The 72,089-nt window shown below is 41.7% G+C and overlaps 3 protein-coding genes across 5 annotated transcripts; all 3 read left to right on the top strand.

Annotated features, from left to right (window-relative positions):
• The first annotated feature begins 6,975 nt into the window (after positions 1–6,975).
• On the top strand, positions 6,976–15,159 carry LOC133623989 (uncharacterized). 2 transcript variants are annotated; one of them, XM_072916194.1, is made up of 3 exons: positions 6,976–7,606; positions 12,440–12,622; positions 13,754–15,159. In XM_072916194.1, exons 1-3 carry the CDS (start codon positions 7,507–7,509, stop codon positions 15,016–15,018), a joined length of 1,548 nt encoding a protein of 515 aa, XP_072772295.1. In that variant the 5' UTR covers positions 6,976–7,506; the 3' UTR covers positions 15,019–15,159. The 2 variants fall into 2 exon arrangements, with proteins under 2 accessions (XP_072772295.1, XP_072772294.1); XM_072916193.1 differs by having other exon boundaries at positions 12,437–12,622.
• A 7,302-nt stretch (positions 15,160–22,461) lies between these two features.
• LOC133623991 (uncharacterized) lies at positions 22,462–35,341 on the top strand. 2 transcript variants are annotated; one of them, XM_072916192.1, is made up of 3 exons: positions 22,462–22,948; positions 26,245–26,427; positions 33,421–35,341. In XM_072916192.1, the coding sequence occupies exons 1-3, from the start codon at positions 22,942–22,944 to the stop codon at positions 34,695–34,697; spliced, it is 1,467 nt and encodes a 488-aa protein (XP_072772293.1). In that variant the 5' UTR covers positions 22,462–22,941; the 3' UTR covers positions 34,698–35,341. The 2 variants fall into 2 exon arrangements, with proteins under 2 accessions (XP_072772293.1, XP_072772292.1); XM_072916191.1 differs by lacking the exon at positions 22,462–22,948 and adding an exon at positions 23,847–24,446.
• A 10,314-nt stretch (positions 35,342–45,655) lies between these two features.
• On the top strand, positions 45,656–57,180 carry LOC140679830 (uncharacterized). The gene is made up of 3 exons (XM_072916115.1): positions 45,656–45,665; positions 48,827–49,009; positions 55,186–57,180. The coding sequence occupies exons 1-3, from the start codon at positions 45,656–45,658 to the stop codon at positions 56,460–56,462; spliced, it is 1,470 nt and encodes a 489-aa protein (XP_072772216.1). The 3' UTR covers positions 56,463–57,180.
• The last annotated feature ends 14,909 nt before the right edge of the window (positions 57,181–72,089 follow it).

Raw genomic sequence — 72,089 nt, 5'->3', positions numbered from 1 at the left:
TTTAGAGTGATGTGATAATCAAACACTCTAGAAGTCTAGAATGAAAGAGTATATAAGAGAATTGACAGCAACGTTCCCTCTCAGGAGCGCGCCTGTGCAATTGCGCACTGCTCAAGCGTCCTCTGCGCACGGCAAATCTATGCCACGCACAAAATCAAATAAAAAAATAAGCGCATAACAATTTTCGACACGACACGGACACGACAGAGAAAACCGTTTTCGTCATCATTGTTCAAATATTGTAACGTCTGTCGAGACGCTTTGAGGACATGAATTCCATCCATCACTTTACTGAGCAAAACTCTTTACTGTCGGCCATAAACACATCACCAAAACATTAGTAAAAAAAAATGATATCTAGCAAAACTGGTCATTTTCTGCAGTACAAACCAGACCAAAAGCAACTTTGTTATATCAACAGCAGCCGCTCGCTCTCTCACGTGCGCCAACACTTGCACATATGGCACTTAGCCAGTGATGCGTTTACAGCCACACAAAAAGTCGGACAACTCCAACACCACACATAAAGTGTCATTCCAGGTCGTTACACTATGATTTACCAATCAAATGTGTGCTTATTCTAGTGTCATTTATTAGGAATCTTAATTTATAAATATTAATCATTAAATGCTGTTAGTATATTAAATAAATACTAATAAAAATATATTTTTTACAAACAGGAAGTTGCAGGAATGTACACATGATCCCCTGCTTACATCTCATTGTGCAACATGTGAATGTTTTAATGGGAACTAAATGCAATGTCTGAAAGGGGTACAAATTATTTCCAAAGCAGGACCTCCACCCAGACAAACAATACAAGTACACAGTTCATGAAAAACAATATTTTTTGTTATTGTCATTATAAGTGGGCCTAAACACTTATATTAGAAATGGAAATGACTGCTGTCATTTGATTCTAATAATAAGAGAATGTTGTCTGTCTATCTGTGTTGGCCCTGTGATGAGGTGGGGACTTGTCCAGGGTGTACCCTGCCTTCCGCCCGAATGCAGCTGAGATAGGCTCCAGCGACCCCGAAAGGGACAAGCGGTAGAAAATGGATGGATGGATGGAGATGTAAGTTGTTATTTAGTGAGGTTTGGGACAGGTGTGCTGCTGGTGTAGCCACAGTGTGCACGTCTAAAGTTGCTCACATGGGCTCCACTCAATGCTCAGGGACTTTTTGCATTTGCTCACACATGAACAATTAGAGGGAACATTGATTGACAGAGTGTGTGTACCTTCAGTGCTGAAGTGGCATCAGAGTCTCTGTCTCTCTTTACTAGCTTCGTCGAAGCATGTTGCTATGTAGCTTGTTTCAGCAGATTTGAATTGCTGTTTTGGGCAGTAGATGGCATCTTTGATCCAAAGCACAATTTACATTTAACTAAAATGTTCTTTTCTTTGTGCTCGACAAAAGAAAAGTAGTGAAAATATCTCCATGTTAGCAAACTCGACTTCTGGCTCCGCCATGATGAGACACGCCCCCCCCCCCCCCCCTCGCTCCCCACACTCACACTCAGACACACCCACACAGAGCGCATGTCTCTCTCTCTTCTCCGGCTTGTGACACAAGAAGAATCAGAACGACACAGCAGCCCTCCGATAAAACACACTTTATACTACATAAAAAGTAACGTAAAATAACGCAGTAACGCATCATGTAGTAACGGTAACGGAGTTACTGAATATAAAAAAATAACGCGTTAGATTACTAGTTACCGCCGAAACTAACGGCGTTACAGTAACGCGTTACTTTGTAACGCGTTAGTCCCAACACTGTTGACAAGTATGTCACAGGGCCAACACAGATAGACAGACAACATTCACACACTAGGGACCATTTAGTGTTGCCAATCAACCTATCCCCAGGTGCATGTCTTTGGAGGTGGGAGGAAGCCGGAGTACCCGGAGGTTCTGTTTTACGTTGTCACTACCATGGTTTTCTTTTTATTTGGATAACAATGTCATATAAAAGATCACATACAAAACAAAACAAAACAAGCGCTACTTGAGAATACAGTATTCATTTTGATGAATGAACGACGTTTTGTACAAGGAGGATATGTTAATCGCTCACCGCAAGCCAGAGCTCTTAAATGTAAACAAAGGTGGGCGGATGAATATAAATATGGACAATAACGATAAGTATGGCATCACTATATGGAACTAACCTGGAACCCTCAAGTTGCTGGCCCGGCCACTATCAATCCATCAATAATAATCATGTGTCTGAGTACACCTATTAATCAAAATTAATCTAACACGTCATGTTCATGTTAATGATGAAATACGACGTTAGTAAACACGTGAGAGTAAGAAGTAAACAAACCCGTTCTGTGTAGTTTGGTTCGAGAAAGTTCCTCTTTGTACTCTGCTGTCGTTCTTTCGCACATTTTCACACAATCACAACACTTTACACTCACACTTGATCTTAACTAAGCGACGTGTTCATCAAATCCGCGTCTCTTTGTTGGCAGCTAACATGCTAAGCTAACTAGCATGCTAAGCTAACTAGCAAGCTAAGAAGCGTGTGTGTGGCGTAAAGGAGGGGACTTTGCTGCAAAAGCGCATATTCTTCTTCTTTCTTAGTTTTACGGCAGCTGGCATCCATATGTGTTGCATTACCGCCATCTTCAGTTTCATTTTATAATTACATTACTAAAAAAAAAACTCCCATTGTGTTGTCCTGAAGTCAATTGTTAATATTATTTACATAATCACTTGATAATACTTTTGTATTAGTGACCGCAATGCTTTAATTTGGATGCTATAATCGGTTAACAGCAGTTAGATGATGTCACTTCCGCTAAATTGCTTGGTTGACTTCCGGTATTCGTACGGAAAGCAAGTCGTACATGTTGCGGTTTTCTGTAAGTCATTTCTACTGCCATCCAACACAAAGCAGCGAAGAAACAATGCCGTAAGTTGTCTTTAACAAGTTAACAACATGTCCGACACGTTAAAAAGTGTAATAGTGCCGATATGTTGAATAGAATTGTCGAATTAGATACAATGTGTTCAAGTCATTCAGGCAGACGGGAGTCTCCCTCTGCTGGACATTTTGGGACATTACAGTTACATTGTGTATGTCATAGTAGACCAGGGGTCTGCAACCCGCGGCTCCGGAGCCGCATGCGGCTCTTTGACCACTCTGACGCGGCTCAGCTGCATACTTGCCGACCCTCCCGATTTTCCTGGGAGACTTCCGGGTTTCAGTGCCTCTCCCAGGAAATCTCCCGGGGCAAATATTCTCCGATTTTCACCCAAACAACAATAATAAGGGCGTGCCGTGATGGCACAGCATTTAGCGTCCTCTACAACCTGTACAAACAGCGTGCCGGCCCAGCCACGTGTTGCGTGCAGCTTCTGCTTGCACACGTAAGTGACAGCAAGGCATACTTGGTCAACGGCCATACAGGTCACACTGAGGGTGGCCGTACAAACAACTTTAACACTGTTACAAATATGCGCCACACTGTGAACCCACACCAAACAAGAATGACAAACACATTTCGGGAGAACATCCGCACCGTAACACAAAATAAACACAACAGAACAAATACCCAGAATCCCATGCATCCCTAACTCTTCCGGGCTACATTATACACCCCCGCGCTGTTTGTACAGGTTGTAGAGGGCACTAATTGCTGTGCCATCACGGTACGCCCTTATTATTGTTATTTGGGTGAAAATCAGCAGACATTCGTTAGAATAGTTGCCCTGAAATTCGGGAGTCTCCCGGAAAAATCGGGAGGGCTGTCAAGCGCCATTCATATAAAACTCGCGGGCCGTATTAACATTACATTTTCATATTAAGGTGCGGGCCGCGTGTCTGAGACCCCTGGTTTTTACATAGCACAAAGCAAAAAAAAACTTTGTATGCAGTGTTATTTCATTTTAAATTTCAAGAGTTTTGTGGCTCCCATTGTTTTCTTTATTTTGTGAAACTGGTCAAAATGGCTCTTTGAGTGGTAAAGGTTGCCGACCCCTGTAGTAGACAAATATGTACAGAGGCCATAAGTGTGTTTGTGTCTCTTTGTTCTTTTCAGTTTTTCACCATCTTGTCTATGAAGAAATGTCAAAAGTAAATGGTCACGCTTACGACGACGTTCTCTTTGGCTTGGTGTGATTGAAACTTTATTAGTAGATTGCACAGTACAGTACATATTCCCTACAATTGACTACTAAATGGTAACACCCCAATAAGTTTTTCAACTTGTTTAAGTCGGGCTCCACGTTAATCGATTCATTTTGTTGAGTCGGCGTTTCTACACGTCTCACGGGAACACTAAACATACCATTTCCCTTCCATTTTCAGTGTCCGCAATGACAGGTCCCAGTATCCTCAGTTCTTCACTCATAGTCAGTCTTTCTATATTATATTTAGTACACCCCCCCCCCCCCCCCCCCCCCAAAAAAAAAAACCAAACATGTTTTACTGTTTATAATACTTTACATTGTTCACACATTCCTGTAGGGCAGTGGTTCTCAACCTTTTTTCAGTGATGTACCCCCCTGTGAACATTTTTTAAATTCAAGTACCCCCTAATCTGTCACGACTTGATCTTGGGAGTTTGCTTTTCCAGGATGCAACGGAAAGTTGGCACGGGCGAGACGGGAATTAAGGTACATGATTTATTATTATCAAAAAAAGGAATAAATGAAAGCGCGCACAGTGGCGGAGAACAAACTATGAAAAACAAAAAGACTATAAACATGGAACCAAAACTTACTTTGACAAGGGACATGAAGCAGGATCTTAGAGGAATGGACAGAGCATAAATGTGGTGAGGTCGTCAGGACGAACAACAGAAAATGAATGAACTTAAATACTATGGACATGATTAGTGAAAGCAGGTGCGTGACTCAAAACGTGAAACAGGTGCGTGACGTGACAGGTGAAAACTAATGGTTGCTATGGTGACAAACAAGAGTGCACAATGAGTCCAAACGTGGAACGGGTGAAACTAATGGGTAATCATGCAAACAAGACAAGGGAGTGAAAAGCCAGAAACTAAAGATTCCTATAACTAAACAAAAACATGACTTAACACAAAACATGATTACACAGACATGACATAATCAGAGCAAAGCATTTTTGGTTGAAAAAAAGAGATAAGGAAGTCAAATACAGCACTATGTCATCAGTTTCTGATGTATCAAATTGTATAACAGTGCAAAATATTGTAGTGGTCTTTCTTGAACTATTTGGGGAAAAAAGATATAAAAATAACTAAAAACTTGTTTGAAAATAAACAAGTGATTCAATTATAAATAAAGATTTCTACACATAGAACTTAAAGTGCCCTCTTTGGGGATTGTAATAGAGATCCATCTGGATTCATGAACTTAATTCTAAACATTTATTTTGTTGAAGTATTATTCAATAAATATATTTTTAAAGGATTTTTGAATTGTTGCTATTTTTAGAATATTTTTTAAAAATCTCACGTACCCCTTGACATACCTTCAAGTACCCCCATTTGAGAACCACTGCTGTAGGGTGTTTCCTAATTAAAACAATTTATCCAATCCACTTTATTTTTATAGCACATTTAAACAACAAACATGTTTCCAAAGTGCTGCACAAAAATATTACAAAACAAGATTAAAAAAACTATCCTTAGCTCCACCAATGACTGAATGAAAACAAAATAGGTAAATCCATCCATCCATCTTCTTCCGCTTATCCGAGGTCGGGTCGCGGGGGCAGCAGCCGAAGCAGGGAAGCCCAGACTTCCCTCTCCCCGGCCGCTTCGTCCAGCTCCTCCCGGGGGATCTCGAGGCGTTCCCAGGCCAGCCGGGAGACATAGTCTTCCCAACGTGTCCTGGGTCTTCCTCGTGGCCTCCTACCGGTTGGACGTGCCCGAAACGGCATCCTGACCAGAACCACCTCATCTGGCTCCTCTCCATGTGGAGGAGCACCGGCTTTACTTTGAGCTCCCCCCGGATGACAGAGCTTCTCACCCTATCTCTAAGGGAGAGACCCGCCACCCGGCGGAGGAAACTCATTATGGCCGCTTGTACCCGTGATCTTGTCCTTTCGGTCATAACCCAAAGCTCATGACCATAGGTGAGGATGGGAACGTAGATCGACCGATAAATTGAGAGCTTTGCCTTCCGGCTCAGCTCCTTCTTCACCACAACGGATCGATACAGCGTCCGCATTACTGAAGACGCCGCACCGATCCGCCTGTCGATCTCACCATCCACTCTTCCCTCACTCGTGAAAAAGACTCCGAGGTACTTGAACTCCTCCACTTGGGGCAAGATTTCCTCCCCAACCCGGAGATGGCACTCCACCCTTTCCCGGGCGAGAACCATGGACTCGGACTTGGAGGTACTGATTCTCATCCCAGTTGCTTCACACTTCACTACTTCTTCCTCCAGAGGAGCTGGACGAAGTGGCTGGGGAAAAGGAAGTCTGGGCTTCCCTTCTTAGGCTGCTGCCCCCGCGACCCCACCTCGGCTCAGCGGAAGAAAATGGATGGATGGCTATTTATTTAAATAAAGCATTTTTTCTCCTCTGTTGACAGCAGTGTTGGCGCTAGGAATTTTCAAAATGGGGTCAAGTCATAAAAATGGGGTCCCACTGTCCCACATTACATTTTTGGGGTCCCACTTTTTTTGTAAGCGTTTTGAAAACAAATGTATGCATTATCCTCTTATATCTCACATTCTATATTGTTTGTTCTATATTAGGACTCCTATTGATTGATTGAAACTTGTATTAGTAGATAGCACAGTACAGTACATATTCCGTACAATTGACCACTAAATGGTAACACCCCAATAAGTTTTTCAACTTGTTTAAGTCGGGGTCCACTTAAATTGATTCATGGCCCTGCAATACTTTCCACAGTCCAGTAAGTGGCGGTATGAACCTTTCAAGTCGTGGCTGCAAACTGCCAGTAAAGAAGAAGAAGTAATGGGTCGAAGCTCCTTGTTTCTCTCGCGAGATCTGACAACACTGCGCGTGAACTGAGCGGGACGAAGAAAAACAAAATGGCGTTTGGTAGGAAAAGACGTTACTGTGGTTTGTTATAGTGCTTTTTTTTTTCATAAACAGCACGTTCACGTACACATTTGTGCTTTTTACTACATTAAACGTCGTTAATAATTGTTTAGGTCTGGATACATTAGTTTAAGCGCACCTCGTTGCTGCCCGTACTAGCTTAGCGTGCTAGTTAGCTTAGCTTGTTAGCTGCTAACGAAGAGAGGCGGAAGTGATGAAAACACATCGCTAAGCAGAGATCAAGTGTGAGTGTAAAGTGTTGTGATTGTGTGAAAATGTGCGAAAGAACGATAGCAGAGTACGAGGAGGAACTTTGTCCAACAAAAGAGGAGAAGGAGCGACAACATCTATTTTTGTAGCGCGCTAATTAGCTTAGCGTGCTAGTTAGCTTAGCTTGTTAGCTGCTAACAAAGAGAGGCGGAAGTGATGAAAACACATCGCTAAGCAGAGATCAAGTGTGAGTGTAAAGTGTTGTGATTGTGTGAAAATGTGCGAAAGAACGACAGCAGAGTTCAAAGAGGAACTTTCTGGAACCAAACTACTGGACGCTGTTGCCAAGAAACATCAAGTTGTGTCACACAGAACAGGTTTGTTTACTTCTCACTCTCACATGTTTACTAACTTTATAATTATTGGCAGTATCCTTAAATATATAGTCTATAACAGTGTTTTTCAACCACTGTGCCGCGGGTGCCGTGAGATACAGTCTGGTGTGCCGTGGGAGATGATCTAATTTCTCCTATTTGGGTTAAAAATATTTTTTGCAAAGCAGTAATTATAGTCTGCAAATGATGTGTTATGGTTGAGTGTCGGTGCTGTCTAGAGCTGGGCAGAGTAACCGTGTAATACTCTTCCATATCAGTAGGTGGCAGCAGGTAGCTAACTGCTTTGTAGATGTGGGAAACAGCAGGAGGCAGTGTGCAGGTAAAAATGTATTTAATGCTTAAACCAAAAATAAACAAAAGGTAAGTGCCCCTAAGAAAAGGCATTGAAGCTTAGGGAAGGCTATGCGGAACAAAACTAAAACTGAACTGGCTACAAAGTAAACAAAAACAGAATGCTGGACGACAGCAAAGACTTACTGTGGAGCAAAGATGGCGTCCACAATGTACATCCGAACATGACATGGCTATCGACAATGTCCCCACGAAGAAGGATAAAAACAAAGTAGATGCGGGAAATATCGCTCAAAGGAAGACATGAAACTGCTACAGGAAAACACCAAAAAAAGAGAAAAAGCCACCAAAATAGGAGCGCCAGACAAAAACTAAAACACTACACACAGGAAAACAGCAAAAAACTCCAAATAAGTCATGACGTGATGTGACAGGTGGTGACAGTACACCTACTTTGAGACAAGAGCTATAGTGATGCATGGTTGGTTATGGTTTAAAGTCATATCCAACAATTGCGACAACGACTTTTTACTTTAAACTGAGTTTCGTTTTTTAATGATTTCTGCTGGTGGTGTGCCTCCGCATTTTTTCAACGCAAAAAATGTGCCTTGGCTCAAAAAAGGTTGAAAAACACTGGTCTATAAGAAGGTGAATTGTCATGTCGGCTCAGTGGCCTAGTGGTCAAGAGTGTCCGCCCTGAGATCGGTGAGTTCAAACCCTGGCCGAGTCATACCAAAGACTATAAAAATGGGAGCCATTACCTCCCTGCTTGGCACTCGGCATCAAGGGTTGGAATTGGGGGTTAAATCACCAAAAATGATTCCCGGGCGCAGCCACCGCTGCTGCTCACTGCTCCCCTCACCTCCCAGGAGGTGATCAAGGGTGATGGGTCAAATGCAGAGAATAATTTCGCCACACCTAGTGTGTGCGTGACAATCATTGGTACTTTAACTTTTTTTTTACTTAAAGTGAGGATGATGCACTACTTTGTTTTTATATTGGTCATAGAAACGAGACAGTTTGAGACACACAATATTTATGAGAGGTTAATGTTCCTGTCAGTTTGTAACAATGTGTATCAACATGTTTACACAAAACTCACACAGTCACATAATATACTTTACATTGCAATCAATTAACGATAAATGGCTAATTTCCTAATTCTGACCTACCGTATTTTCCGCACCATAAGGCGCCCTGGATTATAAGCCGCGCCTTCAATGAACGGCATATTTCAAAACTTTGTCCACCTATAAGCCGCCCCGTGTTATAAGCCGCATCTAACTGCGCTAAAGGAATGTCAAAAAAACAGTCAGATAGGTCAGTCAAACTTTAATAATATATTAAAAACCAGCGTGATGTGGGCGCGCATGGAGTCGTATATCAACATGGACGGAGCTGCGTGAAAAAAGCCACCCGGCCTCTTCGCGTAAACTTACCTTAACCACTCGCTCATCTTTTCTTCATCCATCCATCCCTTCGAGTTAGCTTTTATGATGACGCCGGCTGGAAAGGTCTCTTTTGGCAAGGTCTCCCTTTTGAATATCACCATGGGTGGAAGTTTCTGGCCATTAGCATGGCAAGCTAGAACCACAGTGAAGGATGACTTCTCATTCCCTGTGGTGCGAATATTCACCGTACGTGCTCCCGTTGTATCCACAGTGCGGTTCACAGGAATATCAAAAGTCAGTGGAACCTCGTCCATGTTGATAATGTTCTCTGGCCGGATCTTTTTTTCAGCTATCTTGTTTTTACAATATGCACGGAAAGTAGCCAGCTTTTCTTGAAAGTCTTTAGGCAGTTGCTGTGAAATAGTAGTCCGTGTGCGGATGGAGAGATTGCGTCTTTTCATGAACCGGAAACCTGTCGCTTAGTAGGAGCCATTTTGTGGTCTTTACAGATGTAAACACACAAAGGAAATGAAACGTAATATCCGCGCGCTTCTTCTTCTTCTTCTACGCGGGCGGGTGGTTGCTTACAGTAGAAGAAGAAGCGCTTCCTGTTCTATGGGGGCGGGTGCTTACCTTGGCGGTTGCTTGCGTAGAAGAAGAAGCACTTCCTCTTCTACGGGGAAAAACGATGGCGGCTGTTTACCGTAGTTGCGAGACCGAAACTTTATGAAAATGAATCTTAATATTAATCCATATATAAAGCGCACCGGGTTATAAGCCGCACTGTCAGCTTTTGAGTAAATTTGTGGTTTTTAGGTGCGGCTAATAGTGCGGAAAATACGGTACATGCATCAATAAGTGAAAGTAAACATGTACTGTCAATCATCTTCCAACAAACAAAGTAGTCAACACTTGATTTATGAAAAGAACATAAAGGTGACTGACTTTCCTTCAACGTGTCGTAGATGGTCTCCAAGTGAATGTGGGAGCTGTGCTCTTGATGGAGATACTCCATAAAAACACCACTTAGTAAAACATGTTTGGGTTAGAGTTCCTTTTGGCCAGGCCAACAAAATGACGATAAAGAAAAGTGTTTTGTATCATTCATGACGAAAAATATAGTATAAACGTTTTTTAAGTACTTTTGTTTATTATTATTATAGACTGTATTTATGTTATGCACATGTGAATAATGCTGTATAATAGCCTGTATTTATGTTATTCACATGTGAATAATGCTGTATAATAGACTGTATTTATATTATTCACATGTGAATAATGCTGTATAATAGGCTGTATTTATATTATTACAAGTATAACCCATTTATTCACATGTGAATAATGCTGTATAATAGACTGTATTTATGTTATGCACATGTGAATAATACTGTATAATAGACTATATTTATGTTATTCACATGTGAATAATGCTGTATAATGGACTGTATTTATATTATTCACATGTGAATAATGCTGTATAATTAGACTGTATTTATGTTATTCACATGTGAATAATGCTGTATAATAGACTGTATTTATGTTATTCACATGTGAATAATGCTGTATAATAGACTGTATTTATATTATTCACATGTGAATAATGCTGTATAATAGACTGTATTTATGTTATTCACATGTGAATAATGCTGTATAATAGACTGTATTTATATTATTCACATGTGAATAATGCTGTATAATAGCCTGTATTTATATTATTCACATGTGAATAGTGCTGTATAATAGACTGTATTTATATTATTCACATGTGAATAGTGCTGTATAATAGACTGTATTTATATTATTCACATGTGAATAATGCTGTATAATAGACTTTATTTATATTATTCACATGTGAATAATGCTGTATAATAGACTGTAATTATGTTATTCACATGTGAATAATGCTGTATAATAGACTGTATTTATGTTATGCACATGTGAATAATGCTGTATAATAGACTGTATTTATATTATTCACAAGTGAATAATGCTGTATAATAGACTGTATTTATATTATTCACATGTGAATAATGCTGTATAATAGACTGCATTTATATTATTCACATGTGAATAATGCTGTATAATAGACTGTATTTATATTATTCACATGTGAATAGTGCTGTATAATGGACTGTATTTATATTATTTACATGTGAATAATGCTGTGTAAAGACTGTATTTATATTATTCACATGTGAATAGTGCTGTATAATAGACTGTATTTATGTTATTCACATGTGAATAATGCTGTATAATAGACTGTATTTATATTATTCACATGTGAATAATGCTGTATAAAGACTATTTATATTATTCACATGTGAATAGTGCTGTATAATAGATTGTATTTATTTTATTCACATGTGAATAATGCTGTATAATAGACTGTATCTATATTATTCACATGTGAATAATGCTGTATAAAGACTGTATTTATATCATTCACATGTGAATAGTGCTGTATAATAGATTGTATTTATATTATTCACATGTGAATAATGCTGTATAATAGACTGTATTTATATTATTCACATGTGAATAATGCTGTATAAAGACTGTATTTATATTATTCACATGTGAATAGTGCTGTATAATAGATTGTATTTATATTATTCACATGTGAATAATGCTGTATAATAGACTGTATTTATATTATTCACATGTGAATAATGCTGTATAATAGACTGCATTTATATTGTTCACATGTGAATAATGCTGTATAATAGACTGTATTTATATTATTCACATGTAAAAAATACCTAAGTGTTTATTGTCTATTGTGAGTGAACTGTGGTGCTGAATTTCCCCCAGGGATCAATAAAGTACTTTCTATTCTAGCTATTTTTATGATAATTATTTTTGATTTCCATTATCTTTAAAGGGGAAAGGCACTTTTTGGGGGGAATTTTGTTCACAATCATTAAGAAAGACATGACGATGGATGGATATTTTTAATGCATTCTAAATATTAACCCTTGTGTGGTGTTCGGGTGGCTGGGACAAAAAATAATTGTTTAGGTACACACTTTTAACACAAAACACAAAAGAACGTAAACAATTTCATTGTGTTAACAGTGTCAGTCGAAAACTATGTCTATTCTCTCTTATTTGTATCTACTCATTCACCCAGCAGACGTCCAGCAGACCCCCCACATTAAAGAGGAAGAGGAGGAAGTGTGGATCACCCAGGTGGGAGAGTGTCTTCCAGGGCAGGAGGAGGCTGATCTCACCAAGTTTCCACTGACTGTTGTCTCTGTGAAGACCGAAGAGCATGAAGACAAACCACCTGAGTCCTCACAGCTTCATCACAGTCCAAGTAAGCACATATAATTTTATTCTCAGGGCATTCAGTCCATCACAACTGGACTGTTCACTTTGTCTTCTCTTCCGAGTAGTCTTCATCAGTTCATGCTCATAGACTTCAAGTCTTAAAACCTAATGGTCAACTTTAAGGTCTTAGAAAATTCTATCAAAAGTCTTAAATCCGCATTTGCAAAGTGTCAAAAATTCTATTAACAATATTTCATTTAAAATAAATGTGTAAGCTAATTATCTGTCAGACTTTCTATATTATGTTATCTGTGTATGTTACAGCAGAGTTTAGCTCGCAGTGGATATTACGAAAGCCCACAGCAGAGGAGGGTTGTTTGTGTAAGATGGTAAGTGCAAGTTCAACCATTAGTGGCTGGAGAAAAAATCATTTCATGCGTGACTGAAGCCAGTGAACAGAAACGTAAAACATTTTTTCACCCACGTCGCGACTCAAGCCATCGTGGAGGACGGCGTTTGTGAACATTGTGCTGAAAGGGAATGGAAAGTGTCAGGTTCAAACACCGAACTATCTATTAAACAAGACAAGAAGCAAGAAATCAAACAGAGACAGGGTTCAATTTAGCTTATGAGGAGAACGCGTGAAGCTGCACACTCAGTTACAGTCCCACCCCACGCTCTAAGGCACAACCCCCGCGTTCCCCCTTTTATTCAGGAGTTCCCTAGTTAACATCCCTGAGGCTGCTTCTAAAGGGAGGGGACACATATTACGCAAGCAGCCCTAGTAGACACAATACGTGATTATTCAGGATGCAAATGTGCTGAGCTCGTGATTTCTCCCTTGCTCTGCTTTGTCTGCGTGTTGTCGTCTTATCTTCGTTGAGGTACTTGAGGTCCGCCCTTGGTTGTTTATCAGGCTGAAAGACAGAAACTGCTGCTGCGAGGCAACTTGCAGTGGAAGATAACAAGTTGTGTGCCTTTGCACCAAAAGAAAAGCACAACTTGAGCACAATAGATAGTAACTATTGAGTTGTGTGATAACTTATACATAATTATTCTAACAAGTTCACACAGCTATTTGGTTTTCTTTGGTGCATGTAAACATACTGAATGCCTCATGTGACTGGGAAAAGCTGGACGTTTCTAAAGCATGTGTTTGTCTTCTCGTGTCCTGCAGACGTCTGGGAAGAACATCTTCTCCCTGAGCGGCAAGGGCGGCGCTTCAGGATGGAGCAGGAGGGGCCACAGCCCTCCCGCATCAAAGAGGAAGATGAGGCGCCACAGTCCCTGCACATTAAAGAGGAAGACGAGAGCCCACTGACCCCCCACGTTAAGGAAGAAGAGGAGGCCCCGCAGCCCCCTCGCATTAAAGACGAAGAGGAGGAACACAGCATCAGTCAGGAGTTCCCAGTGATTGTTGTCACTCAACTTGTTGTTGAGCATCTTGAAGGACTGGAGGAGGTTGATGTCACCAAGATGCCAGTGACTGGTGTCCCTGTGAAGAGTGAAGATGATGATGATGATGAACATCTTCCTGAGCAGCAGAAGTGGAGCTTCGGGATGGCGACGGAGGAGCCACATCCCTCCCACATTAAGGAGGAAGATGCGGAGCTACAGACCCTGCACATTAAAAAGGAAGAGGAGGAACACAGCATCAGTCAGGAGGGAGAGCATCTTGAGTTCCCAGTGACTGGTGTCATTGTGAAGAGTGAAGGTGATGAGGTCAAAGGTGAGAGTGAGGAGAAGAGAGAGGCGGAGCCTCCAAGCAGCAGCTCAACAGAAGCTGATGGAGACCACTGTGGAGGATCACAAGCAGACAAGTTCTTAGCTCCACTATCAGATAGTGAGCACACAACGTCACACTCTCCTGACACTGATGATGAAGACTCTAAGACATGTCACACTGACAACGCACGCTTCAAATGTTCTCACTGCGACAAAACCTTTAGATTCCGCTGCGCTCTAATAACACACGTGCGAAAACACACCGGAGAAAGACCATTCGTGTGCTCAGTTTGCAGCGGGAGATTCTCTACGAAGTCCAATTTGGAGAAGCACAAAACGGTGCACACTGGAGAAAAACCTTTTATCTGCTCAGTCTGCTCTAAGGGTTTCAGACTGAGACAGGACTGGAAAGCACACATGAGGATACACACAGGAGAGAAAGTGTTTAGTTGCAGTGTGTGTGGCGAAAGATTCTCTTCCAAGTACCAGCGTAAGAGACACAAGTGTGCTGGTGAGAACAGCCGCAGTAGGGGGGGCAACGTGGCTCAGGTGGTAGCGCGGCCGTGCCAGCCGACCCAGGGTTGCTGGTTCGTAACGAGCTTCCGTCATCCGAGTCACGGCTGTAGTGTCCTTCTTCCCAGTGCCCCGACTTTGTACGCCACCGCTGGGCCCCTGATGCTCTCAGTGTCGGGGGTGAACTCGTCCTCTTGCCGGTGAAACAAAAAGCTCCAGTCCATGAGGAGGACCTGATGTTTTCATTTGCTCAACAGCATCAGTGTTAGAATAATTGTTTCTAAGTTATCACAAAAACTTTGTGTTGCATCGAGTGCCCGGTGAGAATCAAAAGCTGTCTTTGAAACCTACCAAGAAGACATACTTGCCAACCTTGAGACCTCCGATTTCGGGGGGCGGGGGGCGTGATCAGGGGTGGGGCGGGGCGTGGTTAAGAGGGGAGGAGTATATTGACAGCTAGAATTCACCAAGTCAAGTATTTCATACATAAATATATATATATATATATCCTGAAAATATGCAAACAAAACTGTGTTTAGATAATTGATACTTCAAACTTGCATAAATAAATCTTAAGGAATATAACATAACTTGGCTTCTGAGAGCTTCAAAATGTAATGAATAAAATGCTAAAGTTGTTGATAACAAGCAATTGTTTTAATAATTAAATATGGTCATTTTAAATTAATTATGATCATTTAAAATTAATTATTTCAAATATGTTTATTTTAATGTATAATTCTATGGCTGGATGTAATAAGGAGTCAGAAAAAATAAAAAATACAATTAATTTTGATGTTTTTAGCAAAATATAGTAAAAATGTATTTCATTTTTGTTTTTTTAATTAGTAAATATATTTATTTTTAGATATAAGATAAACATAATAAAACAATTTATCTCGAGTATGGATGATTTAGTTCTTGACACCCTGTTGTCTTCCCGTCTGAAAAAAAGGCTGTCCTCACTCAGGTCCGCATGGAGCTGGAGGGGGCGTGGCCTCCAGCTCCGGCTGAAAATCGGGAGATTTTCGGGAGAATATTTGTCCCGGGAGGTTTTCGGGAGAGGCGCTGAATTTCGGGAGTCTCCCGGAAAATTCGGGAGGGTTGGCAAGTATGCAAGAAGAAGACTTGTTAAAACTCCACTGTGTAGGGGGGAAGCAAAATGAAGGTGTTCTGTTTTCTTTCACGTATTGTAATCAACAGAAAGATATTGTCTGACCCAAGAACTACAAAAGCGAAGAGGAAGCAGGACCAGAATCCCCTCCAGGCGACCTCTTTTTCAACTCTTTTACGAACCTCTTTTTGAACTCTTTTACGACCTTTTCTTTTGAACTGTTGTAATCAAAGGCGATGGCTGTTTACGACCCACGTCCCTTAGAAGCAGCTGTCGTCATGTGGTCAGAGAAAGTCACAATAAAGGGGGAGGCGTGCAATCTTTTGGCAGAGCGTGATGACACTACAAGGGTGCAGATGTCCATTTTTGTCCTCACTGAGCCAAATTGAATTCTGTCTCTGTTTGACTCTTTGCTTCTTGTCTTGTTTAATAGATGGCATCAGTGTTTGAACCTGACAATCAGCAAATGAAATTTGTTCAAGACTTTTTCTGTGACAAGGCCTTCTCTGCTGGCCTAACATAACCAGAAATCATCATCATAATTAAAGAAAAAAGTATTGTTTTATTGACTTTCCCTAAATATCTAAAAGTATTCATTTTCTCTTAATGTCATATTATGCTCCTTCCAGTGCTGTTGTTTTTATGTTAAGAGTTTTTATCCAATCAGAAATCAGCTAGCTTATGTTGCCATGCTCTATGAAATCTGCCCAAGGCCTTCAGAATCAACAATGTCTGTGAACGGACACAAACATTTGACGGACAGTTGCGAGAGCCAATCAGATCACGAGTTGTCAGTAAGACCTTCTAGCTGGCCTAAGGCAGATATACACTATATTGGCAAAAGTATTTGGCCACCCATCCAGATTATGCGAATCAGGTGTCCTAATCACTTGGCCCGGTGTATCAAATCAAGCACTTAGGCATGGAGACTGTTTCTACAAACGTGTGTGAAAGAATGGGCCGCTCTCAGTGATTTCCAGCGTGGAACTGTCATAGGATGCCGCCTGTGCAACAAACCCAGCCGTGAAATTTCCTCGCTCCTAAATATTCCCAAGTCAACTTTATTATAAGAAAAGTGAAGAGTTTGGGAACAACAGCAACTCAGCCACCAAGTGGTAGGCCAGGTAAACTGACAGAGAGGGAGGGGTCAACGGATGCTGAAGCGCATAGTGCAAAGACTTTCTGCAAAGTCAGTTGCTACAGAGCGCCAAACTTCATGTGACCCTTCCAATTAGCCCACGTACAGCACGCAGAGCGCTTCATGGGTTTCCATGGCCGTGCAGCTGCATCTAAGCCATACATCACCAACTCCATGGGCAAGTCTGGGTTTGGAGGTTGCAAGGAGAACGGTACATTTCGGACTGCATTGTGAGTGTGAAATTTGGTGGAGGAATAATTATAGTGTGGGGTTGTTTTTCAGGATATAGTCCCAGTGAAAGGAACGCTCCAGGATACCAAAACATTTTGGACAATTCCATGCTCCCAACCTTGGGGGAACAGTTTGGAGCGGGCCCCTTACTCTTCCAACATGATGTTGCACCAGTGCACAAAGCAAAGTCCATAAAGACATGGACGACAAAGTCTGGTGTGGGTGAACTTGACTGGCTTGCACAGAGTCCTGACCTGAACCCCGACAGAACTCCTTTGGGATGAATTAGAACGGACACTGAGAGCCAGGCCTTCTCGACCAACACAGTGTGTGACCTCACCAATGCGGTTTGTAAAGAATGGCGGAAAATTCCTATAAACACACTCCGCAACCTTGTGGACAGCCTTCTCAGAAGAGTTGAAGCTGTAATAGCTGCAAAAGGTGTCATATTGAACCCGTATGAGTTAGGAATGGGATGGCACTTCAAGTTCGTATGTGAGTCAAGGCAGGTGGCCAAATACTTTTGGCAATATATGTTACAAAAGGAAATCACTTTTCCCCAACAATTGGTTCAAGAATGGTATTATTTTAGTGAGTCAGCTTTTCAATAAGGAAGGTCAACTCAGTGGCCTAGTGGTTAGATGGGTAGGTTGTGAGTTCAAACCCCGGCTGAGTCATACCAAAGACTATAAAATAGGACCCGTTACATCCCTGCTTGGCACTCAGCATCAAGGGTTGGAATTGGGGGTTAAATCACCAAAAATTATTCCCGGGCGCGGCCACCGCTGCTGCTCACTGCTCCCCTCACCTCCCAGGGCGTGATCAAGGGTGATGGTGTCAAATGCAGAGGTTAATTTCGCCACACCTAGTGTGTGTGTGACAATCATTGGTACTTTAACTTTACCACTTTTGAGGTGTGTTTGGGGTCATTGACCTGTTGGAACACCCAACTGCGCCCAAGACCCAACCTCCGGGCTGATGATTTTAGCTTGCCCTGAAGAATTTGGAGGTGATCCTCCATTTACTCTCTGTAAAGCAGCAGTTCCATTGGCAGCAAAACAGGCCCAGAGCATAATCCTACCACCACCATGCTTAACGGTAGGTATTGTGGTCCTGGGATTAAAGGCCTCACCTTTTCTCCTCCAAACATATTGCTGGGTATTGTGGCCAAACAGCTCCATTTTTGTTGCATCTGACCACAGAACTTTCCTCCAGAAGGTCTTATCTTTGTCCATGTGGTGTCAGATGAAACAAAAATGGAGCTGTTTGGCCACTATATTATTATAAACAAAAAGGTATAAATAAATAAAAAATAGCTGCTTTCCTAACTGAGGAGTTGATCTTACTAGTTGTTGTGGTCAAACACATACTTTTGTTTTTGCTTTCTAATCAGCAGTGTGCGCCCTTTATTGTGTTCAGTTAAAGGTTTAAAGTTGTGTGTTCAGTGTTCACCGCGTTTCGGTCTTATTTGTGCTGGTTTAATGATCTGTTTAACCTCCGATCTACAAACTAATTGCTAGTTTTGTAGCAATAGCATTACATTTTGATTCAGAACATGTCTGTTTTTGTCATTCACATTCTTTATTATGTTGTTTGCGTTGTGTCCTTTGTGTGTTCACTCCTTTATTAAAGGCTGGGACGGTCAATCGCTGTTTAAGCGTTCTGCCTATGTAATGTAGACTTTTACTGACATCTTGTGGCCAAATGATGTTACTACAATTGATTAGTTTCTGGGCACTTTCGTGTCTGACTTTTAAGGAAGTTTATTTATTTATCAACGTAGAATATTTACAACAAATATAACATAAATGGTAACAAGCATAATACACAGTAATAAAATGAGGACAAATAATACAAGGTAGAAAACAAAAGATTAAAAAAAATTAAAATAAAAAAAGTAGGAGTTTTCCTGGCGTCGCGCGTGTATTCCTGTTAGAGATGCGCGGATAGGCAATTTATCTCATCCGCAACCGCGTCAGAAAGTCGTCATCCATCCGCCATCCACCCGATGTAACGTTTGATCAAAACTCCATCCGCCCGTTGTTATATATCTAATATTAATTAAAAAAAAAAAAAAAAAGGGTGAAAACTACGCGAATTGCACCTTGTGCAGACAAAATTTTTCGATCGGACACGGAGGAATTAGCGATGTAAAAGACCACGTTGGGACAAAAAAACACAAGTCTAATGCCGTTGCTAGCGATACAAGTGGAAAACTTTCAACGTTTTTCGTCGCCCAAACAGATTCTTTGGATGTGATAAATGCCGAAGTTTTATTTACGGAGGCAATAATTGAGCATGGACTTCCAATCGCACTGGCTGATCACATGGGACAGTTAATAATGTAATGCAACCTTTAAAAATCATTACGCGGTGATCGCGATCCCAAAAATAAACTTTTCTTGCATGATAATGTCCAGAAAATTTCGCTTTATATTACTATAGAGTCCTTTTAACGAATGAGTTTGATGGTTTATCACAAACCTTAAATGAAATTCCATGGCCACCGTCCTGCTCTCTATATCAACCAGGGTGAGCCCCACCCCTTTCGTGAGCGCACTGTGCGCGGAGTGACCCCTGTTACGCGCCCCCGGCAACAGGGGTGGCAAGCAGGTAAGCTGCGCGGGCGGAGCGCGCGGAGTGACCCATGTTACGAGCCCCCGGCCACGGGGGTGGCGGGCAGGTAAGCTGCTTACCTGCTGCGCGTGACGCCGGCCGCGGCGAAAGCGGACGAGGCGGGGTGTCGGTGCGGTGGGCGCGGTAGTGACCCTGGACGTGCGTCGGGCCCTTCTCGCGGATCGCCTCAGCTACGGCTCCCGGTGGGGCCCTCTCGGGGGAAGGGGCCTCGGTCCCGGACCCCGGCGAGGCGTCCCTTCTCCGCTCCGTAAAAGTGTCCATCTCTTTTCTTTTTTTTTCTTCTGTTGTGGCATATGCTGCAGGTGCCTGCTCGTTTTTCGTATGTGGGTAACAACATTTAACTATGTATATATATTTCCCAATTGGTTTAACTGCCACCCGCAAAAAAACAAAAAAAACAAAAATAAAATAAAAAATATCTAATTAATTCGCCCGACCCGACCCGCGAGCGGATAAAATCTTATTTTTTTAAATTTCATCCGCCCGATCCGCGGATAATCCGCGGACTCCGCGGTTGTGTCCGCAAACCGCGCATCTCTAATTCCTGTCTATAGCAACAGGACCGAGGTTAGCTCCAAGCTAACATGATGACGTCACTTTAACTCGCAGTCGTGTTATTTGACCAAATAATACTGTATTTATTATTAATTGTTTTTATGGGCAGTTGACTGAATTTTAACGTTGGTTTTTAAATTTAAAAAAAACAACTTAATTTTAATTTTTTTATTTTATAAACCTTTATTTATAAACTACAACATTTACAAACAATCGAGAAATAGTAATACTCTAAATGAGTACAAAAACAGTACAAATTAGCGCTCAATAAACTCAATAAAGTAACTAAAATAGAATGCAAAATGTGTGTGTGTGTGTGTGTATATATATATATATATAATTTATATTTATATATATATATATATATATATATAATTTATATATATATATATATATATATATATATATATATATAATTTATATTTATATATATATATATGTAACCGAGGGTTTATATATGTCGCCTATACTGTATAAAACTACAAAATAACAAACACGGAGGCTCCAGTTTTACACGAGGACCACTTTATTTATTTTCTTCTTTTTTTTCTTCTTTTTTTTTTTATAAACCTTTGTTTATAAATTTCAACATTTACAAACAGTTGAAATTAATAATCAAAGTAAGTATAAAAACCGTACAAAACAGCACTAGGGGGTTGTAAATTCAAAGTAACTAAAATAGAATGCAATATATATATATATATATATATATATATATATATATATATATATATATATATATATATATATATATATATATATATGTAACCTTGAGACCTCTGACTTCGGGAGGTGGGTGGGTGGGGTGGGGTGTGGTTAAGAGGGGAGGAGTATATTGACAGCTATATACTGTATATATATATATATATATATATATATATATATATATATATATATATATATATATATATATATATATATATATATATATATATATATATACATATATATCTACATCCTGAAAATATGCAAACAAAACAGTGTTTAGATAATTGATACTTCAAACTTGCATAAATAAATCTTAAGGAATATAACATAACTTGGCTTCTGAGAGCTTCAAAATGTAATGAATAAAATGCTAAAGTTGTTGATAAACAAGCAATTATTTTAATAATTAAATATGGTCATTTTAAATGAATTATTATGATCATTTAAAATTAAATTAATTATTTCAAATGTGTTTATTTTAATGTATAATTCTATGGCTGGATGTAATAAGGAGTCAGAAAAAATACAAATAAAAATACAATTAATTTTGATGTTTTTAGCAAAATATAGTAAAAATGTATTTAGTTTTTTGTTTTGTTTTTAATAAATATATGTATTTTTAGGTAAGATAAACATAATAATACAATTGATCTCTAGTCTGGATGATTTAGTTCTTGTCACCCTGTTGTCCTCCCGTCGTGAAAAAAGGCTGTCCTCACTCAGGTCCGCATGGAACTGGAGGGGGCGTGGCTTCCAGCTCCAGCTGATAATCGGGAGATTTTCGGGAGAATATTTGTCCCGGGAGGTTTTCGGGAAAGGCGTTGAATTTCGGGAGTCTCCCGGAAAATTTGGGAGGGTTGGCAAGTATGCCATAGGCTCACTCAATCTCAGTAAATAACTTAAATTTGGAACACAGCATCATCGTTTTCACAGCTTTTTGGTTGTTAGAGGTAGAGAGTGTTTTCATGTAGAGTTCTAAATCTTTTTTAAAAGCACAAAAAACAGGTCGGGTATTTTATTTCCTTTCTTTCAAAACCTCCTCTCCATCGACAACGTGTCACCACTTCCGCTCTTAGCGCCTTCAAAATAAGAGCTCAAGGCATATGCTGCATATATTGTTGCGTGTGCAGTTGCGCACTGAGCTCCAAAAGCCGTAGATGTTATAACGTGACTGGGCCGGCACGAAAAGCGGACGTGACGACAGGCTGTCCTCAATCAGGTCCGGCTGGAAATCCGGAGAAATTCGGGAGAATGGTTGTCCCGGGAGATTTTCGGGAGAGGCACTGAAATTCGGGAGACTCCTGGGAAATTCGGGAAGGTTGGCAAGTATGCTGTTGACAGCAGTGTTGGTGCGAGGAATTTTCAAAATGGGGTCCCAGAGACCCCATGCATCAAGTCATAAAAATACATTTTTGGGGTCCCACTTTTTTTTATCTATTAAACTATTTGTCATGTCTGTGTAATCATGTTTTGTTTTGTTTAGTTATTGGACTCTTTAGTTTCTGGCTTTTCACTCCCTTGTCTTGTTTCCATGGTTACCCATTAGTTTCACCTGTTCCACGTTTGTGCACTCTTGTTTGTCACCATAGCAACCCATTAGTTTTCACCTGCCCTCACGACTCACGCACCTGTCTTTAATCATGTCACTATTATTTAAAGCCATTGTTGCCAGGAAGTCTCCCTGGCGACATCATACCCCTGACTTTCTGCTTCTCACTCTGTTTACCTCTGCGCACTTCATGCCATGTCAAGTAAGTTTTTTTCTATTCATGCCACAGTTAGCGACTTTTGTTCATGTACATAGTTTTTTGCCCACGTGCAAGTCTTTTTGTTTCGTTAGTCAAGTTTGTACTTCCGCCTTGAGCGCGCTTTTTGTTCCTTTGTTAGTGTAAAATAAATAATGTCTTCACCTTCACGCCATGTCTGGTCCAAATGTTCATTTGCACCACGGGAGAACAAACCACGCCATAGTCCAAGTCTTGACACTATTATTAAATTAATATCTATTAAACAAGAAGCAAGGTATCAAACAGAGACAGGATTCAATTTAGCTCACGGGGAGAGCACGTGGAAACTGCACCCTCGTACAGTGTCACCCCACGCTCTGAGGAAAAAGTTCCACACCGCCCCATTTATTTGGGCATTCCCTGATTACATAGCTGCAGCTGCTTCTAAGGGGAGGGGTCTCATTATGCAGCAGCTGCACTGGGTCATAAACAGTTAAAACAAAGGGTGCTTGGAGCGGTGTCAGGTTTGCCCCCTCTCTGCTCGTAGATTTCGGGTCCTGATAAGGCCCTTCCCGTGGCTGTCCAGATCTGAGAAACCGTCACCTCTACGGCGCATTACATCGCACACAGTCGATATTTACAAGCTGTCCGCCTTTTGCTTGATAAGATCAAAGACAGCTTTGTAAGCACCAGTGGATCGTAACCCGGGCAACAGGTCTTCACGCATTATGCATTATCCTGTTATATCTCACATTCTATATTGTATATTCTAGGACTCCTATGGCCCCGCAATACTTTCCACAGCCCAGTAGGTGGCGGTATGAACCTTTCAAGTCGTGGCTGCAAACTGCCAGTAAGAAGAAGAAGTAACGGATCGAAGCTCCTTGTTTCTCTCGCGAGATCTGACAACACTGCGCGTGAACTGAGCGGGACGAAGAAAAACAAAATGGCGTTTGGTAGGAGAAGACGTTACTGTGGTTTGTTATAGTGCTTTTTTTTTTCATAAACAGCACGTACACGTACACATATGTACTTTTTACTAGAGTAAACTTCATTAATAACTGTTTGGGTCTGGATACGTTAGTTTAAGCGCACCTCGTTGCTGCCCGTACTAGCTTAGCTTGCTAGTTAGCTTAGCGTGTTAGCTGCTAACGAATAGACGCGGTTTTATCAACGCATCGCTAAGCAGAGCTCAAGTATGATTGTGTGAAAATGTGAAATAACGATAGCAGAGTACGAGGAGGAACTTTGTCCAACAAAAGAGGAGAAGGAGCGACAACATCAATTTTTTTTGCGCGCTAATTAGCTTAGCGTGCTAGTTAGCTTAGCTTGTTAGCTGCTAACAAAGAGAGGCGGAAGTGATGAAAACACATCGCTAAGCAGAGATCAAGTGTGAGTGTAAAGTGTTGTGATTGTGTGAAAATGTGCGAAAGAACGACAGCAGAGTACGAGGAGGAACTTCCTGGAACCAAACTACTGGACGCTGTTGCCAAGAAACATCAAGTTGGGTCACACAGAACAGGTTTGTTTACTTCTCACTCTCACATGTTTACTAACTTTATAATTAATAATTGGCAGTATCCTTAAATATATAGTCTGTAAGATGGTGAATTGTCATGTTGGCCTAGTGGCCTAGTGGTTAGAGTGTCCGCCCTGAGATCGATAGGTTGTGAGTTCGAACCCTGGCCAAGTCACACCAAAGACTATAAAAATGGGAGCCATTACCTCCCTGCTTGGCACTCAGCATCAAGGTTTGGAATTGGGGGTTGAATCACCAAAAATGATTCCCGGGCGTGGCCACCGCTGCTGCTCACTGCTTCTCTCACCTCCCAGGGGGTGATCAAGGGTGATGGGTCAAATGCAGAGAATATTTTTTTATCATTGGTACTTTAACTTTTTTTTAACTTAAAGTGAGGACTACTTTGTTTTTATATGTTTAATAGACCATCAAGAGAGTATTTATGAGAGGTTGATATTCCTCAGTTTGTAACATCAACATGTTTACACAAAACTCACACAGTCACATAAAACATTGCAATCAATTAACGATAAACGGCTAATTTCCTCATTCTGACCTACATGCATCTAGAAGTGAAAGTAAACATGTACTATCAATCATCTTCCAACAAACAAAGTGGTCAACACTTGATTTATGAAAAGAACATAAAGGTGACTGACTTTCCTTCAGCGTGTCGTAGATGGTCTCCAAGTGAATGTGGGAGCTGTGCTCTTGATGGAGATACTCCATAAAAACACAACTTAGTAAAACATGTTTGGGTAAGAGTTCCTTTTGGCCAGGCCAACAAAATGACCATGAAGTTGTTTTGTATCATTCATGACGAAAAATATAGTATAAAAGTTTTTTAAGTAGTTTTGTTTATTATTATAAATTATATACAGCATTATTCACATGTGAATAATGCTGTATAATAGACTGTATTTATGTTATTCACATGTGAATAATGCTGTATAATAGACTGTATTTATATTATTCACAAGTGAATAATGCTGTATAATAGACTGTATTTATATTTACATGTGAATAATGCTGTATAATAGACTATTTATATTATTCACAAGTGAATAATGCTGTATAATAGACTGTATTTACATTTTTCACATGTGAATAATGCTGTATAATGGACTGTATTTATATTATTCACATGTGAATAATGCTGTATAATAGACTATATTTATATTATTCACAAGTGAATAATGCTGTATAATAGACTGTATTTATATTTTTCACATGTGAATAATGCTGCATAATAGACTGTATTTATATTATTGACAAGTGAATAATGCAGTATAATAGACTGCATTTATATTTTTCACATGTGAATAATGCTGTATAATAGACTGTATTCATGTTATTCACATGTGAATAATGCTGTATAATAGACTGTATTTATGTTTTTCACATGTAAAAAAAATACCTAAGTGTTTATTGTCTATTGTGAGCGAACTGTGGTGCTGAATTTCTCCCAAGGATCAATAAAGTACTTTTTATTCTATTCTATTCTATATATTGTTACGATAATTATTTTTGATTTCCATTATCTTTAAAGGGGAAACGCACTTTTTGGGGGGAATTTTGTTCACAATCATTATAAAAGACATGACGATGGATGGATATTTTTAATGCATTCTAAATATTAACCCTTGGGTGGTGTTCGGGTGGCTGGGACAAAAAAATATTGTTTAGGTACACACTTTTAATACAACACACAAAAGAACGTAAACAATTTAATTGTGTTAACAGTGTCAGTCGAAAACTATGTCTCTTCTCTTTTATTTGTATCTACTCATTCACCCAACAGACGTCCAGCAGACCCCCCACATTAAAGAGGAAGAGGAGGAGGTGTGGATCTCTCAGGTGGGAGAGTTTCTTCCAGGGCAGGAGGAGGCTGATCTCACCAAGTTTCCACTGACTGTTGTCTCTGTGAAGACTGAAGACCATGAAGACAAACCACCTGAGTCCTCACAGCTTCATCACAGTCCAAGTAAGCACATATCATTTTATTCTCAGGGCATTCAGTCCATCACAACTGGACTGTTCACTTTGTCTTCTCATCCGAGTAGTCTTCATCAGTTCATGCTCATAGACTTCAAGTCTTAAAATCTAATGATCAACTTTATGGTCTTAGAAAATTCTATCAAAAGTCTTAAATCCGCATTTGCAAAGTGTCAAAAATTCTATTAACAATATTTTTATTTAAAAGAAATGCGTAAGCTAATTATCTGTCAGACTTTCTATGTTATGTTCAACTTGACATGCATTTGCTTCACTGAACTCTGCTAAGCAATGTGGTCTACATACAACACACAAAGACAAATAAATGTTTCAAAGGGCCAATTTATTTCAGGTCAGAACAAATTGACACATTTATTATAAATAGCTGCAACATAACATACTGTACATAAGCATAATAACAACATAGCTGTAAACCAAAGAAGGCACACACGACAAACACACAAAGCCTAACCAGACGGGGTTTTTTTGTCTCAAGGAATTGTGAAATCAAATCATGTCTTCAGGAGATCAACACTGTACTGAAGCCCAGAACATTCTACACATTTCCCCAGTTTTAGTTTAGAGATAAGGAAAGATTGGCCTGGCCCACTAAGATCCCTCTTTATGTTTGTGAACTTTATAGTTTATACATTTAGAGTGATGTGATAATCAAACACTCTAGAATGAAACATTGATAAGAGAATTCACAAAGTGTGTGTACCTTCAGTGCTGAATGATGAGCAGAGGCAGAGTTTGGAGTGTTTTCTTTAGCTTTCGATCCATTTTTATGTACTCACTGTGTCCAGGTACTTGGAAAATGTTTTCCCTGTCATTTGCCGTTTCACGCCCGGTATCATGCTAAGTAGCTGCCTGAAAGCGGGTGACTCCACTGTAGAAATAGCCTGCATGTCTTCTAGCACATATGCTGCAATGGCTCTATCAATGTTGTCCTGGCTAGCAGTCCCTCTGGTAGAATCCAGCCGCTGTTGCTTAGGTGGTGGTGGAGGTGGAGGTGAAGTGTGTCTCTCTTTACTAGCTACGTCCAAGCATGTTGCTTTTGTAGCTGTTTCAGCAGATTTGAATTGCTGTTTTGGGCAGTAGATAGGATCTTCGATCCAAGACACAACTACATTTAAAGGGGAACATTATCACAATTTCAGAATGGTTAAAACCATTAAAAATCAGTTCCCAGTGGCTTATTTTATTTTTCGAAGTTTTTTTCAAAATTTTACCCATCACGCAATATCCCTAAAAAAAGCTTCAAAGTGCCTGATTTTAACCATCGTTATATACACCCGTCCATTTTCCTGTGACGTCACATAGTGATGCCAACACAAACAAACATGGCGCATAGAACAGCAAGCTATAGCGACATTAGCTTGGATTCAGACTCGTATTTCAGCGGCTTAAGCGATTCAACAGATTACGCATGTATTGAAACGGATGGTTGTAGTGTGGAGGCAGGTAGCGAAAACCAAATTGAAGAAGAAACTGAAGCTATTGAGCCATATCGGTTTGAACCGTATGCAAGCGAAACCGAGGAAAACGACACGACAGCCAGCGACACGGGAGAAAGCGAGGACGAATTCGGCGATCGCCTTCTAACCAACGATTGGTATGTGTTTGTTTGGCATTAAAGGAAACTAACAACTATGAACTAGGTTTACAGCATATGAAATACATTTGGCAACAACATGCACTTTGAGAGTGCAGACAGCCCAGTTTTCATCAATTAATATATTCTGTAGACATACCCTCATCCGCGCTCTTTTCCTGAAAGCTGATCTGTCCAGTTTTGGAGTTGATGTCAGCAGGCCAGGGAAGCTAGGGTCGATATTCTTCTCTTGATCATCTTCGGTGGCATAAGGGACGGTGTGAGCCAAGACATCCAGGGGGTTTAGCTCGCTCGTCTGCGGGAACAAATTGCCGCCATTGCTTGCCGTGCTACCGATGTCCTTTGTCCCTGAATTGCTCACACACTCCGGCAGATTCAATGGGGGTCTGGCGGCAGATTTCTTTGACTTTATCGTTGGAAATGCATCTGCTTTGAGTGTCGCACGATATCCACACATTCTTGCCATCTCTGTCGTAGCATAGCTTTCGTCGGTAAAGTGTGCGGAACAAACGTCCAATTTCTTGCCACTTTCGCATCTTTGGGCCACTGGTGCAACTTGAATCCGTCCCTGTTCGTGTTGTTACACCCTCCGACAACACACCGATGAGGCATGATGTCTCCAAGGTACGGAAAACAGTCGAAAAAACGGAAAATAACAGAGCTGATTTGACTCGGTTTTTGAGAAAATGGCGGATTGCTTCCCGATGTGACGCCACGTTGTGACGTCATCGCTCCGAGAGCGAATATTAGAAAGGCGTTTAATTCGCCAAAATTCACCCATTTAGAGTTCGGAAATCGGTTAAAAAATATATGGTCTTTTTTCTGCAACATCAAGGTATATATTGACGCTTACATAGGTCTGGTGATAATGTTCCACTTTAACTCAAATGTTCTTTTCTTTGTGCTCGACAAAAGAAAAGTAGTTAGAATATCTCCATGTTAAGAAACTCGACTTCGGCTCCGCCATGTTGTCTTGTTGTTAGTAAACACAGACCCCCCCTCCCCACACACACACACACACACACACACACACACACAGCGAGCCTCTTCTCCCCCTTGTGACACAGGAAGATTCAGAAGGACGACATTGCAGCTCTCCAATAATACGCACTCAGATCTTCTCAGTTTCTTGCCGATACTGCGTTATTTTACGTTATTTTTTATGTAGTAACACATCATGTAGTAACCCTAACTGAGTTACTGATTATAAAGAAATTACGTGTTAGACTACTAGTTACCGCCGAAAATAACAGCGTTACAAAGTAACGCGTTAGTCCCAACACTGCTTATTTCAGCTGATATATCATTATTTGAATGCATGTTGGTGTAAACCAGGGCTCTTCAACTAAATTGTTCTGGGGGCCACATTTTCTCACATTCTCCCTTCACTATGCATGGTCCAAGTTCCTCTCTACAACAGGAGCACTCTGGTGTTTTTAGGAAGTTGCTGCGAAAATGTCTGTCCTCCAACCTTTGAACTGAACTCGGGGTATCATCAAAAACCAAAACATTCAAAACCGACCCAATAGCAATAAATAGTTTAAATATTTAAATTGGTGTTGCTGCACCGCCATCCTGTGTTTTTGTCTGATTGATGACAAGTGGGATTAAACATGTCATCATCCAGTGACAGTGAACATTTGAAGTATAAGTATCAGCATTGGTATAACCAATATTGTCTCTTTGATTAATTACTTGTTATTGGATCCATACCCAAATGTGTAGCATCACCAAAGCTAATGTAAAGTATCAAAGAAGAGAAGAATTAGTGATTATTACATTTTAACATAAGTGTAGATAGAACATGTTCAAACAGAAAATAAGCAGATATTAACAGTAAATAAACAAGTAATTAATAATAGTTTTGACAAAATAATCCAACTGTATATGATATAAAAAGTAACTGAATATTTCAGCAATTCCAAAATAAATAATGCATTTTGGTTTTGGACCACGTCACCCATCCCGTGTAAAAAGTCCTTCCGCCTTGGCTTGGTCTTATTTCCTGTGATTAATGTTATAAAGAGCGGTGTGTTTGTCCCCCACAGAGATTTCAGGCCAGTTCTGTCAGGTTCAAACACCGAACTATCTATTAAAAGCCTACTGAAATGCGATTTTCTTATTCAAACGGGGATAGCAGGTCCATTCTATGTGTCATACTTGATCATTTCGCGATATTGCCATATTTTTTGCTGAAAGGATTTAGTAGAGAACATCGACGATAAAGTTCGCAACTTTTGGTCGCTGATAAAAAAGCCTTGCCTGTAGCGGAAGTAGCAGACGATATGCGTGTGACGTCACAGGTTGTGGAGCTCCTCACATCTGCACATTGTTTACAATCATGGCCACCAGCAGCGAGAGCGATTCGGACCGAGAAAGCGACAATTTCCCCATTAATTTGAGCGAGGATGAAAGATTTGTGGATGAGGAAAGTGAGAGTGAAGGACTAGAGGGCAGTGGGAGCGATTCAGATAGGGAAGATGCTGTGAGAGGCGGGTGGGACCTGATATTCAGCTGGGAATGACTAAAACAGTAAATAAACACAAGACATATATATACTCTATTAGCCACAACACAACCAGGCTTATATTTAATATGCCACAAATTAATCCCGCATAACAAACACCTCCCCTCCTCCCGTCCATATAACCCGCCAATACAACTCAAACACCTGCACAACACACTCAATCCCACAGCCCAAAGTACCGTTCACCTCCCCAAAGTTCATACAGCACATGTATTTCCCCAAAGTCCCCAAAGTTACGTACGTGACATGCACATAGCGGCACGCGTGTACGGGCAAGCGATCAAATGTTTGGAAGCCGCAACTGCATGCGTACTCACGGTACCGCGTCTGCGTATCCAACTCGAAGTCCTCCTGGTAAGAGTCTCTGTTTTCCCAGTTCTCCACAGGCCAATGGTATAGCTTGACTGTCATCTTCCGGGAATGTAAACAATGAAACACCGTCTGTGTTTGTGTTGCTGCAGTCGGCCGCAATACACCGCTTCCCACCTACAGCTTTCTTCTTTGCTGTCTCCATTGTTCATTGAACAAATTCCAAAAGATTCACCAACACATGTCCAGAATACTGTGGAATTTTGCGATTAAAACAGACGACTTAATAGCTGGCCACCATGCTGTCCCAAAATGTCCTCTACAATTTGTGACGTCACGCGCAGGCGTCATCATACCAAGACGTTTTAAGCAGGATATTTCGCGCAAAATGTAAAATTGCACTTTAGTAAGCTAACCCGGCCGTATTGGCATGTGTTGCAATGTTAAGATTTCATCATTGATATATAAATTATCAGACTGCGTGGTCGGTAGTAGTGGGTTTCAGTAGGCCTTTAAACGGGACAAGAAGCAAGGAATCAAACAGAGGCATGATTCAATTTAGCTCATGAGGAGAACGCGTGAAGCTGCACACTCAGTTACATTCTCACCCCACGCTCTAAGGCACAACCCCCGTGTTCCCCCTTTTATTCAGGAGTTCCCTAGTTAACATCCCTGAGGCTGCTTCTAAAGGGAGGGGACACATATTACGCAAGCAGCCCTACTAGACACAATACGTGATTATTCAGGATGCAAATGTGCTGAGCTCGTGATTTCGCCCTGGCTCTGCTTTGTCTGCGTGTTGTCGTCTTCTCTTCGTTGAGGTACTTGAGGTCCGCCCTTGGTTGTTTATCAGGCTGAAAGACAGTGTCACGACTTGGACTATGGAGTTTTTGTTTTCCCAAGATGCAAGTGAATTTGGATCGGACATGGCTTGAAGGTGGGTACATGATTTATTTATTACTATCAAAAAGGAACAAACGAAAAGCGCGCACAATGGCGGAGGTAAAAAAAACAAACTTGGCGAATGAAAACAAAACTTGCACAAAGGCAGAAACTGAACACGAAATAACAAAACACTTACTGTGGCATGGGGACCGTGAACAGGGCTTGAAACGAGAGGATAGCAGGGTTAGAAAGGATATGACACCAGGACGAAGAACAGAAAATGAAAAGCTTAAATAACACAGACATGATTAACAACAGGTGCGTGACTCAAAACAGGTGCGTGACAGGACAGGTGAAACTAATGGGTAACTATGGTGACAAAACAAAACAAAAGTGCACAAAAAGTCCAAAAACAAAACCGAACATTACTAAAACAAAACATGATCACACAGACATGACAGACAGAAACTGCTGCTGCGAGGCAACTTGCAGTGGAAGATAACAAGTTGTGTGCCTTTGCACCAAAAGAAAAGCACAACTTGAGCACAATAGAGAGTAACTATTGAGTTGTGTGATAACTTATACATACCGTATTTTCCGCACTATAAGGCGCACCTAAAAACCACACATTTTCTCAAAAGCTGACAGTGCGCCTTATAACCCGGTGCGCTTTATATATGGATAAATATTAAGATTCATTTTCATAAAGTTTCGGTCTCGCAACTTCGGTAAACAGCCGCCATCTTTTTTCCCGGTAGAACAGGAAGCGCTTCTTCTTCTACGCAAGCAACCGCCAAGGTAAGCACCCGCCCCCATAGAACAGGAAGCGCTTCTTCTTCTACTGTAAGCAACCACCCGCCCGCGTAGAAGAAGAAAAAGCGCGCGGATATACCGTACGTTTCATTTCCTTTGTGTGTTTACATCTGTAAAGACCACAAAATGGCTCCTACCAAGTGACAGGTATCCGGTTCATGAAAAGACGCAATCTCTCCATCCGCACACGGATTACTATTTCACAGCAACTGATATTCCTGTGAACCGCACTGTGGATACAACGGGAGCACGTACGGTGAATATTCGCACCACAGGGAATGAGAAGTCATCCTTCACTGTGGTTCTAGCTTGCCATGCTAATGGCCAGAAACTTCCACCCATGGTGATATTCAAAAGGAAGACCTTGCCAAAAGAGACCTTTCCAGCCGGCGTCATCATAAAAGCTAACTCGAAGGGATGGATGAAGAAAAGATGAGCGAGTGGTTAAGGTAAGTTTAAGTTTACGCGAAGAGGCCGGGTGGCTTTTTTCAGCAGCTCCGTCCATGTTGATATACGATTCCATGCGCGCCCACATCACGCTGGTTTTTAATATATTATTAAAGTTTGACTGACCTATCTGACTGTTTTTATGACATTCCTTTAGCGCAGTTAGATGCGGCTTATAGGTGGACAAAGTTTTGAAATATGCCGTTCATTGAAGGCGCGGCTTATAACCCAGGGCGCCTTATGGTGCGGAAAATACGGTAATTATTCTAACAAGTTCACACAGCTATTTGGTTTTCTTTGGTGCATGTAAACACACTGAATGCCTCATGTGACTGGGAAAAGCTGGACGTTTCTAAAGCATGTGTTTGTCTTCTCGTGTCCTGCAGACGTCTGGGAAGAACATCTTCTCCCTGAGCGGCAAGGGCGGCGCTTCAGGATGGAGCAGGAGGGGCCACAGCCCTCCCGCATCAAAGAGGAAGATGAGGCGCCACAGTCCCTGCACATTAAAGAGGAAGAAGAGAGCCCACTGACCCCCCACGTTAAAGAAGAAGAAGAGGAGGCCCCGCAGCCCCCTCGCATTAAAGACGAAGAGGAGGAACACAGCATCAGTCAGGAGTTCCCAGTGATTGTTGTCACTCAACTTGTTGTTGAGCATCTTGAAGGACTGGAGGAGGTTGATGTCACCAAGATGCCAGTGACTGGTGTCCCTGTGAAGAGTGAAGATGATGATGATGATGAACATCTTCCTGAGCAGCAGAAGTGGAGCTTCGGGATGGCGACGGAGGAGCCACATCCCTCCCACATTAAGGAGGAAGATGCGGAGCTACAGACCCTGCACATTAAAAGGGAAGAGGAGGAACACAGCATCAGTCAGGAGGGAGAGCATCTTGAGTTCCCAGTGATTGGTGTCATTGTGAAGAGTGAAGGTGATGAGGTCAAAGGTGAGAGTGAGGAGAAGAGAGAGGCGGAGCCTCCAAGCAGCAGCTCAACAGAAGCTGATGGAGACCACTGTGGAGGATCACAAGCAGACAAGCTCTTAGCTCCACTATCAAAAAGTGAGGACACAACGTCACACTCTCCTGACACTGATGATGAAGACTCTAAAGATGATAAGACATGTCACACTGGCAACACACGCTTCAAATGTTCTCACTGCGACAAAACCTTTAGATTCCGCTGCGCTCTCATAGCACACGTGCGAAAACACACCGGAGAAAGACCATTCGTGTGCTCAGTTTGCAGCAGGAGATACTCTACGAAGTCCACTTTGGAAACGCACAAATCGGTGCACACTGGGGAAAAACCTTTTATCTGCTCAGTCTGCTCTAAGGGTTTCAGACTGAGACAGGACTGGATAGCACACATGAGGATACACACAGGAGAGAAAGTGTTTAGTTGCAGTGCGTGTGGTGAAAGATTCTCTTCCAAGTACCAGTGTAAGAGACACAAGTGTGCTGGTGAGAACAGCCGCAGTAGGGGGGGCAACGTGGCTCAGGTGGTAGCGCGGCCGTGCCAGCCGACCCAGGGTTGCTGGTTCGTAACGAGCTTCCGTCATCCGAGTCACGGCTGTAGTGTCCTTCTTCCCAGTGCCCCGACTTTGTACGCCACCGCTGGGCCCCTGATGCTCTCAGTGTCGGGGGTGAACTCGTCCTCTTGCCGGTGAAACGAAAAGCTCCAGTCCATGAGGAGGACCTGATGTTTTCATTTGCTCAACAGCATCAGTGTTAGAATAATTGTTTCTAAGTTATCACAAAAACTTTGTGTTACATCGAGTGCCCGGTGAGAAGCAAAAGCTGTCTTTGAAACCTACCAAGAAGACATGCTTGCCAACCTTGAGACCTCCGATTTCGAGAGGTGGGGGGCGGGGGGCGTGGTCAGGGGTGGGGCGGAGCGTGGTTAAGAGGGGAGGAGTATATTGACAGCTAGAATTCACCAAGTCAAGTATTTCATACATATATATATATATATAGATTGACAAACACTTTCCCAAAGACAACACCCTAAGAAAAGTATTCAACAAGAACAACATTAAATTGAGCTACAGCTGTATGAACAATATACGACAAATCATCTCAAACCACAACAAAACAATTGCAAATGAGCCGTCGGCCCCCGGACAGAGCGACTCCAAAACCAACAAAGGTTGCAACTGTCGAAAGAAACCTGATTGCCCTCTCAACGGGGGGTGCTTACAAACATCAGTTGTCTACCAATCTAAGGTAACACGCAAGGACATTAACACATCCGACACATATGTAGGATTAACTGAGGGAGAGTTCAAAACCAGATGGAACAATCACAAGGCTTCTTTCAGGAACCAAAACCTGCGGAATACCACAGAACTCAGCAAACACATTTGGGACCTCAAAGACAATAATGTTGAATATTCAATAACATGGCAAATTCTTGCATCCAGCACACCTTACAATAGTGGTAATAAAAGATGCAACCTATGCTTGAAAGAAAAACTGTTTATTATTTACCGTCCAGACCTGTCATCCCTCAACAAGCGCAGCGAAATTGTAACAGCATGCCGCCACAGACGGAAACACCTCCTAGGTAACACATGAGCCAATCACCACGCCCCTACACCAGCCTGTACCCACCCACTCTGTGCCCTATATAATCCATGGTATGTGAATGCTCCCATTAAAATCTCCTGATGATTGAGGGAACCCCCCCTCATGAAACAGGCCTGTAGAGATGAAATAGTCTTGTGATTTTTTTCCCACACATATATATATATATATATATATATATATATATATATATATATATATATATATATATATATATATATATATATATATATATATATCCTGAAAATATGCAAACAAAACTGTGTTTAGATAATTGATACTTCAAACTTGCATAAATAAATCTTAAGGAATATAACATAACTTGGCTTCTGAGAGCTTCAAAATGTAATGAATAAAATGCTAAAGTTGTTGATAAACAAGCAATTATTTTAATAATTAAATATGGTCATTTTAAAAGAATTATGATCATTTAAAATTAATTATTTCAAATATGTTTATTTTAATGTATAATTCTATAGCTGGATGTAATAAGGAGTCAGAAAAAATAAAAATAAAAATACAATTAATTTTGATGTTTTTAGCAAAATATAGTAAAAATGTATTTCGTTTTTGTTTTTTTCAATTAGTAAATATATTTATTTTTAGGTATAAGATAAACATAATAAAACAATTTATCTCCAGTATGGATGATTTAGTTCTTGTCACCCTGTTGTCCTCCCGTCGTGAAAAAAGGCTGTCCTCACTCAGGTCCGCATGGAGCTGGAGGGGGCGTGGCCTCCAGCTCCGGCTGAAAATCGGGAGATTTTCGGGAGAATATTTGTCCCGGGAGGTTTTCGGGAGAGGCGCTGAATTTCGGGAGTCTCCCGGAAAATTCGGGAGGGTTGGCAAGTATGCAAGAAGAAGACTTGTAAAACTCCACTGTGTAGGGGGGAAGCAAAATGAAGGTGTTCTGTTTTCTTTCATGTATTGTAATCAACAAAAAGATATTGTCTGACCCAAGAACTACAAAAGCGAAGAGGAAGCAGGACCAGAATCCCCTCCAGGCAACCTCTTTTTCAACTGTTTTACGAACCTCTTTTACGACCTTTTCTTTTGAACTGTTGTAATCAAAGGCGATGGCTGTTTACGACCCACGTCCCTTAGAAGCAGCTGTTGTCATGTGGTCAGAGAAAGTCACAATAAAGGGGGAGGCGTGCAATCTTTTGGCAGAGCGTGATGACACTACAAGGGTGCAGATGTCCACGTTTGTCCTCACTGAGCCAAATTGAATTCTTTGCTTCTTGTCTTGTTTAATAGATGGCATCAGTGTTTGAACCTGACAATCAGCAAATGAAATTTGTTCAAGACTTTTTCTGTGACATTCTAACACCATATAACACGTGTGACATCATTGTCCGTCTGGGCCAGCAAGGCCTTTTCTGCTGGCCTAACATAACCAGAAATCATCATCATAATTAAAGAAAAAAGTATTGTTTTATTGACTTTCCCTAAATATCTAAAAGTATTCATTTTCTCTTAATGTCATATTATGCTCCTTCCAGTGCTGTTGTTTTTATGTTAAGAGTTTTTATCCAATCAGAAATCAGCTAGCTTATGTTGCCATGCTCTATGAAATCTGCCCAAGGCCTTCAGAATCAACAATGTCTGTGAACGGACACAAACATTTGACGGACAGTTGCGAGAGCCAATCAGATCACGAGTTGTCAGTAAGACCTTCTAGCTGGCCTAAGGCAGATATACACTATATTGGCAAAAGTATTTGGCCACCCATCCAAATTATGCGAATCAGGTGTCCTAATCACTTGGCCCGGTGTATCAAATCAAGCACTTAGGCATGGAGACTGTTTCTACAAACGTGTGGAAAAAATGGGCCGCTCTCAGTGATTTCCAGCGTGTAACTGTCATAGGATGCCGCCTATGCAACAAACCCAGCCTTGAAATTTCCTCGCTCCTAAATATTCCCAAGACAACTTTATTATAAGAAAAGTGAAGGGTTTGGGAACAACAGCAACTCAGCCACCAAGTGGTAGGCCAGGTAAACTGACAGGGAGGGGTCAGTGGATGCTGAGGCGCTTAGTTCAAAGACTTTCTGTACAGTCAGTTGCTACAGAGCGCCAAACTTCATGTGACCCTTCCAATTAGCCCACGTACAGCACGCAGAGCGCTTCATGGAATGGGTTTCCATGGCCGTGCAGCTGCATCTAAGCCATACATCACCAACTCCATGGGCAAGTCTGGGTTTGGAGGTTGCAAGGAGAACGGTACATTTCGGACTGCATTGTGAGTGTGAAATTTGGTGGAGGAATAATTATGGTGTGGGGTTGTTTTTCAGGATATAGTTCCAGTGAAAGGAATGCTCCAGGATACCAAAACATTTTGGACAATTCCATGCTCCCAACCTTGGGGGAACAGTTTGGAGCGGGCCCCTTCCTCTTCCAACATGACGTTGCACCAGTGCACAAAGCAAGGTCCATAAAGACATGGACGACAAAGTCTGGTGTGGGTGAACTTGACTGGCTTGCACAGAGTCCTGACCTGAACCCCGATAGAACTCCTTTGGGATGAATTAGAACGGACACTGAGAGCCAGGCCTTCTCGACCAACACAGTGTGTGACCTCACCAATGCGGTTTGTAAAGAATGGTGGAACATTTCTATAAACACACTCCGCAACCTTGTGGACAGCCTTCCCAGAAGAGTTGAAGCTGTAATAGCTGCAAAAGGTGTCATATTGAACCCGTATGAGTTAGGAATGGGATGGCACTTCAAGTTCGTATGTGAGTCAAGGGAGGTGGCCAAATACTTTTGGCAATATATGTTACAAAAGGAAATCACTTTTCCCCAACAATTGGTTCAAGAATGGTATTATTTTAGTGAGTCAGCTTTTCAATAAGGAGGGGCAACTCAGTGGCCTAGTGGTTAGATGGGTAGGTTGTGAGTTCAAACCCCGGCCGAGTCATACCAAAGACTATAAAATAGGACCCATTGCATCCCTGCTTGGCACTCAGCATCAAGGGTTGGAATTGGGGGTTAAATCACCAAAAATGATTCCCGGGCGTGGCCACCGCTGCTGCTCACTGCTCCCCTCACCTCCCGTGATCAAGGGTGATGGTGTCAAATGCAGAGGTTAATTTCGCCACACCTAGTGTGTGTGTGACAATCATTGGTACTTTAACTTTACCACTTTTGACGTGTGTTATGGGTCATTGTCCTGTTGGAACACCCAACTGCGCCCAAGACCCAACCTCTGGGCTGATGATTTTAGCTTGCCCTGAAGAATTTGGAGGTGATCCTCCATTTACTCTCTGTAAAGCAGCAGTTCCATTGGCAGCAAAACAGGCCCAGAGCATAATCCTACCACCACCATGCTTAACGGTAGGAATTGTGGTCCTGGGATTAAAGGCCTCACCTTTTCTCCTCCACACATATTGCTGGGTATTGTGGCCAAACAGCTCCATTTTTGTTGCATCTGACCACAGAACTTTCCTCCAGAAGGTCTTATCTTTGTCCATGTGGTGTCAGATGAAACAAAAATGGAGCTGTTTGGCCACTATATTATTATAAACAAAAAGGTATAAATAAATAAAAAATAGCTGCTTTCCTAACTGAGGAGTTGATCTTGCTAGTTGTTGTGGTCAAACACATACTTTTGTTTTTGCTTTCTAATCAGCAGTGTGCGCCCTTTATTGTCTTCGGTTAAAGGTTTAAAGTTGTGTGTTCACCGCGTTTCGGTCTTATTTGTGCTGGTTTAATGATCTGTTTAACCTCCGATCTACAAATTAATTGCTAGTTTTGTAGCAATAGCATTACATTTTGATTCAGAACATGTCTGTTTTTGTCATTCACATTCTTTATTATGTTGTTTGCGTTGTGTCCTTTTGTGTGTTCACTCCTTTATTAAAGGCTGGGACGGTCAATCGCTGTTTAGGCCTTCTGCCTATGTAATGTAGACTTTTACTGACATCTTGTGGCCAAATGATGTTACTACACTTGATTAGTTTCTGGGCACTTTCGTGTTTGACTTTTAAGGAAGTTTATTTATTTATCAACGTAGAATATTTACAACAAATATAATATAAATGGTAACAAGCATAATACACAGTAATAAAATGAGGACAAATAATACAAGGGAGAAAACAAAAGATTTAAAAAAATTAAAATTAAAAAAGTAGGAGTTTTCCTGGCGTCGCGCGTGTATTCCTGTTTATAGCAACATGACCGAGGTTAGCTCCAAGCTAACATGATGACGTCACTTTAACTCGCAGTCGTGTTATTTGACCAAATAATACTGTATTTATTATTAATTGTTTTTATGGGCAGTTGACTGAATTTTAACGTTGATTTTTCAATGGAAAAAAAAACCGTAATTTTTTTTTAATTTATTTTATAGACCTTTATTTATAAACTACAACATTTACAAACAATCGAGAAATAGTAATAATCTAAATGAGTACAAAAACAGTTCAAATCAGCTCCAGGGGGTTGTAAACTCAATAAATTAACTAAAATAGAATGCAAAATGTGTGTGTGTGTGTGTGTGTGTGTGTGTGTGTGTGTGTGTGTGTGTGTGTGTGTGTGTGTGTGTGTGTGTGTGTGTGTGTGTGTGTGTGTGTGTGTGTGTGTGTGTGTGTGTGTGTATATATATATATATGTATATATATATATATATATATACAGTGTTGGGTTAGTTACTGAAAACCAGTAACTAGTTACAGTTACTAGTTACTTTATTTCAAAAGTAACTCAGTTACTAACTCAGTTACTTAAACCAAAAAGTAATGCGTTACTGTGAAAAGTAACTATTTAGTTACTTATATTTTTTTTTTAAGGCCCCATTTAATGCCCTTTTAGCCTTCATGTCAGTACTGTTATTGCACTGGAGAATAATACAATGTGTTGATCAACTTGACATGCATTTGCATCACTCAACTCTGCTAAGCAATGTGCTCTACATACAACACACAAACAATGTGCTCTACATACAACACACAAAGACAAAGATATGTTTTAAAGGGCCAATTTGTTTCAGACCAGAACAAATTGACAAAACTATTTTAAATAGCTGCAACTTAACATACATAAGTAACAAACAGCATAATAACAGCATAGCTGTAAAACAAGAAAGGCACACACTACATACATAAAGCCTAACCAGGCGTTTTTTTATCTCAAGGAATTCTGAAATAAAATCATGTCTGAAGCCCAGAACACTCTACACATTTCCCCACTTAGTTTAGAGAAAAGGAAATATTAGCCTGGCCCACTAGTATCCTTCATTAGGTTTGTGAACTTTATAGTCTAAACATTTAGAGTGATGTGATAATCAAACACTCTAAAAGTTTAAAATGAAAGAGTATATAAGAGAATTGACAGAGTGTGTGTACCTTCAGTGTGCAGTGCCTCATTAAAATCCAGCCGCTGTTGGAGGTGAAGTGTGTGTCTCTTTACTAGCTTCGTCGAAGCATGTTGTTTTTGTCGCTGTTTCAGCATATTTGAAACTTACATTCAACTAAAATGTTCTTTTCTTTGTGGTCGATAAAAGAAACGTACTGAAAATATCTCCATTTTAAGAAACTCGGCTTCGGGGTTCGCCATGACGTCTTGATAGTAGACACAGACACGCCCCCTCCCACACACACACACACACACACACACACACACACACGTACACACAGACAGTGCGCGGCGCGCCTCTTTTTTGTCGCCTCTTCAGCAGCGCTGCAACACTCAGATCTTCTCAGTTTCTAGCCGATACTACATAAAAAATAATGCAAAATAACGCAGTAACGCATCATGTAGTAACGGCCGGTAACTGAGTTACTGAATATAAAAAATAACGCGTTAGATTACTAGTTACCGCCGATAGTAACGGCGTTACAGTAACGCGTTACTTTGTAACGCGTTAGTCCCAACACTGTATATATATATATATATATATATATATATATATATGATTTATATTTATATATATATATAATTTATATTTATATATATATATATATATATGTAACCGAGGGTTTATATATGTCGCCTAAACTGTATAAAACTACAAAATAACAAACACGGAGGCTCCAGTTTTACACGAGGACCACTTTATTTATTTTCTTCTTTTTTTTCTTCTTTTTTTTTTTATAAACCTTTATTTTTAAATTTCAACATTTACAAACAGTTGAAATTAATAATCAAAGTAAGTACAAAAACCGTACAAAACAGCACTAGGGGGTTGTAAATTCAAAGTAACTAAAATAGAATGCAAAAAATATATATATATATATATATGTATATAAAATAAAGTGTAAAGCCATAGGCCATACTTGCCAACCTTGAGACCTCTGACTTCGGGAGGTGGGTGGGTGGGGGTGTGGTCGGGGGTGGGGTGGGGCGTGGTTAAGAGGGGAGGAGTATATTGACAGCTATATACTGTATATTAGAGATGCGCGGATAGGCAATTATTTCATCCGCAACCGCATCAGAAAGTTGTCAACCATCCGCAATCCACCCGATCTAACATTTGATCAGAACCGCATCCGCCCGCCATTCGCCCGCACCCGCCCGTTGTTATATATCTAATATAGACGATGCAAGGCATTAGTGAGGTTATAAAGCTTTTGCCTGTTAAAGAAAGGAGACTGATCCAATGCAGCACAGACATTCGCGTGCCACGCTGTCACGACCCAGACGCACACCAGTGCGCAATCATATGGGAGCCGCGCTGAGCGCACCTCCAAGCGCGTCTCGCTGCCGGCGACGGCCGGGTATGGGCCCGACGCTCCAGCGCCATCCATTTTCAGGGCTAGTTGATTCGGCAGGTGGGTTGTTACACACTCCTTAGCGGGTTCCGACGGCCATGGCCACCGTCCTAGTCTATATCAACCAGGGTGAGCCCCACCCCTTTCGTGAGCGCACTGCGCGCGGAGTGACCCCTGTTACGCGCCCCCGGCAACAGGGGTGGCGGGCAGGTAAGCTGCGCGGGCGGAGCGCGCGGAGTGACCCCTGTTACGAGCCCCCGGCCACGGGGGTGGCGGGCAGGTAAGCTGCTTACCTGCTGCGCGTGACGCCGGCCGCGGCGAAGGCGGACGAGGCGGGGTGTCGGTGCGGTGGGTGCGGTGGTGACCCTGGACGTGCGTCGGGCCCTTCTCGCGGATCGCCTCAGCTACGGCTCCCGGTGGGGCCCTCTCGGGGGAAGGGGCCTCGGTCCCGGACCCCGGCGAGGCGTCGGGGGCCTTCTCCGCTCCGTAAAAGTGTCCATCTCTTTTTTTTTTTTTTTTCTGTTGTGGCATATGCAGCAGGTGCCTGCTCGTTTTTCGTATGTGGGTAACAACATTTAACTATGTATATATATTTCCCAATTGGTTTAACTGCCACCCGCCTGAATCTATTTAAAATCTAATTTTTTTTATTTCAACCACCCGACCCGACCCGACCCGCGGATAAAATCTAATTTTTTTAAATTTCATCCGCCCGATCCGCGGATAATCCGCGGACTCCGCGGTTGTGCCCGCAAACCGCGCATCTCTACTGTGTATATATATATATATATATATATATATATATATATATATATCTACATCCTGAAAATATGCAAACAAAACTGTGTTTAGATAATTGATACTTCAAACTTGCATAAATAAATCTTCAGGAATATAACATAACTTGGCTTCTGAGAGCTTCAAAATGTAATGAATAAAATGCTAAAGTTGTTGATAAACAAGCAATTATTTTAATAATTAAATATGGTCATTTTAAATGAATTATTATGATAATTTAAAATTAATCATTTCAAATATGTTTATTTTAATGTATAATTCTATGGCTGGATGTAATAAGGAGTCAGAAAAAATACAAATAAAAATACAATTAATTTTGATGTTTTTAGCAAAATATAGTAAAAATGTATTTAGTTTTTTGTTTTGTTTTTAATAAATATATGTATTTTTAGGTAAGATAAACATAATAATACAATTGATCTCTAGTCTGGATGATTTAGTTCTTGTCACCCTGTTGTCCTCCCGTCGGGAAAAAAGGCTGTCCTCACTCAGGTCCGCATGGAACTGGAGGGGGCGTGGCTTCCAGCTCCGGCTGAAAATCGGGAGATTTTCGGGAGAATATTTGTCCCGGGAGGTTTTCGGGAGAGGCGTTGAATTTCGGGAGTCTCCCGGAAAATTCGGGAGGGTTGGCAAGTATGCCATAGGCTCACTCAATCTCTGTAAATAACTTAAATTTGGAACACAGCATCATCGTTTTCACAGCTTTTTGGTTGTTAGAGGTAGAGAGTGTTTTCATGTAGAGCTCTAAATCTTTTTTTAAAAGCACAAAAAACAGGTCGGGTATTTTATTTCCTTTCTTTCAAAACCTCCGCTCCATCGACAACGTGTCACCACTTCCGCTCTTAGCGCCTTCAAAATAAGAGCTCAAGGCATATGCTGCATATATTGTTGCGTGTGCAGTTGCGCACTGAGCTCCAAAAGCCGTAGATGTTATAACGTGACTGGGCCGGCACGAAAAGCGGACGTGACGACAGGCTGTCCTCAATCAGGTCCGGCTGGAAATCCGGAGAAATTCGGGAGAATGCATGTCCCGGGAGATTTTCGGGAGAGGCACTGAAATTCGGGAGACTCCTGGGAAATTCATGGGAAGGTTGGCAAGTATGCTGTTGACAGCAGTGTTGGTGCGAGGAATTTTCAAAATGGGGTCCCAGAGACCCCATGCATCAAGTCATAAAAATACATTTTTGGGGTCCCACTTTTTTTTATCTATTAAACTATTTGTCATGTCTGTGTAATCATGTTTTGTTTTGTTTAGTTATTGGACTCTTTAGTTTCTGGCTTTTCACTCCCTTGTCTTGTTTCCATGGTTACCCATTAGTTTCACCTGCTCCACGTTTGTGCACTCTTGTTTGTCACCATAGCAACCCATTAGTTTTCACCTGCCCTCACGACTCACGCACCTGTCTTTAATCATGTCACTATTATTTAAAGCCATTGTTGCCAGGAAGTCTCCCTGGCGACATCATACCCCTGACTTTCTGCTTCTCACTCTGTTTACCTCTGCGCACTTCATGCCATGTCAAGTAAGTTTTTTTCTATTCATGCCACAGTTAGCGACTTTTGTTCATGTACATAGTTTTTTGCCCACGTGCAAGTCTTTTGTTTCGTTAGTCAAGTTTGTACTTCCGCCTTGAGCGCGCTTTTTGTTCCTTTGTTAGTGTAAAATAAATAATGTCTTCACCTTCACGCCATGTCTGGTCCAAATGTTCATTTGCACCACGGGAGAACAAACCACGCCATAGTCCAAGTCTTGACACTATTATTAAATTAATATCTATTAAACAAGAAGCAAGGTATCAAACAGAGACAGGATTCAATTTAGCTCATGGGGAGAGCGCGTGGAAACTGCACCCTCGTACAGTGTCACCCCACGCTCTGAGGAAAAAGTTCCACGCCGCCCCATTTATTTGGGCATTCCCTGATCACATAGCTGCAGCTGCTTCTAAGGGGAGGGGTCTCATTATGCAGCAGCTGCACTGGGTCATAAACAGTTAAAACAAAGGGTGCTTGGAGCGGTGTCAGGTTTGCCCCATCTCTGCTCGTAGATTTCGGGTCCTGATAAGGCCCTTCCCGTGGCTGTCCAGATCTGAGAAACCGACGCCTCTACGGCGCGTTCCATCGCACACAGTGGAGATTTACAAGCTGTCCGCCTTTTGCTTGATAAGATCAAAGACAGCTTTGTAAGCACCAGTGGATCGTAACCCGGGCAACTGGTCTTCACGCAGGGCAACCTGAACTGCAAGCAAACAAATTGTGTGATAACTTATATACAATTATTCTGACATAAGCGTTTTGAAAACAAATGATAAACGTATGCATTATCCTGTTATATCTCACATTATATATTGTGTATTCTATATTAGGACTCCTATGGCCCTGCAATACTTTCCACAGCCCAGTAGGTGGCGGTATGAACCTTTCAAGTAGTGGCAAAACTGCCAGTAAAAAAGAAGAAGTAATGGATCGAAGCTCCTTGTTTCTCTCGCGAGATCTGACAACACTGCGCGTGAACTGAGCGGGACGAAGAAAAACAAAATGGCGTTTGGTAGGAGAAGACGTTACTGTGGTTTGTTATAGTGCTTTTTTTTTTTCATAAACAGCACGTACACGTACACATATGTACTTTTTACTAGAGTAAACTTCGTTAATAACTGTTTGGGTCTGGATACGTTAGTTTAAGCGCACCTCGTTGTTGCCCGTACTAGCTTAGCTTGCTAGTTAGCTTAGCGTGTTAGCTGCTAACGAATAGACGCGGTTTTATCAACGCATCGCTAAGCAGAGCTCAAGTGTGATTGTGTGAAAATGTGCGAAATAACGAAAGCAGAGTAAGAGGAGGAACTTTGTCCAACAAAAGAGGAGAAGGAGCGACAACATCTATTTTTTTTTAGCGCGCTAATTAGCTTAGCGTGCTAGTTAGCTTAGCTTGTTAGCTGCTAACAAAGAGAGGCGGAAGTGATGAAAACACATCGCTAAGCAGAGATCAAGTGTGAGTGTAAAGTGTTGTGATTGTGTGAAAATGTGCGAAAGAACGACAGCAGAGTACGAGGAGGAACTTCCTGGAACCAAACTACTGGACGCTGTTGCCAAGAAACATCAAGTTGGGTCACACAGAACAGGTTTGTTTACTTCTCACTCTCACATGTTTACTAACTTTATAATTAATAATTGGCAGTATCCTTAAATGTATAATCTGTAAGATGGTGAATTGTCATGTCGGCCTAGTGGCCTAGTGGTTAGAGTGTCCGCCCTGAGATCGATAGGTTGTGAGTTCAAACCCTGGCCAAGTCACACCAAAGACTATAAAAATGGGAGCCATTACTTCCCTGCTTGGCACTCAGCATCAAGGTTTGGAATTGGGGGTTGAATCACCAAAAATGATTCCCGGGCGTGGCCACCGCTGCTGCTCACTGCTCCCCTCACCTCCCAGGGGGTGATCAAAGGTGATGGGTCAAATGCAGAGAATAATTTTTTATCATTGGTACTTTAACTTAAAATGAGGACTACTTTGTTTTTATATGTTTAATAGACCATCAAGAGAGTATTTATGAGAGGTTGATATTCCTCAGTTTGTAACATCAACATGTTTACACAAAACTCACACAGTCACATAAAACATTGCAATCAATTAACGATAAATGGCTAATTTCCTCATTCTGACCTACATGCATCTAGAAGTGAAAGTAAACATGTACTGTCAATCATCTTCCAACAAACAAAGTAGTCAACACTTGATTTATGAAAAGAACATAAAGGTGACTGACTTTCCTTCAGCGTGTCGTAGATGGTCTCCAAGTGAATGTGGGAGCTGTGCTCTTGATGGAGATACTCCATAAAAACACCACATAGTAAAACATGTTTGGGTTAGAGTTCCTTTTGGCCAGGCCAACAAAATGACCATAAAGAAAAGTGTTTTGTATCATTCATGACGAAAAATACAGTATAAAAGTTTTTTAAGTAGTTTTGTTTATTATTATAAATTATATACAGCATTATTCACATGTGAACAATGCTGTATAATAGACTGTATTTATGTTATTCACATGTGAATAATGCTGTATAATAGACTGTATTTATGTTATTCACATGTGAATAATGCTGTATAATAGACTGTATTTATGTTATTCACATGTGAATATTGCAGTATAATGGACTGTATTTATATTATTTACATGTGAATAATGCTGTATAATAGACTGTATTTATATTATTTACATGTGAATAATGCTGTATAATAGACTGTATTTATATTATTCACATGTGAATAATGCTGTATAATAGACTATTTATATTATTCACAAGTGAATAATGCTGTATAATAGACTGTATTTATATTTTTCACTTGTGAATAATGCTGTATAATAGACTGTATTTATATTATTCACAAGTGAATAATGCTGTATAATAAACTGTATTTATATTATTCACAAGTGAATAATGCTGTATAATAGACTGCATTTATATTTACATGTGAATAATGCTGTATAATAGACTATTTATATTATTCACAAGTAAATAATGCTGTATAATAGACTATTTACATTTTTCACATGTGAATAATGCTGTATAATAGACTGTATTTATATTATTCACATGTGAATAATTCTGTATAATAGACTGTATTTATATTTACATGTGAATAATGCTGTATAATAGACTGTATTTATATTATTCACATGTGAATATTTCTGTATAATAGACTGTATTTATATTATTCACAAGTGAATAATGCTGTATAATAGACTGTATTTATATTATTTACATGTGAATAATGCTGTATAATAGACTATTTATATTATTCACAAGTGAATAATGCTGTATAATAGACTGTATTTATATTTTTCACATGTGAATAATGCTGTATAGTAGACTGTATTTATATTATTCACAAGTGAATAATGCTGTATAATAGACTGTATTTATATTTACATGTGAATAATGCTGTATAATAGACTATTTATATTATTCACAAGTGAATAATGCTGTATAATAGACTGTATTTACATTTTTCACATGTGAATAATGCTGTATAATGGACTGTATTTATATTATTCACATGTGAATAATGCTGTATAATAGACTGTATTTATATTATTCTCAAGTGAATAATGCTGTATAATAGACTGTATTTATATTATTCACATGTGAATAGTGCTGTATAATAGACTGTATTTATATTATTCACATGTGAATATTGCTGTATAATAGACTGTATTTATATTATTTACATGTGAATAATGCTGTATAATAGATTGTATTTATATTATGCACATGTGAATAATGTTGTATAATAGACTGTATTTATATTATTCACATGTAAAAAAAAAAAAATACCTAAGTGTTTATTTGTCTATTGTGAGTGAACTGTGGTGCTGAATTTCCCCCAGGGACCAATAAAGTACTTTCTATTCTATATATTGTTACGATAATTATTTTTGATTTCCATTATCTTTAAAGAGGAACGGCACTTTTGGGGGGAAATTTTGTTCACAATCATTATGAAAGACATGACGATGGATGGTAATTTTTAATGCATTCTAAATATTAACCCTTGTGTGGTGTTCGGTTGGCTGGGACAAAAAAATATTGTTTAGGTACACACTTTTAACACAACACACAAAAGAACGTAAACAATTTAATTGTGTTAACAGTGTCAGTCGAAAACTATGTCTCTTCTCTCTTATTTGTATCTACTCATTCACCCAACAGACATCCAGGAGACCCCCCACATTAAAGAGGAAGAGGAGGAAGTGTGGATCTCTCAGGAGGAAGAGTGTCTTCCAGGGCAGGAGGAGGCTGATCTCACCAAGTTTCCACTGACTGTTGTCTCTGTGAAGACCGAAGAGCATGAAGACAAACCACCTGAGTCCTCACAGCTTCATCACAGTCCAAGTAAGCACATATCATTTTATTCTCAGGGCATTCAGTCCATCACAACTGGACTGTTCACTTTGTCTTCTCATCCGAGTAGTCTTCATCAGTTCATGCTCATAGACTTCAAGTCTCAAAATCTAATGGTCAACTTTATGGTCTTAGAAAATTCTATCAAAAGTCTTAAATCCGCATTTGCAAAGTATCAAAAATTCTATTAACAATATTTTATTTAAAATAAATGCGTACGCTAATTATCTGTCAGACTTTCTATGTTATGTTCAACTTGACATGCATTTGCATCACTGAACTCTGCTAAGCAATGTGCTCTACATACAACACACAAAGACAAAGATATGTTTCAAAGGGCCAATTTATTTCAGGCCAGAACAAATTGACACAATTATTATAAATAGCTGCAACATAACATACTGTACATAAGCATAATAACAACATAGCTGTAAACCAAAGAAGGCACACACGACAAACACACAAAGCCTAACCAGGCGGGGTTTTTTTGTCTCAAGGAATTGTGAAATCAAATCATGTATTCAGGAGATCAACACTGTACTGAAGCCCAGAACATTCTACACATTTCCCCAGTTTTAGTTTAGAGGTAAGGAAAGATTGGCCTGGCCCACTAAGATCCCTCTTTATGTTTGTGAACTTTATAGTTTATACATTTAGAGTGATGTGATAATCAAACACTCTAGAATGAAACAGTATATAAGAGAATTCACAAAGTGTGTGTACCTTCAGTGCTGAATGATGAGCAGAGGCAGAGTTTGGAGTGTTTTCTTTAGCTTTCGATCCATTTTTATGTACTCACTGTCCAGGTACTTGGAAAATGTTTTCCCTGTCATTTGCCGTTTGACGCCCGGTATCATGCTAATTAGCTGCCTGAAAGCGGGTGACTCCACTGTAGAAATAGCCTGCATGTCTTCTAGCACATACGCTGCAATGGCTCTATCAATGTTGTCCTGGCTAGCAGTCCCTCTGTTAGAATCCAGCCGCTGTTGCTTAGGTGGAGGTGGAGGTGAAGTGTGTCTCTCTTTACTAGCTATGTCCAAGCATGTTGCTTTTGTAGCTGTTTCAGCAGATTTGAATTGCTGTTTTGGGCAGTAGATAGGATCTTCGATCCAAGACACAACTACATTTAAAGGGGAACATTATCACAATTTCAGAATGGTTAAAACCATTAAAAATCAGTTCCCAGTAGCTTATTTTATTTTTCGAAGTTTTTTTCAAAATTTTACCCATCACACAATATCCCTAAAAAAAGTTTCAAAGTGCCTGATTTTAACCATCGTTATATACACCCGTCCATTTTCCTGTGACATCACATAGTGATGCCAATACAAACAAACATGGCGCATAGAACAGCAAGCTATAGCGACATTAGCTCGGATTCAGACTCGGATTTCAGCGGCTTAAGCGATTCAACAGATTACGCATGTATTGAAACGGATGGTTGTAGTGTGGAGGCAGGTAGCGAAAACGAAATTGAAGAAGAAACTGAAGCTATTGAGCCATATCGGTTTGAACCATATGCAAGCGAAACCGACGAAAACGACACGACAGCCAGCGACACGGGAGAAAGCGAGGACGAATTCGGCGATCGCCTTCTAACCAACGATTGGTATGTGTTTGTTTGGCATTAAAGGAAACTAACAACTATGAACTAGGTTTACAGCATATGAAATACATTTGGCAACAACATGCACTTTGAGAGTGCAGACAGCCCAATTTTCATCAACTAATATATTCTGTAGACATACCCTCATCCGCGCTCTTTTCCTGAAAGCTGATCCGTCCCGTTTTGGAGTTGATGTCAGCAGGCCAGGGAAGCTAGGGTCGATATTCTTCTCTTGATCATCTTCGGTGGCATAAGGGACGGTGTGAGCCAAGACATCCAGGGGGTTTAGCTCGCTCGTCTGCGGGAACAAACTGCCGCCATTGCTTGCCGTGCTACTGAGGTCCTTTGTCCCTGAATTTCTCACACACTCCGGCAGATTCAATGGGGGTCTGGCGGCAGATTTCTTTGACTTTATCGTTGGAAATGCATCTGCTTTGAGTGTCGCAGGATATCCACACATTCTTGCCATCTCTGTCGTAGCATAGCTTTCGTCGGTAAAGTGTGCGGAACAAACGTCCAATTTCTTGCCACTTTCGCATCTTTGGGCCACTGGTGCAACTTGAATCCGTCCCTGTTTGTGTTGTTACACCCTCCGACAACACACCGACGAGGCATGATGTCTCCAAGGTACGGAAAACAGTCGAAAAAACGGAAAATAACAGAGCTGATTTGACTCGGTTTTTGAGAAAATGGCGGATTGCTTCCCGATGTGACGCCACGTTGTGACGTCATCGCTCCGAGAGCGAATATTAGAAAGGCGTTTAATTCGCCAAAATTCACCCATTTAGAGTTCGGAAATCGGTTGAAAAATATATGGTCTTTTTTTTTGCAACATCAAGGTATATATTGACGCTTACATAGGTCTGGTGATAATGTTCCAATTTAACTCAAATGTTCTTTTCTTTGTGCTCGACAAAAGAAAAGTAGTTAAAATATCTCCATGTTAAGAAACACGACTTCGGCTCCGCCATCTTGTCTTGTTGTTAGTAAACACAGACCCCCCCCCCCCCCCCCCCCCCCCACACACACACACACACAGCGAGCCTCTTCTCCCCCTTGTGACACAGGAAGATTCAGAAGGACGACACTGCAGCTCTCCAATAATACGCACTCAGATCTTCTCAGTTTCTTGCCGATACTGCGTTATTTTACGTTATTTTTTATGTAGTAACACATCATGTGGTAACGCTAACTGAGTTACTGACTATAAAGAAATTACGTGTTAGACTACTAGTTACCGCCGAAAATAACAGCGTTACAAAGTAACGCGTTAGTCCCAACACTGCTTATTTCAGCTGATATATCATTATTTGAATGCATGTTGGTGTAAACCAGGGCTCTTCAACTAAATTGTTCTGGGGGCCACATTTTCTCACATTCTCCCTTCACTATTATTCTTATTCTGAGAACCGGCGTCCTCTGCAGTGGACATTTTGTTTTTGGTTCATTTCTTTTGTCAGTTACACATTCCTGAAGAAAACAAAACACAAGTGTCCTCTATAGTGAACGTTAAAAATGTCAACACAAGGATTTGCTGACGTGTTTGCATGGTCCAAGTTCCTCTCTACAACAGGAGCACTCTGGTGTTTTTAGGAAGTTGCTGCGAAAATGTCTGTCCTCCAACTTTTGAACTGAACTCGGGGGGTTATCAAAAACCCAATAGCAAGAAATAGTTTAAATATTTAAATTGGTATTGCTGCACCGCCATCCTGTGTTTTTGTCTGATTGATGACAAGTGGGATTAAACATGTCATCATCCAGTGACAGTGAAAATTTGAAGTATAAGTATCAGCATTGGTATAACCAATATTGTCCCTTTGATTAATTACTTGTTATTGGATCCATACCCAAATGTGTAGTATCACCAAAACTAATGTAAAGTATCAAAGAAGAGAAGAATAAGTGATTATTACATTTTAACAGAAGTGTAGATAGAACATGTTCAAACAGAAAATAAGCAGATATTAACAGTAAATGAACAAGTAATTAATAATAGTTTTGACAAAATAATCCAACTGTATATGATATAAAAAGTAACTGAATATTTCAGCAATTCCAAAATAAATAATGCATTTTGGTTTTGGACCATGTCACCCATCCCATGTAAAAAGTCCTTCCGCCCTGGCTTGGTCTTATTTCCTGTGATTAATGTTATAAAGAGCGGTGTGTTTGTCCCCCACAGAGATTTCAAGCCAGTTATGTCAGGTTCAAACACCGAACTATCTATTAAAGGCCTACTGAAATGTGATTTTCTTATTTAAACGGGGATAGCAGGTCCATTCTATGTGTCATACTTGATCATTTCGCGATATTGCCATATTTTTTGCTGAAAGGATTTAGTAGAGAACATCGACGATAAAGTTCGCTGATAAAAAAGCCTTGCCTGTACCGGAAGTAGCAGACGAGTAGCGTGACGTCACAGGTTGTGGAGCTCCTCACATCTGCACATTGTTTACAATCATGGCCACCAGCAGCGAGAGCGATTCGGACCGAGAAAGCGACGATTCACCCATTAATTTGAGCGAGGATGAAAGATTTGTGGATGAGGAAAGTGAGAGTGAAGGACTAGAGGGCAGTGGGAGCGATTCAGATAGGGAAGATGCTGTGAGAGGCGGGTGGGACCTGATATTCAGCTGGGAATGACTAAAACAGCAAATAAACACAAGACATATATATACTCTATTAGCCACAACACAACCAGGCTTATATTTAATATGCCACAAATTAATCCCGCATAACAAACACCCCCCCCCCTTTCCGTCCATATAACCCGCCAATACAACTCAAACACCTGCACAACACACTCAATCCCACAGCCCAAAGTACCGTTCACCTCCCCAAAGTTCATACAGCACATGTATTTCCCCAAAGTCCCCAAAGTTACGTACGTGACATGCACATAGCGGCACGCGCGTACGGGCAAGCGATCAAATGTTTGGAAGCCGCAGCTGCATGCGTACTCACGGTACCGCGTCTGCGTATCCAACTCGAAGTCCTCCTGGTAAGAGTCTCTGTTTTCCCAGTTCTCCACAGGCCAATGGTAAAGCTTGACTGTCATCTTTCGGGAATGTAAACAATGAAACACCGGCTGTGTTATCCGGCACAACAGTCAGGGGGTGCATTCTACGGCGGGGGTGCGTTATCCGGCACAACACCTGCCGCAATACACCGCTTCCCACCTACAGCTTTCTTCTTTGCTGTCTCCATTGTTCATTGAACAAATTGCAAAAGATTCACCAACACATGTCCAGAATACTGTGGAGTTTTGCGATGAAAACAGACGACTTAATAGCTGGCCACCATGCTGTCCCAAAATGTCCTCTACAATCCGTGACGTCACGCGCTGACGTCATCATACCGAGACGTTTTAAGCAGGATATTTCGCGCGAAATTTAAAATTGCACTTTAGTAAGCTAACCCGGCCGTATTGGCATGTGTTGCAATGTTAAGATTTCATCATTGATATATAAATTATCAGACTGCGTGGTCGGTAGTAGTGGCTTTCAGTAGGCCTTTAAACGGGACAAGAAGCAAGGAATCAAACAGAGGCATGATTCAATTTAGCTCATGAGGAGAACGTGTGAAGCTGCACACTCAGTTACAGTCTCTAAGGCACAACGCCCGCGTTCCCCCTTTTATTCAGGAGTTCCCTAGTTAACATCCCTGAGGCTGCTTCTAAAGGGGTGGGACACATATTACACAAGCAGCCCTAGTAGACACAATACGTGATTATTCAGAATGCAAATGTGCTGAGCTCGTGATTCCGCCCTGGCTCTGCTTTATCTCCGTGTTGTCGTCTTCTCTTCGTTGAGGTACTTGAGGTCCGCCCTTGGTTGTTTATCAGGCTGAAAGACAGTGTCACGACTTGGACTATGGAGTTTTTGTTTTCCCAAGATGCAAGTGAATTTGGATCGGACATGGCTTGAAGGTGGGTACATGATTTATTTATTACTATCAAAAAGGAACAAACGAAAAGTGCGCACAATGGCGGAGGTAAAAAAAAAAAACTTGGCGAATGAAAACAAAACTTGCACAAAGGCAGAAACTGAACACGAAATAACAAAACACTTACTGTGGCATGGGACCGTGAACAGGGCTTGAAACGAGAGGATAGCAGGGTTAGAAAGGATATGACACCTGGACAAAGAACAGAAAATGAAAAGCTTAAATAACACAGACATGATTAACAACAACAAACAGGTGCGTGACATGCCAGGTGAAACTAATGGGTAACTATGGTGACAAAACAAAACAAAAGTGCACAAAAAGTCCAAAAACAAAACCGAACATTACTAAAACAAAACATGATCACACAGACATGACAGACAGAAACTGCTGCTGCGAGGCAACTTGCAGTGGAAGATAACAAGTTGTGTGCCTTTGCACCAAAAGAAAAGCACAACTTGAGCACAATAGATAGTAACTATTGAGTTGTGTGATAACTTAAACATAATTATTCTATTTGGTTTTCTTTGGTGCATGTAAACATACTGAATGCCTCATGTGACTGGGAAAAGCTGGACGTTTCTAAAGCATGTGTTTGTCTTCTCGTGTCCTGCAGACGTCTGGGAAGAACATCTTCTCCCTGAGCGGCAAGGGCGGCGCTTCAGGATGGAGCAGGAGGGGCCACAGCCCTCCCGCATCAAAGAGGAAGATGAGGCGCCACAGTCCCTGCACATTAAAGAGGAAGACGAGAGCCCACTGACCCCCCACGTTAAAGAGGAAGAAGAGGAGGCCCCGCAGCCCCCTCGCATTAAAGACGAAGAGGAGGAACACAGCATCAGTCAGGAGTTCCCAGTGATTGTTGTCACTCAACTTGTTGTTGAGCATCTTGAAGGACTGGAGGAGGTTGATGTCACCAAGATGCCAGTGACTGGTGTCCCTGTGAAGAGTGAAGGTGACGATGATGATGAACATCTTCCTGAGCAGCAGAAGTGGAGCTTCGGGATGGCGACGGAGGAGCCACATCCCTCCCACATTAAGGAGGAAGATGCGGAGCTACAGACCCTGCACATTAAAAAGGAAGAGGAGGAACACAGCATCAGTCAGGAGGGAGAGCATCTTGAGTTCCCAGTGATTGGTGTCATTGTGAAGAGTGAAGGTGATGAGGTCAAAGGTGAGAGTGAGGAGAAGAGAGAGGCGGAGCCTCCAAGCAGCAGCTCAACTCAACACATGACAACAGAAGCTGATGGAGACCACTGTGGAGGATCACAAGCAGACAAGCTCTTAGCTCCACTATCAAAAAGTGAGCACAGAACGTCACACTCTCCTGACACTGATGATGAAGACTCTAAGACATGTCACACTGGCAACACACGCTTCAAATGTTCTCACTGCGACAAAACCTTTAGATTCCGCTGCGCTCTCATAGCACACGTGCGAAAACACACCGGAGAAAGACCATTCGTGTGCTCAGTTTGCAGCAGGAGATACTCTACGAAGTCCACTTTGGAAACGCACAAATCGGTGCACACCGGAGAAAAACCTTTTATCTGCTCAGTCTGCTCTAAGGGTTTCAGACTGAGACAGGAGTGGAAAACACACTCGAAGCTACACACAAGAGAGAAGGTGTTTAGTTGCGGTGCGTGTGGTGAAAGATTCTTTACCAAGCGTAAGAGACACAAGTGTCCTGGTAGATACAGCCGCAGTAGGGGGGGCAACGTGGCTCGGATACTACCGCGGCCGTGCCAGCCGACCCAGGGTGGCTGGGTCGTAACAGGCTTTCAACAGCCGAGTCACGGCTGTAGTGTCCTTCTTCCCAGTGCCCCGACTTTGTACGCCACCGCTGGGCCCGTGATGCTCTCAGTGTCGGGGGTGAACTCGTCCTCTTGCCGGTGAAACAAAAAGCTCCAGTCCATGAGGAGGACCTGATGTTTTCATTTGCTCAAGACTTTTTCTGTGACATTCTAGCACCATATAACACGTGTGACATCATTGTTGTGTGTCTAACACAATCTTGGTACTATACTTCTAACATGTATAGCAGTGGTGGGCCCTTTAAAGATAAAAGTATTGTTTTATTGACTTTCCCTAAATATGGAAAAGTATTCATATTCTCTTCATGTCATATTATGCTTTTTCCTGTGCTGTTGTTTTTAGGTTAGAGTTGTTATCCAATCAGAATTCAGCTAGCTTATGTTGCCATGCTCTATGAAATCTGCCCGAGGCCTTCAGAATCAACAATGTCTGTGCACTAGAGATGCGCGGATAGGCAAATATTTCATCCGCAACCGCATCAGAAAGTCGTCAACCATCCGCAATCCACCCGATCTAACATTTGATCAGAACTGCATCCGCCCGCCATCCACCCGCACCCGCCCGTTGTTATATATCTAATATAGACGATGCAAGGCATTAGTGAGGTTATAAAGCTTTTGCCTGTTAAAGAAAGGAGACTGATCCAACGCAGCACAGACATTCGCGTGCCACGCTGTCACGACCCAGACGCACACCAGTGCGCAATCATATGGGAGCCGCGCTGAGCGCACCTCCAAGCGCGTCTCGCTGCCGGCGACGGCCGGGTATATGGGCCCGACGCTCCAGCGCCATCCATTTTCAGGGCTAGTTGATTCGGCAGGTGGGTTGTTACACACTCCTTAGCGGGTTCCAACTTCCATGGCCACCGTCCTAGCTGCTGTCTATATCAACCAGGGTGAGCCCCACCCCTTTCGTGAGCGCACTGCGCGCGTAGTGACCCCTGTTACGCGCCCCCGGCAACAGAGGTGGCGGGCAGGTAAGCTGCGCGGGCGGAGCGCGCGGAGTGACCCCTGTTACGAGCCCCCGGCCACGGGGGTGGCGGGCAGGTAAGCTGCTTACCTGCTGCGCGTGACGCCGGCCGCGGCGAAGGCGGACGAGGCGGGGTGTCGGTGCGGTGGGCGCGGTGGTGACCCTGGACGTGCGTCGGGCCCTTCTCGCGGATCGCCTCAGCTACGGCTCCCGGTGGGGCCCTCTCGGGGGAAGGGGCCTCGGTCCCGGACCCCGGCGAGGCGTCGGGGGCCTTCTCCGCTCCGTAAAAGTGTCCATCTCTTTTTTTTTATTTCTTCTGTTGTGGTATATGCAGAAGGTGCCTGCTCGTTTTTCGTATGTGGGTAACAACATTTAACTATGTATATATATTTCCGAATTGGTTTAACTGCCACCCGCCTGAATCTATTTAAAATCTAATTTTTTTTTATTTAAATCGCCTGACCCGACCCGACCCGACCCGCTGATAAAATCTAATTTTTTAAAATTTCATCCGCCCGATCCGCGGATAATCCGCGGACTCCGCGGTTGTGCCCGCAAACCGCGCATCTCTACTGTGCACTGTCGGTGCACGGACACAAACATTTGACGGACAGTTGCGACAGCCAATCAGATCACGAGTTGTCAGTAAGACCTTCTACACTATATTGCCAAAAGTATTTGGCCACCCATCCAAATGAGGTGTCCTAATCACTTGGCCCAGTGTATCAAATCCAGCACTTAGGCATGGAGACTGTTTCTACAAACATTTGTGAAAGAATGGGCCGCTCCCTGTCATAGGATGCCACCTGTGCAACAAATCAAGTCGTGAAATTTCCTCGCTCCTAAATACTCCCAAGTCGACTTTATTACAAGAAAAGTGAAGAGTTTGGGAACAACAGCAACTCAGCCAAGAGAGGGGCCAGTGGATGCTGAAGCGCATAGTGCAAAGACTTTCTGCACAGTCAGTTGCTACAGAGCTCCAAACTTCATGTGACCCTCCCAGTTAGCCCACGTACAGTACGCGGAGAGCTTCATGGAATGGGTTTCCATGGCCGGGCAGCTGCATCTAAGCCATACATCACCAAGTCATCACTTTTTTCCATCTGGCAATCTGATGGACCAGTCTGGGTTTGGAGGTTGCCAGGAGAACGCGACATTTCGGACTGCATTGTGCAGAGTGTGAAATTTGGTGGAGGAGGAATTATGGTGTGGGGTTGGTTTTTCAGGAGTTGGGCTTGGTTCCAGTGAAAGGAACTTTGAATGCTCCAGGATACTAAATAATTTTGGACAATTCCATGGGATGGCACTTCAAGTTCATATGTGAGTAAGGGCAGGTGACCGAATACTTTTGGCAATATAGTGTATACTGTGATGTTATGAGCTAGGCAACATAAGAACTACATTACCCAGCATGCCACAGTAGTGAAGAGCACGCGCAGTAGCCCCATTTAGCTGTAGATGTTTTTGATGAGCACGCTGTGGAGTAAACTTTAAGACAACACGCCTGGTCTGCATCTTTTATGATTAGACTAGCCAACACATATATTTGCAAGGCCATTTTCAAGAAGGATATTTAAAGAGAAACCACATCTTGTGAGACCATGTCGGCCAAGCTCGGATGGGTTCTACAAATTGTGAGTTCAGATATTTTATTTCTTTATTTTTTCACGTTCAATATGTTTTTTTTGCATTTTTAATTTTGACAGTACCACATAAGATATGTTTTAATTGCTGATGCGGGTTTACTGATTTTTAAATGCGCCAGAAAACAACCCGTTTTGTACACTGTTGATGTGTTCAATGCCCAGTAGTAATTTGAGAGGTAATCAGTGAAGTCGGACATCACTGAAGGCCTAGGTGGGAAACTCACGGCCCGCCACTGATTAATAGACTACAAAACCCAAAACCAGAGAAGTTGTCACCTTGTTTAAATGGTAAATAAAAATTCTTATATTCAATTGAATAGACTGCAAAGACAAGATATTTCATGTTCACACTGGTAAACTTTGTTATTTTTGCAAATAATCATGATCTTAGAATTTAATGGCAGCAACACATTGCAAAAAAGTTGTCACATGGGCATTTTTACCACTGTGTTACATGGCCTTTCCTTTTAACAACACTCAGTAAAGGTTTGGGAACTGATGAGACACATTTTTGAAGTGGAATTCTTTCCCATTCTTGCTTGATGTACAGCTTAAGTTGTTCAACAGTCCGGGGGTCTCCGTTGTGGTATTTAAGGCTTTATAATGCGCCACACATTTGCTGAAATAAGCAGGGGCGCCCATGATAACGTTGCTTGAATGGCAACATATGTTGATCCAAAACCTGTATGTACCTTTCAGCATTAATGGTGTCTTCACAGATGTGTAAGTTACCCATGTCTTGGGCACTAATACACCCCCATACCATCACACATGCTGCCTTTTACTCTTTGCGCCTAGAACAATCCGGATGGTTCTTTTCCTCTTTGGTCCCGAGGACACGACGTCCACAGTTTCCAAAAAGAAATTTGAAATGTGGACTCGTCAGACCACAGAACACTTTTCCACTTTGCATCAGTCCATATTAGATGAGCTCAGCGGTGTTTCTGGGTGTTGTTGATAAATAATAATGATACATTTTATTTATAAGGCGCCTTTCTGGGCACTGTCGGAGACAGATATTTACATATATCCGTATTTAAGTATTACTTCTTTAATCTCATAATCATATTACAAAACAGCTAGTGTTTTTCTTCCAATTGTGGTCCGGTGGTCATGGATGAAGTGCTGGCTGTCCAGAGTCGGGACCCGGGGTGGACCGCTCGCCTGTGCATCGGCTGGGAACATCTCTGCGCTGCTGACCCGTCTCCGCTCGGGATGGTGTCCTGCTGGCCCCACTATGGACTGGACTCTTACTATTATGTTGGATCCACTATGGACTGGACTCTCACTATTATGTTAGATCCACTATGGACTGGACTCTTACTATTATGTTGGATCCACTATGGACTGGACTCTCACAATATTATGTCAGACCCACTCGACATCCATTGCATTCAGTCTCCCCTAGAGGGGAGGGGGGGGTACCCACATATGCGGTCCTCTCCAAGGTTTCTCATAGTCATTCACATCGACGTCCCACTGGGGTGAGTTTTTCCTTGCCCTTATGTGGGCTTTGTACCGAGGATGTCGTTGTGGCTTGTGCAGCCCTTTGAGACACTTGTGATTTAGGGCTATATAAATAAACATTGATTGATTGATTGATTGATTTTGGTAGTCTGCAAATACTGTGTGCTAACCTTGAGTGTGGAATGTAAGAAAGAGAGATACTCCTTCTATATCTATTCTTATGTCCAGGTGCGGAGGACAATGGGCATGTGTTTAGGCTGGAAAGACAAGACAACGAGGGTGGGAGGGAGAGAGACTTTATAGAAGAGAAGGTTTCCATTTTTGAGGGGAGACCATCTTAGCTGCGCGATTGAATGTTCTATGCTGGACTGGTCTCGGTATATTTACAAAGCTTTGCAAATATATTACAAAATACCTATTCTGTCTCTGGTGGTTCTTCTACTCAGCTTTAAGTGTCGTAAAGAGCTTGGGAGCGACCAGCGACTTGAATTCCCTGGGAGGAACAACTGGTCCAAACGCAACAGCACTCAAGGACAAAACAATAAAATCAAATTGGATAAAAACAACAAAGATAGAGAAGAGAAGATGATTACAATGAATAAGCAGTCAGGAATAGGTGTGTTTGAGTCTTGATTTGAAGAGGGATATTGAGTCTAAGTTACGAAGGTCTGGTGGTAAAGAGTTCCAAAGATGTGGGGCAGAGCGGCTGAAAGCTCGGGCACCCATGGTGGACACTTTAAATAAGGGGACAGATGGATGAAGAGGATCTTAGGGAACGTGAGGGCGTGGCGACATGGATCAGGTCAGAGAGATATGACGGAGAGAGGTTATGGATCGCTTTGAACGCGAGGAGAATTATTTTAAAGTGGATGCGATGTTTGATGGGTAGCCAGTGGAGTTGCTGAATTGAAGTGGTTCTGGTGATTATCCGGGCTGCAGAGTTCTGGAGAAGCTGAAGGGAGACCAAACAGGAGAGAGTTGCAGTAGTCCAGGCGAGAGGTGACCAGGCTATGTGTTGGAATAATTGTTTGTAAGTTATCACAAAAGAAACGTTGTATTACATTATGTTCCTGATAAGAAGATGAAGACTGTCTTTCGAGGCCTAACAAGAGGAAGAAGGCTCGTGAAACGCCACTGTGATTTCAACACGGACAGATGGCAGGATCTGCTCAACTTCCAGAGGAACTCTCTTTGAAGTGTTAAACGAACTCTCTTTGAACTATTTCACAAACTCTCTTCCAACTATTTGGTAACCGAGGTCAACGCTATTTACGACCCGCTGCCCTCTTGAAGTCGCTGTGGTCAGGAGACGGGAGGGGGTTATCCATTGTCCTCCAACACCTGCCCCAGCTGGATCCAGGAAGAGCCCAAGCCCGAGAAATCCTCTTCTTGGTCTTCAAAGCGACCGAAAACAATGACTGTTTTACATACTTCCCATTCCTGCTGTGACATGTGTTGGTGCGTGAACATTGAACATCTGAATAAAAGAGGAGACGAAAACCTTCTTCGTCAGAGCGTGGTGCAGGGCTGTACAGAGAGTGCAGTGGCCATGTCTCTCCTCAATATTGAGTCCAAATTGAATTCTGTCTCTGTTTGATTCCTTGCCTTTTGTCTTGTTTAATAGATGTCCTCAGTGTTTGAACGTGACACTATGGACTAGTATGGCAGCACTATGTGGGGTAAGGGATGGGCGAAGACCATTAATGTTCCGAAGATGAAAGTAAACAGACCTGGTAATGTTGTTTATGTGGGCTTGAAAGGAGCGTGTGCTGTCGAGGATGACACCCAGACTCTTGACTTGGGAGGAGGGTGAGACAGAGGAATTGCAGAGAGTAACGGACAAGCTGTTGGTTTTGGCGAGAATGGTTTTTGTACCGACAAGTAAGATTTCGGTTTTACTACCGTATTTTCCGCACCATAAGGCGCCCTGGGTTATAAGCCGCGCCTTCAATGAACGGCATATTTCAAAACTTTGTCCACCTATAAGACGCCCCGTGTTATAAGCCGCATCTAACTGCGCTAAAGGAATGTCAAAAAAACAGTCAGATAGGTCAGTCAAACTTTAATAATATATTAAAAACCAGCGTGATGTGGGCGCGCATGGAGTCGTATATCAACATGGACGGAGCTGCGTGAAAAAAGCCACCCGGCCTCTTCGCGTAAACTTACCTTAACCACTCGCTCATCTTTTCTTCATCCATCCCTTCGAGTTAGCTTTTATGATGACGCCGGCTGGAAAGGTCTCTTTTGGCAAGGTCTTCCTTTTGAATATCACCATGGGTGGAAGTTTCTGGCCATTAGCATGGCAAGCTAGAACCACAGTGAAGGATGACTTCTCATTCCCTGTGGTGCGAATATTCACCGTACGTGCTCCCGTTGTATCCACAGTGCGGTTCACAGGAATATCAAAAGTCAGTGGAACCTCGTCCATGTTGATAATGTTCTCTGGCCGGATCTTTTTTTCAGCTATCTTGTTTTTACAATATGCACGGAAAGTAGCCAGCTTTTCTTGAAAGTCTTTAGGCAGTTGCTGTGAAATAGTAGTCCGTGTGCGGATGGAGAGATTGCGTCTTTTCATGAACCGGATCCCTGTCGCTTAGTAGGAGCCATTTTGTGGTCTTTACAGATGTAAACACACAAAGGAAATGAAACGTACGGTAATATCCGCGAGCTTCTTCTTATTCTACGTGGGCGGGTGGTTGCTTACAGTAGAAGAAGAAGCGCTTCCTGTTCTATGGGGGCGGGTGCTTACCTTGGCGGTTGCTTGCGTAGAAGAAGAAGCACTTCCTCTTCTACGGGGAAAAAAGATGGCGGCTGTTTACCGTAGTTGCGAGACCGAAACTTTATGAAAATGAATCTTAATATTAATCCATATATAAAGTGCACCGGGTTATAAGGCGCACTGTCAGCTTTTGAGTAAATTTGTGGTTTTTAGGTGCGCCTTATAGTGCGGAAAATACGGTACTGTTGAGTTGAAGGAAATTGGATGAGAACCACTGCTTGAGTTCACGGAGGCAGTCTGTAGAGTTTAAACTTGCACTTTCAGATGTAGCAACGAACTGACAGTGGTTTTCTGAAGTGTTCCCGAGACCATGTGAAACAAAAACGTAGCTGTTTGGCCACGATACCCCGCAATATGTTTGGAGGAGAAAGGGTGAGGCCTTTAATCCCAGGAACACCATTCATACTGTCAAGCATGGTGGTGGTAGTATTATGCTCTAGGCCTGCTTTGCTGCCAATGGAACTGGTGCTTTACAGAGAATAAATGGAGGATTACCTCCAAATTGTTCAGGAGAAGCTAAAATCATCAGCCCGGAGGTTGGGTCTTGGGCGCAGTTGGGTGTTCCAACAGGACAATGACGTCAAAAGTGGTAAAGGAATGGCTAAATCAGGCTAGAATTAAGGTTTTAGAATGGCCTTCCCAAACTCCTGACTTAAACGTGTGGACAATGCTGAAGAAACAAGTCCATGTCAGAAAATCAACACATTTTGTCAAGAGGAGTGGTCAAGTGGTCAAGCAGAAGCTTGTGGATGGCTACCAAAAGCGCCTTATTGCAGGTAAACTTGCCAAGGGACATGTAAGCAAATATTAACATTGCTGTATGTATACTTTTGACCCAGCACATTTTCAGTAGACCCATAATAAATTCATAAAAGAAGCAAACTTCATGAATGTTTTTAGTGACCAACAAGTATGTGCTCCAATCACTACATCACACAAAAATAAGAGTTGTAGAAATGATTGGAAACTCAAGACAGCCATGACATGATGTTCTTTACAAGTGTATGTAAAGCAGGGGTGCTCACACTTTTTCTGCAGGCGAGCTACTTTTCAATTGATCAAGTCGTGGGGATCTACCTCATTCATATATATCATTTATATTTACTTATTTATGAAATATATGTTTTTGTTAACAAGTTAAAGGTGTTTAATGATAATACAAGCATGTTTAACACATATAGTTAATATTGTTAATAAATTAAAGGTGTTTAATGATAATACAAGCATGTTTAACACATATAGTTAATATTGTTAACAAGTTAAAGGTGTTTAAAGATAATACATGCATGTTTAACACTTATAGATTCCTTTCTTTCATGAAGACAAGAATATAAGTTGGTGTATTACCTGATTCTGATGACTTGCATTGATTGGAATCAGACAGTGGTGCTGATAACGTCCGCATTTTCGAATGGAGGAGAAAAAAAGTCCTCCTTTCTGTCCAATACCACATGACTCTGCAGCATCGCGTGGACATCGGGGGCGGTACCACTGGATTGGCAGACCGGGGTGGTGGTTCCTCTCTTTAAGAAGGGGAACCGGAGGGTGTGTTCTAACTATCGTGGGATCACACTCCTCAGCCTTCCCGGTAAGGTCTATTCAGGTGTACTGGAGAGGAGGCTACGCCGGATAGTCGAACCTCGGATTCAGGAGGAACAGTGTGGTTTTCGTCTTGGTCGTGGAACTGTGGACCAGCTCTATACTCTCGGCAGGGTCCTTGAGGGTGCATGGGAGTTTGCCCAACCAGTCTACATGTGTTTTGTGGACTTGGAGAAGGCATTCAACCGTGTCCCTCGGGAAGTCCTGTGGGGAGTGCTCAGGGAGTATGGGGTATCGGATTGTCTGATTGTGGCAGTCCGCTCCCTGTATGCTCAGTGCCAGAGCTTGGTCCGCATTGCCGGTAGTAAGTCGGACACGTTTCCAGTGAGGGTTGGACTCCGCCAAGGCTGCCCTTTGTCACCCATTCTGTTCATAACTTTTATGGACATAATTTCTAGGCGCAGTCAAGGCGTTGAGGGGATCTGGTTTGGTGGCTGCAGGATTATGTCTCTGCTTTTTGCAGATGATGTGGTCCTGATGGCTTCATCTGGCCAGGATCTTCAGCTCTCGCTGGATCGGTTCGCAGCCGAGTGTGAAGCGACTGGGATGAGAATCAGCACCTCCAAGTCCGAGTCCATGGTTCTCGTCCGGAAAAGGGTGGAGTGCCATCTCCGGGTTGGGGAGGAGATCTTGCCCCAAGTGGAGGAGTTCAAGTACCTCGGAGTCTTGTTCACGAGTGAGGGAAGAGTGGATCGTGAGATCGACAGGCGGATCGGTGCGGCGTCTTCAGTAATGCGGACGCTGTATCGATCCGTTGTGGGGAAGAAGGAGCTGAGCCGGAAGGCAAAGCTCTCAATTTACCGGTCGATCTACGTTTCCATCCTCACCTATGGTCATGAGCTTTGGGTTATGACCGAAAGGACAAGATCACGGGTACAAGCGGCTGAAATGAGTTTCCTCCGCCAGGTGGCGGGGCTCTCCCTTAGAGATAGGGTGAGAAGCTCTGCCATCCGGAAGGAGCTCAAAGTAAAGCCACTGCTCCTCCACATCGAGAGGAGCCAGATGAGGTGGTTCGGGCATCTGGTCAGGATGCCACCCGAACGCCTCCCTAGGGAGGTGTTTAGGGCACGTCCGACCGGTAGGAGGCCGCGGGGAAGACCCAGGACACGTTGGGAAGACTATGTCTCCCGGCTGGCCTGGGAACGCCTCGGGGTCCCACAGGAAGAGCTGGACGAAGTGGCTGGGGAGAGGGAAGTCTGGGCTTCCCTGCTTAGGCTGCTGCCCCCGCGACCCGACCTCGGATAAGCGGAGGAAGATGGATGGATGGATGGACCACATGAAAGTGGTTGGTTTTTGGCATCTTATTTGTCCAGCTTCCGTACTCCTTTGTATGCACTTTACAAGAAATACATTGTCGGCAAACTCCGTAGCTTGCTAGCTTGTGCACGCCAGCTTTCTGAGACTCTTATTTTGGTAGCGCAACTGTGCAGTCGGTCTTTGGAGTTTTGACGACAGGTACGGCGCCAGAGTCTGTTGAAATAAAGTGTTTCTCGCCTCTCAGTCGGTCATTTTAATGAGCTGGCAGCAGCCAGCGTCATCTCAGAAGACCCTCGGGTGCCGTGAATGTCAATCAAGTGACGAAAGTGACGTCATAGTGAAGATTTATGATCGCTCATTTTTAGGACTATTTTTTTAATGCCTGGCTGGTGATCGACTGACACACTCTCCGAGATCGACCGGTAGCTCGCGATCGATGAGCACCCCTGATGTAAACTTTTGATCACCACTTTATATATTTTGCATTCTACTGCAGTTTTATTGGGTTTACAACCCCCCTGGCGCTGTGTTGTACTTTTGTTGTTCATATGTTTGTTTGTAAATGTTAAACATTATAAATAAAAATGTATAAATAGATAAATAAAAATAGCTGCTTTCAAGGTTCAAGGTTCAAGGTTCAACTTTATTGTCCCCGCGGGGAAATTTGTCTTGGGCACAGTGCATCATTGCTTTCTTAACATACCCAAAAACAACAGAACAAAAACACAAGCACAGACACAACCACAACCATACAACTAACATTTAAACATCAGAACATGGAGCTTGATAGACATAGGTGGCACTTTGATGTTGGCATAAAATCTACAGTATGGAGATAAAGATAAAGTACCAATGTGCATTGCACTAGAGCTCATGGATAAAGTGCTGTGTGCTAAAGTGCTTAGTTCTAAAGTGCTATGTGCTAAAAAAGTGCTAACCTATGTATTAAAATTCTATTGCACATTGTCGGTCAGCTTAATGGAGGCTGGAACAAATGATAATTTAAGGCGGTTAGATTTGCATAGTGGGACCCGGAGTCTTCTCCCTGATGGCAGGGTTCCATATTCAGGAAAGAGTGGGTGTTGTGAGTTGGAAATAATTTTCTTAGCTTTTTTCCTAACTGCCTGCTCATAGATGCTCTGTATAGGCTCATATTCTTTCCTCCCTACGATTTTCATTGCCGTTTTATGCATGCCGGCCAGTTTGCTTTTTAGCTTAACGGTTAGGTTGCCAAACCATGAGGTGATCCCGTATCTAATGATGCTCTCTACAATGGCACGGTAGAAAATCATCATGATATTGATCATGATATCCTAACTGAGGAGTTGATCTTACTAGTTGTTGTGGTCAAACACTTTTGTTTTTGCTTTCTAATCAGCAGTGAGCGCCCTTTATTGTGTTCAGTTAAAGGTTTAAAGTTGTGTGTTCACCGCGTTTCGGTCTTATTTGTGCTGGTTTAATGATCTGTTTAACCTTCGATCTACAAACTAATTGCTAGTTTTGTAGCAATAGCATTACATTTTGATTCAGAACATGTTTGTTTTTGTCATTCACATTCTTTATTATGTTGTTTGCGTTGTGTCCTTTGTGTGTTTACTCCTTTATTAAAGGCTGGGACGGTCAATCGCTGTTTAAGCGTTCTGCCTATGTAATGTAGACTTTTACTGACATCTTGTGGCAACATGATGTTACTACACTTGATTAGTTTCTGGGCACTTCCGTGTTTGACCTTTTAAGGAAGTTTATTTATTTATCAACGTAGAATATTTACAACAAATATAACATAAATGGTAACAGGCATATTACACAGTAATAAAATGAGGACAAATATACACATAATACAAGGTAGAAAACAAATAAAATACATACTAGTAGGGGTTTTCCTGGCATCGCGCGTGGGTTAGCTCCAAGCTCACATGATGACGTCACTTTAACTCGCAGTCGTGTTATTTGACCAAATAATACTGTATTTATTATTAATTTTTTTACGGGCAGTTGACTGAATTTTAAATGTACGTTTGTTCTTCAATTTAAAAAAAATAATAATTAAAAAATAAAAAAAACATAAATTGTCCTCGTGAGCGAGATGACGCGTGTCACGTGCTTGTCAAAGTGTCGTCGCGCGCAGCTCCGGTCAGCTGACCAGAGGCAGAAAGTAGCTCCAAGCTAGTCTGTAACCGAGGGTTTATATATGTCGCCTATACTGTATCAAACTACTAAATAACAAGCACGGAGGCTCCAGTTTTACACGAGGACCACTTTATTTCGTTTGTTTTCAAAACTCCGCTCCATTACAACGTGTTACCACTTCCGCTCTTAGCGCCTTCAAAATAAGAGCTCGAGGCATATACTGTATAACCGCTTATAACAGGAACTTAACATCACAAAGAGGCAAGCCCATAACAATAGGTTACACTAACGTGACTCTAACGTCACTTTAATTCTGCTCGCAGTCGTGTTATTTGACCAAATAGTATTGTATTTACGTTAATTGTTTTTTATGGGCAGTTGAGTGAATTTTAAATATACGTTTGTTCTTCAATTAAATAAATGGTAATGGTTAAAAATAAATAAAAAAAAACGTAATTATTATTATTATTTAATTGTATAAACTTTTATTAATAAAGTGCAACATTTACAAACAATCGAGAAATAATAATAATCGAAATAAGTACAAAAACAGTACAAATCCAAATAACAAAAATAGAATGCAATATATATATACATATATGTATATGTATGTATATATATATATATATATATATATATATATAGCATATATGTATGTATATACAGTGGGGCAAAAAAGTATTTAGTCAGCCACCAATTGTGCAAGTTCTCCCACTTAAAATGATGACAGAGGTCTGTAATTTTCATCATAGGTACACTTCAACTGTGAGAGACAGAATGTGAAAAAAAAAATCCAGGAATTCACATTGTAGGATTTTTAAAGAATTTATTTGTAAATTATGGTGGAAAATAAGTATTTGGTCAATAACAAAAATTCAACTCAATAATTTGTTATTGCCAACAAAGGTTATATTACAGAGGTCAAACGATTACTATAGGTCTTTACCAGGTTTGCACACACAGTAGCTGGTATTTTGGCCCATTCCTCCATGCAGATCTTCTCGAGAGCAGTGATGTTTTGGGGCTGTCGCCGAGCAACACGGACTTTCAACTCCCTCCACAGATTTTCTATGGAGTTGAGGTCTGGAGACTGGCTAGGCCGCTCCAGGACTTTCAAATGCTTCTTACGGAGCCACTCCTTCGTTGCCCGGGCGGTGTGTTTGGGATCATTGTCATGCTGGAAGACACAGCCACGTTTCATCTTCAAAGCTCTCACTGATGGAAGGAGGTTTTGGCTCAAAATCTCACGATACATGGCCCCATTCATTCTTTCCTTAACACGGATCAGTCGGCCTGTCCCCTTAGCAGAAAAACAGCCCCAAAGCATGATGTTTCCACCCCCATGCTTCACAGTAGGTATGGTGTTCTTGGGATGCAACTCAGTATTCTTCTTCCTCCAAACACGACGAGTTGAGTTTATACCAAAAAGTTCTATTTTGGTTTCATCTGACCACATGACATTCTCCCAATCCTCTGCTGTATCATCCATGTGCTCTTTGGCAAACTTCAGAGGGCCCTGGACATGCACTGGCTTAAGCAGGGGGACACGTCTGGCACTGCAGGATTTGATTCCCTGTCGGCGTAGTGTGTTACTGATGGTAACCTTTGTTACTTTGGTCCCAGCTCTCTGCAGGTCATTCACCAGGTCCCCCCGTGTGGTTCTGGGATTTTTGCTCACCGTTCTCATGATCATTTTTACCCCACGGGATGAGATCTTGCGTGGAGCCCCAGATCAAGGGAGATTATCAGTGGTCTTGTATGTCTTCCATTTTCTGATAATTGCTCCCACAGTTGATTTTTTCACACCAAGCTGCTTGCCTATTGTAGATTCACTCTTCACAGTCTGGTGCAGGTCTACAATTCTTTTCCTGGTGTCCTTTGACAGCGTGGTTGGGGGCGTGGTTAAGATATATATATATATATATATATATATATATATATATATATATATATATATATATATATATATAAATAAAATAAATAAATACTTGAATTTCAGTGTTCATTTACAAACTACAACTCACTAACACTTTAGAGTTAGGCTCCATCATCAGAGTGTGTACTTAAACTTATAAAGATCACATGGATATTATTCAGTGAGTTGATTCACCAAAACTAACCTGTTATACAGGAGGAAAAAGCACACAGGACGTTTCAATTGTTCACAGACTGGTCGCGCTCATCAGAATGACAAGACACTTCCGGTCTGCAGGTGATAGCATTCAATTGGGAAGAAACGCCCTACTGCCCCCTACTGACCAATGTGAATACTGATAAATGTGTAAGGACAGCTCCAAAAACGAGTTCAAACCACAAAATAAAATAAATAAATCAACACAAAAATGTGACACATTATGGGTGGGTCACATATGCATGTACAGTAGATGGCAGTATTGTCCTGTTTAAAAGTGTCACAACATTGCTGTTTACGGCAGACCAACTGCTTTACGGTAGACACTGTTGTTGTGTGTTGTCAACACGTCACTCAGGTCCGCCTGAATTTCGGGAGATTTTCGGGAGAAAATTTGTCCCGGGAGGTTTTCGGGAGAGGCGCTGAATTTCGGGAGTCTCCCGCAAAATCCGGGAGGGTTGGCAAGTATGCGCTATATATATATATATGACATATTCCGCCCGATTGTAGCTGAGATTGGGGTCGCGGGGGGCGCTGGAGCCTAAGGGAATAAGCGGTAGTAAAATGGATGGATGGATGTATATATATATAGCGTTAATTGTCGCTTCTTTTTATTGTTGTTGAATTTTATAAACCTTTATTTATAAATTGCAACTGTTTTGAGAGTAGCGTATGAGTGTGTGTGGCCCTTTAACAGGTGAGGTGAGTGACGTCAGTGAGTGTGTGGGCGAGAGAAGAGAGGGAGCGGTTGCGTGAGTGCGGGCGGGGACTAGTTGTTGTGTGTTTTTTTTTGGCTGTGGGCAAGCAATCAATAAAGCAAGGTTTGCAACTAATCGCCGGACTCATCATTCACCCTAAAGTCGTGCGCTGTGGAGACCCACTGCCGGGTAAAGTGAAGGGTGTTGCCCCGAGCATACATCGACCCTGGAGAAATGTCTCCCCTGCGCTTTTCGACTAAGGTCTGAGAGCAGGAAGCAGGAAAGGTGCAACACAACATTTACAAACTGTTGAGAAATAATGATCAAAATAAGTCATACTTGCCAACCCTCCCGAATTTTCCGGGAGACTCCCGAAATTCAGCGCCTCTCCCGAAAACCTACCGGGACAAATATTCTCCCGAAAATCTCCCGATTTTCAGCCGTAGCTGGAAGCCACGCCCCCTCCAGCTCCATGCGGACCTGAGTGAGGACAGCCTTTTTTCATGACGGGAGGACAACAGGGTGACAAGAACTAAATCATCCAGACTAGAGATAAATTGTATTACTATGTTTATCTTACCTAAAAATAAATATATTTATTAATTTAAAAAAATACTAAATACATTTTTACTATATTTTGCTAAAACATCAAAATTAATTGTATTTTTATTTGTATTTTTTCCTGACTCCTTACTACATCCAGCCATAGAATGATACATTAAAATAAACATATTTGAAATAATTGCTTGTTTATCAACAACTTTAGCATTTTATTCATTACATTTTGAAACTCTCAGAAGCCAAGTTATGTTATATTCCTTAATATTTATTTATGCAAGTTTGAAGTATCAATTATCTAAACAGTTTTGTTTGCATATTTTCAGAATGTAGATATCTATATCTATATATATGTATGAAATACTTGACTTGCTGAATTCTAGCTGTCAATATACTCCTCCCCTTTTAACCACGCCCTCAACCACGCCCCGCCCCCGACCACGCCCCCCACCTCCCGAAATCGGAGGTCTC

Source organism: Nerophis lumbriciformis, linkage group LG26 (assembly GCF_033978685.3).
Source record: "Nerophis lumbriciformis linkage group LG26, RoL_Nlum_v2.1, whole genome shotgun sequence".
NCBI lineage: Eukaryota > Metazoa > Chordata > Actinopteri > Syngnathiformes > Syngnathidae > Nerophis > Nerophis lumbriciformis.
This window is presented reverse-complemented; position numbering and strand designations above follow the sequence as displayed.

Excerpts from the sequence above, each read along its gene's own strand:
- LOC133623989 (XM_072916193.1), top strand. The coding sequence starts at position 7,507 with ATGTGCGAAAGAACGACAGCAGAGTTCAAAGAGGAACTTTCTGGAACC. Across the intron at positions 7,607-12,436 it reads AGTTGTGTCACACAGAACAG|CAGACGTCCAGCAGACCCCC; the intron begins GTTTGTTTACTT and ends TCATTCACCCAG. Across the intron at positions 12,623-13,753 it reads ACAGCTTCATCACAGTCCAA|ACGTCTGGGAAGAACATCTT; the intron begins GTAAGCACATAT and ends CGTGTCCTGCAG.
- LOC133623991 (XM_072916191.1), top strand. The coding sequence starts at position 24,347 with ATGTGCGAAAGAACGACAGCAGAGTACGAGGAGGAACTTCCTGGAACC. Across the intron at positions 24,447-26,244 it reads AGTTGGGTCACACAGAACAG|ACGTCCAGCAGACCCCCCAC; the intron begins GTTTGTTTACTT and ends TTCACCCAACAG. Across the intron at positions 26,428-33,420 it reads ACAGCTTCATCACAGTCCAA|ACGTCTGGGAAGAACATCTT; the intron begins GTAAGCACATAT and ends CGTGTCCTGCAG.
- LOC140679830 (XM_072916115.1), top strand. Across the intron at positions 49,010-55,185 it reads ACAGCTTCATCACAGTCCAA|ACGTCTGGGAAGAACATCTT; the intron begins GTAAGCACATAT and ends CGTGTCCTGCAG.